This window comes from Zea mays, chromosome 5 (genome assembly GCF_902167145.1).
Source record: "Zea mays cultivar B73 chromosome 5, Zm-B73-REFERENCE-NAM-5.0, whole genome shotgun sequence".
In the NCBI taxonomy this organism is placed as follows: domain Eukaryota; kingdom Viridiplantae; phylum Streptophyta; class Magnoliopsida; order Poales; family Poaceae; genus Zea; species Zea mays.
In genome coordinates, this window is record NC_050100.1 from 35,224,563 (window position 1) to 35,295,922 (window position 71,360).

At 46.8% G+C, this 71,360-nt stretch overlaps 4 protein-coding genes, 1 long non-coding RNA gene and 2 pseudogenes across 5 annotated transcripts; 5 read left to right on the forward strand and 2 right to left on the reverse strand.

The window, feature by feature from the left end:
- Positions 1 to 4,829: 4,829 nt before the first annotated feature.
- On the reverse strand, positions 4,830 to 5,552 carry LOC109939458 (probable mitochondrial adenine nucleotide transporter BTL3). Its single transcript, XM_020537646.2, has 2 exons — positions 5,529 to 5,552; positions 4,830 to 5,427 (listed from the first exon to the last, which is right to left on the reverse strand). The coding sequence occupies exons 1-2, from the start codon at positions 5,547 to 5,549 to the stop codon at positions 4,909 to 4,911; spliced, it is 540 nt and encodes a 179-aa protein (XP_020393235.1). The 5' UTR covers positions 5,550 to 5,552; the 3' UTR covers positions 4,830 to 4,908.
- A 104-nt stretch (positions 5,553 to 5,656) lies between these two features.
- On the forward strand, positions 5,657 to 6,503 carry LOC103628129 (60S ribosomal protein L23A-like; annotated as a pseudogene).
- A 3,579-nt stretch (positions 6,504 to 10,082) lies between these two features.
- LOC103626220 (uncharacterized) lies at positions 10,083 to 10,801 on the forward strand. The gene is made up of 3 exons (XM_008646623.2): positions 10,083 to 10,196; positions 10,277 to 10,363; positions 10,450 to 10,801. The coding sequence occupies exons 1-3, from the start codon at positions 10,098 to 10,100 to the stop codon at positions 10,684 to 10,686; spliced, it is 423 nt and encodes a 140-aa protein (XP_008644845.1). The 5' UTR covers positions 10,083 to 10,097; the 3' UTR covers positions 10,687 to 10,801.
- A 2,035-nt stretch (positions 10,802 to 12,836) lies between these two features.
- LOC103628130 (uncharacterized) lies at positions 12,837 to 13,268 on the forward strand (annotated as a pseudogene).
- Positions 13,269 to 15,816: 2,548 nt separating this feature from the next.
- LOC542030 (histone acetyl transferase GNAT/MYST 101) lies at positions 15,817 to 21,582 on the forward strand. The gene is given in 13 exon segments (NM_001111675.1): positions 15,817 to 16,347; positions 16,459 to 16,523; positions 16,597 to 16,677; positions 16,798 to 16,869; positions 17,208 to 17,376; positions 17,784 to 17,827; positions 17,930 to 18,029; positions 18,133 to 18,201; positions 19,617 to 19,671; positions 20,052 to 20,167; positions 20,622 to 20,715; positions 20,811 to 20,952; positions 21,258 to 21,582. Coding segments are annotated over 13 exon segments (1,548 nt in total). The 5' UTR covers positions 15,817 to 15,870; the 3' UTR covers positions 21,322 to 21,582.
- A 1,239-nt stretch (positions 21,583 to 22,821) lies between these two features.
- Positions 22,822 to 23,310, forward strand: LOC109939503 (wiskott-Aldrich syndrome protein homolog 1-like). The gene has a single exon (XM_020537685.3). The coding sequence runs from the start codon at positions 22,822 to 22,824 to the stop codon at positions 23,308 to 23,310; it is 489 nt and encodes a 162-aa protein (XP_020393274.1).
- Positions 23,311 to 26,039: 2,729 nt separating this feature from the next.
- LOC109939460 (uncharacterized) lies at positions 26,040 to 26,261 on the reverse strand. Its single transcript, XR_002261914.2, has 2 exons — positions 26,174 to 26,261; positions 26,040 to 26,083 (listed from the first exon to the last, which is right to left on the reverse strand). It is a non-coding gene; the product is annotated as an uncharacterized lncRNA (long non-coding RNA).
- Positions 26,262 to 71,360: the final 45,099 nt, after the last annotated feature.

The following is a 71,360-nucleotide window of genomic DNA, read 5'->3' on the forward strand; positions in this document are numbered from 1 at the left end:
TGAAGCACCAGAGTGTCGGCGGAGACAGGCTGACCGACATCAGCAAGGGAGTCAGTCAACGCTTTCAGCCGTTGAGAGTACTGAAGCACCATCTAACCGCCTTGTTCAGTGGTGTGGAACTCATCTTCGAGAGCAAGGGCGTAGAAGATTCCTTCAATTGCGGTCCATATGGTGCGTGTAGTGACACCTCGCATGAGAACGCTGCCGAGGATTTCATCCAAAACTGATGAGTAGATGAGGGAGTGCACAACATAGTCAGTCGCTATCCAGATAGAGGTGCCAGGATCAGGCACTGCTGTGCCATCAACATGATGAATGGCACTGAATTTTCCCACTAGAGTGTGGAATAGCTCACGCTATCTATTGTAGTTGAGAGGATGGAGTTCTAGAGTGAAAGGGATATGAGAACGGACATTGACAGAGGCTAAAGCAGCAGCAGGATTGGCTGGTTGTGGTTGGGGAAGAGCAGCAGCAGGATCAGCAAGTTGCTGGTCAACCAAGGAGGGATAAGCAGCAGGTAGAGAGGAAGGATCGGTAATTAGGCTGATACCAAGAAAGCAAATAGGCGGAATGATTTCTCTATTGCTGTATGCTTATAGGAGTCTCTGATCCTTGCATCTGTTCACAGAGAAAGTATATAGCCTTAGTTTCCTACACAATAATAAACATGGGCAGGTAGAGAGACAATACCCTCACCTGTTCTTTAGAAATGACAGTATTTCAATAGCTGTATCAGCTTCAAATTCATTACAGAGTGACTGTGTAGCAGCATTTCTTCCACAATGTTCACGGCCGTCAGCAATATCAAAAAACATGTATGGACCAAGACACTCATGAAAATGAAATAAAGCTGATTTATCAGCCACCTCCGCACCATCAAGCAGTTTATTTTCGTAGAAATGTAAAGATGGAAACCTGCTAATCTCTGGATGCATGTGATACTGCAGACATGTGAAAAGAAATAATCCACAAGGATTTAGCATAAAAGTTTAATGCTATTTCACATTTTGCATACATATCTAGCAAGATGGAAACCTGCTAATCTCTGGATGCAGGCGATACTGCAGACAGGTCAAAAGAAATAATCCGTGGTGCAGTCCTCGTACTCCCTCCTGGACACCTGCACCAGGAAAACTTGAACGTATGTGCTGATGCCTTAAATATGTCAGCGGATATCCTTGAAGGTTCAATGGATCAACATTTCCATTCGATAATGCAAAATCTCCATACACAACACAGAATGGATATGGTCGATGATAATTTAACATTAGAAATAATTGAAGAAACTGTTAATTATGAAGAATTGCGTCACATGTTTACTTTTATTTTTTATTGCTAATAAATCATCATAAATTGTTTATAGATAATCTATTGCATTTTACTCGATAGGGTATATTTTGCCTGGAGAACAGTTTCAGTTGGGTGGAAACTTATTTACCGGGACATATGTTTGCAAATGCAACAAGTTGCCTGATCACTTTTTAGAGTTTGTTTCACTTTTTGTCCATGTCATTACGCGGCCCTCAGCTGTATACATTTATCAGTTGATTCAACGACAAGTTCGAATTCATTTTTTGGGCCCGCTGTTAGATCGAGTCCATGTACATTTATCATTTTTTGGAAACCAAAGGGAGTTTAGATATCATGAATATCTAATGAGTTCACTGCATTTATTTTGTTATGTATACTCTTTTTGTAGTTTTAGAATATAGTTATCTATATTCATCTGTTCCCTTTGGTTTACGAGGATAATTTCTCTTTATTGTGGATGGATGATAGAGAACTATGTTCCTGCTTTTTGGGATGCAACTGCTCCACAACTCATGACACATGTAATATTTTCGTTAATGTTGGCACATCTTGATACATATAACACACAGTTGTGATAATAATTCGCAGTGTGTTTTATGATTTCTAATCCTCACCTTCTCTTTTCCAGTTGGGCTGCTATTTTACCCCGTGGAGTGTGAACACCATCCCATTGCAATGCACCGACAGAAGCAACAAGATAAGGTCAATAAGCACATAGCATCTTTTTTGTTTCTATCTGATCTCACGTATAGGGTTTTTGCAATGGGATGGTGTTCATGTTTGTTGTAGATTCTAAGCTTCACACTGATTCGGCACCTGCTGGTGGTCAGTTGGCCAAGCACGCGGGTGTTTCTTGATGGTTGATGGATTGGTCTTGGCTTTGTAGGTTTAGATGTGCCAACCAATTGAAATTATAAGCTTTCAGCACGCAGATGCTCAATTGAAGCTAGAAGCTTCTTCTACTCATTACTATTATATCCAATCTGATGACATGCCCATCTTAGCACTTGGTTAGTGTTGAACTTTAGTGTCAGGCTCTGCACTGAAAACAGAGATAACCTGTGGCAGTAAACAATTTGACAGAAAATGGCAGTTTTACATATTTTTCATGTAGCGTTTAGAATGATTCAGCATGTATTCATACCAAGAACACATGTAACACTAACACATAGTTTGCATGTGTTTTATTCCCTAATATTCCTGAAGCCTACTTGGATCGCTGGTAAGTAATTTCTGTCCCTGGCATGCTGCTCTACACTACTCATTGTGAAGTGCATGTTCGTAAGGGATGTCATATTATTGAACATATCTTGATGCTGCCACTACCTGAATTTTGTGCAGGTGCGACGTTTACAGCTTTGGTGCCATATTATGGGAGCTGGCAACGCTTAGAATGCCATGGAGTGGGATGAATCCAATGCAGGTTGTGGGGGCAGTTGGTTTCTAGGATAGACGACTTGATATTCCCAAGGAAGTTGATCCTCTGGTAGCAAGGATCATATTTGAATGCTGGCAGAAGTGAGTTATAAGAACTGAACCTGTTGTCTGATCAAAGTCTCTTGTCTCAGCCATGGCACTTCAAATTTATGCTAACATGTGCTCTGCCAATCGCCAGTGACCAAGTAAGCTACAGTTTCTTTTGGTACACATGTACATGTACTTATTTTCTATTTCATGTGAGGTCAACATTGATATGAAGGATTATGTATTAATGTATGCTTTACATGTCTAAATAAGGCTTAATCATTAGTTCTGATTTTATTACCTGCAGGGTGGTGAAGATGATAACTTTGCTATTGTGTTTGCTGCTATGGGAGTGAACATGGAAAAAACTCAATTCTTGTAACGTGGTTTTGAAGAGAACAATTCCATGGAACGGGACACCCTTTTTCTAAATCTGGTACCTACAATGTTGGGTTGTGGTGGGAACGGTTACGGATCAAAATAAACCCAACCAAGCAGCTCTTTAGTGCTTTTGCATATAAATATATTTTATCATATTGGTTCCGTAGCAACGCACGGGCATATAACTAGTATATATGTATATATCTATACTACCTATTAAGGCTGTAAGGGGTAGGCTGCCTCCTTGCGTTCTGCCTTTTTTTCATTTCCTGTTTTGCCCTCCTGCCCGCACACCTCACCTGCCCGCGTCGCCTCCTCCCCTGTCCTCCGCGTGCGTTGGGCGGGCAGCCAACTCTCCCACCAAACCCTAATCACTCCGCGCGCACGCCATGGTGGAGACTCGCCGAAGCTCCGTCGCCGCCGCCGGGAAGCGCACGTCTCCATCGCCATCCTCTTCGTCCGTACCTTCCCGAAGCACCCCAAGGTGAGAGCGCACCCCGCGGATCGAAGAATCTCGCGTCGCCGTTTCCTGATTTGACCTGTCGTTTAACCGATCTGAACTGTGGCCCTGACCAGGCGGAGTCCGGGGTCACCGACGGCGTCCGTCTTGCCGTGATGCGCGCGGCCAACCTCACAATGCTCCCTCGCCCCCGTCCATCTCGTCGTGATGCGCGCGACGCGCCTCGCGACACGCCCCCACGCGTGCTCCGCCTCGCCGCATCCCACTGCTCCACGCTGCCATCGCCACCCACAAGGCGTGCGACCTCGGCCCCGACAACCGCATCGGCAGTGCAAGACCGAGACACCTCTCGTTGGAAGGTTCCATGGTGAGTGCTGATCTGATCTGATGAAGGAGGTGGAGGACACAGAGATGGCGGCGTGGAAGGCGCCTGCAGCGTCATGTTTCCCGACGACGACGCGGTGTTAGATCCCTTGACCTAAAGCAACCCGCCATCGCGCCTCCCCAACACAGCCTGCTCCTCTGGCCTGACCTGACAACTTCGGAAGCAATCTTCCCCCTGCGCCAAACGCATCTGGATCCAGGTATCCTTCGACCACAGCTCTTCTCCTGTCATCGTCCTCATGCAGGTGTGCCCCCCCGACGAGCATAGGGTAGAGATCTATCTTGGCTCAGGTTGATTCCCTTTTCTCTTGGTTAGATGGATTCTCTTTTTAATAGAAATCCCAATGTGTTTGATTAGATGGATTCTTTTGTTGGTGCAGATTGTGTGGAATGTTTCCTATACTTTGCTCTGCTTCCTGTTTCTTCTGGGATTCAAATAAACCACGGTGCCCCCTTGAGTTTGGATTAAATTTACAGTTAGTGATGGAGAATAAAGAGTGCCAACTGCATTATTCCCCGTATAGTGCTGGGAAGTACAATTCTCACTGTTGTACCCACCTAAATTTACATGGTTCACTACCAGGTCACGTATGTCATGCAAGTTTTTGCTCTCTATTAGTCCAAATTCACTTACCAATCTGTTAGCATGGAATAATTCATGGGATCAATGATCCATATAATTTATGGTATTCCCTTCATTGCTTTGAACTGAAGTATGGGAGGGAGCTGTGCTAGATTGGACAGTTCCCTTATGTTTCTGATCTTTGTCTCCCACTTTGGTCAATTTCTGTTTTAAAGGTCTAAATTCATGCTTCTTTATATTATGCAGATTCCTTCCAAGGCTCTGTGCAGCTGTTCATCCATTTCTCCCTTCGATGTCGGTGTTTGTCCCTGCTATGTGTGTTGGATCACCATTGACATATATGTGGAAGTAGGTTCTCTGCTGAAAGAATACATACCTGTAACAAACTGGGGATTAGACCGACATACAGTGCTGGTACCCCACCTTGGTCGACAATCTTAAGGCATGTTGCAAGCGCATTCATTCTGGTTGCTTTTACTTGCATCTGTAGCTGCCTACGGACCACTTCAAATGGGTATGTAGCAGCTTCAGCACAGCAACCTGCAATGGCCCCATAGAGTAAAGTCCTCACAGTACCCAGTTCAAGTTGATCCAATGCATTTGTCTCTTGTTTTTGTTGCTTCATCATCGATACCCTTTTCTTTCCTTCAGGAGAATGCAGATAAGCCATCTTCAGTATGTCATACACTCCATAGAATACAGCGCCAGAGGGTGCCATGCTGATAAGAGAAGGCACCAATCCCTTATACAGCGAGAAGAATCCTTCAGTTTGGATCATGTGGCGGGCAACACCAATGACCCCACCTAAAGCTTCACCACCAGGAGCAACCATCTTTGTCCTGATCTGAAACCAACAACTCAAATCAGGTAATAGTCAGTGAAAAGATGACAACAAAGTAAAAGATTAAAGAAATATGTGGTACAAATTCTTTAAAAAAAACCTACTGTATCCATAGGTATGCACATGATCGTTGCACAAAGCTATAATTATCTGCTCTGCCAAGAATTATCTGAAGGGTGGGTATATAATTAGCAAACTATAATTACTGCATTGTCTCCTAAATACAGATAGGATGTGTAATGCAATGTTACCAATACATATTGTAGTATATTGTTTACTATGCACAAAACTTGTCTATTTTAGTGCACAATCACCATGCCCAAATCCACAAATTATTTCCATTCGATAGGCTTACTGTGTTGTATTCATGACCTGACTGTTTTATCTAACTGTGGTTTGATTAGCTGCTCCTGCCAAGAAGGGTGATGCCAAGACCAGGCCTTGAAGGTTGTCAAGGCTGTGAAGTCTGGGCCAGGAAAGAAGAAGACCAAGAAGATTCACACGTCCGTGACATTTCACCGCCCCAAGACCCTGAAGAAGGCTAGGGACCCCAAGTACCCAAGAATCAACACTACCGGAAGGAACAACCTTGATCAGTACCAAATTCTCAAGTATCCCCTCACCACAGAATCAGCGATGAAGAAGATTGAAGATAACAACACTCTGGTCTTCATTGTCGACCTCAAGGCAGACAAGAAGATCAAGGCTGCTGTCAAGAAGATGTATGACATTCAGGCCAAGAAGGTCAACACCCTGATCAGGTTAGCATTTGGTCCAGTGTTATTTTCTTGTGCATAATCTATTATGTTGTGCAACTATGAGTTAATTCTTAACTGTGTCTGTCCAGGCCTGATGGAAAGAAGAAGGCTTACGTGAAGCTTCTCATGTAAGCACCCTTCGGATCTCCCCTCCCTCCCTTCTATGTCTCTTTCACCAGCTGGATCCAACCGTCCATTCCACACTCCCCTGGCCCCTCACCCTCGCTGGTGTCTAGGCATGGGCGTCGCCTATGAGACGACCAAGAGTGGCGTCGGCGTCGCCTCCATGGGCGTCATGCGCCTCAAGCTTGTCATGAAGTCCATCGTCCTCATCGTCATGGGCAGAGTCCTCGGCATCTATGACCTCATCATCGCCGCCATCATCTCTGCCGGGATCAACCCCAAGGCCAAGCCCAAGCCCTACTTCTTAGACGGCTACACACACCTCTCCTTCGAACTCGCATGCAGCCTTGCTGGCCTCGCTGCCGGCATGGCCATCAGCATCGTCAGAGACACCAGAGTCAGGTATTGTACTACTCTGATTGCAGTGTGTATGCTTGAACATATATGAATAAGCAAAGCTGCAACATTTTTTCATCAGAAAATAAGCAAGCCAAACTGATCTAGAATACACTGTTTTTGAGAAATTAAGCAGCAACAAAGAAGTCTATGTGCCCCTTCTTCAATAGCAAGGTATTGTTGTGCATTGGGTTAGATGATATGTTTATGTGATCGTTACAGTGTTAGGTCTTGAGGTTATGGCTAAATAGTCAATCATCAAAATGGCAGTTACCTCACAACTTTGTAAGAAAAACAAGTTATGTGATCTTAGGTAACTTCTAAAATTTTGTTGCTTAGTGTAGCAGATTGCCAGGGTTACCTTACCTTTTTCTGTCTATCTCGGTAACAAAAGACTGTCAGTCTGCAGACACTGAAAAAAGCACACTCCTTTTAAACCAAAGGACCATGATCACAAGAGGGCATCTTCTGCTTTCTTGCCATATCTGCTGCCCGTCTCAGAGATCAATTTAAGCTGAACCTTAGTGTCCGGTTCTGTTTCATGGCAAAGACCAGTTTCCAGCCTTGAAGTCTTTATAGAATGTGGACTTCCTTGAAACAACGAAGAACACTGCACGCAAAGTGATGGTATTATTCTCCATCGGATACTAAAAATGCTGCATGAACTATATACATAGAGTATGTAAGGGTGAAGGGACAGACCAGGAATTGCAGGAACAATACAGTCTTTATCCTGCAGCACCTCCTGCCTATAAATTTCTTTGTGCTAGATATTTTGCAATTTGGCAACACTAAAGATTTTGTATTTACTCAGTCTAGATTTATCTTTGTAGCTTTATAGGCAGCACTGTTCGTCGATTCAAGCTGTTAATTAAATCAATCAGGGTCCATCTCAAAAGTTTCATGGTGAAAATCATACACTTTGTGACATGTGTTATGTCCCTATCTTGTTTCAGTGACTGCATCTATGTCCTGTGCTGCTCACCTATGTTCTGGCGTCCCTAGGTGGCGAGAAGGTGACGAGGCGTGTCCAGCACGGTGAAGCATGTCGTCGATGCATAGCAGTCTGGCACAGGCGAGAAGGACGCTCCGTTCGTTGTGGATGGCATCGAGATGGCCAATGTACGCGGGCCTAAATCCGATACTGCTCTTCTTCACCTATGTCCTGTGCTTTGCATTTCATTTCATCTCACAGCTTTTCCTCTTCTTTGTGCTTTGATCTGTTGACATGCACATGTTCTCATCGTTTATTCATCTTGCTTGCAGATCACATCACTTATTTATCTGATGACATTGTATTTTTTTGTTTGTTTCCATCTTGTATTAGATTGAATGGAATGGAGGCTCGGATACTATGGATGAAATTCTTGTTAGGATACAACAACTGGAAGAAGCAGCAGTAAAGCGTGAGCGAGCTATGGCGTACGCGTTCAACCATCAGGTTTATACTTACTAATTCGGATGTTGTAACTCATTTCGTTGTAGAAATCCACTAAGATTCAAATTATAAATAAAATTCAAATTTTCATTTAAAATCTGCACGCATGACTTAACTTTAAAACCAATCATAATTTGTTCAAGAGAATAGCAGGATTGTGAGTGCACCTAACAGAACGATGTATTTTACCCTTTGGCAGTGGAGAGCAAGGTCTGCCACAAGTCTAGGAAACTTCAGCTATTAAGTCGGTAAGGTCTGCCACAAGCCTTGGAGATGCATATTTGTCACAGATGGATTACAGACGCCTTCGTTCATAAGGCGGATCTCGCCGCAAACCCACCCCGCCTCCTAGACTTCCCATGTTTTAGTAAGATTTAAGAGTTTTGACTGGATAATTGTTGCCAGCCTAATCATTTTGAGTTACTTATGTGGGGAAAATGCATACAAGTCTCCAGTATTCAGTCAATTCTTTGTTGCTCATGGTTCTCAATTCAATTCCGATGTACTGTGAGTTTCACCAGCCTGCGTCTTGGACACATGAAACTTTATGCATGTTATTCGAGTACCCTTCTGCAGCTCCAATTTGCTTTAGCCAAACATAATTGATTTGCATAAAATTTGGAATAATTGGATCTATTAAAAAATTATCAAGCAGTTGTTTTGGTTATCCTCATTTGGGTGCTACACCAGTGATCTTGTTTATACCGCTTTCACATGTAATAAACCATAGATCCTGCCTTCCGTAGAGGCTGAGGTTGATGAAATCCTTGTTTTCCAAAAAAAGAAGAGCTTTAGCAAGAGTTAACCTTTACTGACACTTGTTCTTTTATTATTGCAGCTTCAACCCATTGCATTCATTCATTTGGTTTGAGCTCTTTGGTTAACCAACAGATCGAGATGTTGACCTGCTGGGCGGTGTAAAGTGGCATTGTACAATTTCACTAGATTCAATTTATTTAGAAAACAACTTACTGTCTTGACATAAACTGTTCTTCACAGGTAATTCAAGCTTGGTACGTCATGGGAAGGCTAGGAGCTTATAATTCTTCAAATTTGGAGGTTGGGCTCATGCAAATTTATCTTTTTTACTCCCTTCATTGGCTACTTAACTCGTAATCTCTTTCTAAAAATGTAATGTTGTCAAGTCCAATGTCAGCTGGCCAACTCCATGATGGACTATGACCCTTCATATGATTCTGAAATTGGGGCAGGGTTTGGTGAGCGTTGGAATCATTGAACAGTCTGGCCACTTTACAAAAGGATGTGTGCAAATTCTTAATTTACCCTCACTTTTTTTTCTCTTTCGGGTGGATCTTGGAACCTCAAATTACCTTGGCTTGGATGTATTACTAAACGGCTTAACACCAAGAGACATCTTTTAGGGATAGTGGTTTATAGGGTCAGTGGCTAAAAATATCTCGAGAACTAAAATAGATGAAGTGACCATCATCGGGTTTATTTTATTGAAATACGATGCTCAAAACTATTATGTTGTCACTAATTGTATGTATGAAATATTGAAATTATTTTGTCATTGCTTTTCTGACAATGTTAGTTGAATGGGCAGAGCATCCATGGCTACAATACTCTAAAAATACGCCAAACATTTTCTCTTGGTGATACTGTCGTGTCATGTGTATAAATTTTATGCTTTGTTTGATTTGCGGTACCACATAGATATCGATTCCATGTGTTTCCTTGTAGCATCGCACGGGCATAAACCTATTTGTACATAATTATAGTGGTATTATAGGTCTCTGACTTGTTCATGCAATTATTTTCAACTTTTTACGCTCTTGACGTGACATTAGAATTGTTGTTCCTTTTCATTCTGGATGGAAGAGAAGTATGTTCCTTGTTTGACTTCAGTTTTGGTTTTTTTTGTTCTTCAATTTATCTTTGCCTTTTCCCTGTATTGTTGCATCTTACATAAACACCTATGTCTCAAGTTTTTGGAGATGTACAATGACTCACTTGATGCTTTGTTTTTAGGTGCCCCTACATTTAAGGGGCGAAAGCAAATCGAGAACCGCAGAGTAGTTGAGTTGGGTGGAAAGGTAATCTCTCATTTTCTTAACCTCCACCTGTTCTGGCTTGAAACTCTGTCATCTCAGTGTTTATGTCATCTGAAAAACAGTCCGTTAAGAAGCATCGCACACCATTAAGTGTTGCGAAGCCAGCTCTGAAGAATCAGAAGAAACGAGAACAGAAGAAAATGGAAGAGGTACGCTACTCTGCCTATCCGGTACACTTTTTGTAACCTGTTTTCAAGGACATAAACGAGGAGTGACACATGAGAACTTTATGCAGGAAAAACTACTTGGGATCTTTAGGAAGAGGGACAAGGACACCAAACCTCACAAGACAAGGCCAGAGGATCGAGTGCTTAGGTCCACAGAAGGGCGCTTTAGGAACAGTATACTGAACGTCAAGCATCTTCTGGCGCCACCGAAACCATCAGGCAAGGACATGTCAGAACCGAAGATGAGGAAGGACAAGCACAAGGGGAAGGGTAAGCAGAAGGGGGGCAGAAGGAAGAGACGTTGAAGAAAGCACACTTCTGTAACCTGGCTTGCTATTAAGAATTTAAGATAGATGATTGATGAAACGTTTAAATGACACCTTTTTGTGTCCGTCCTGAAATTAAGACGTTTTCTTGCTCTGCTGGAATCTTTGAAGTGATCCTTGAAACGATGTAATTCTCCAGGATGCGGTTCAGGAAGAGAGGCTTATTTGGTTCAGTTTTATATGCCCTTCGATCCCTGGGCATATTTGTATTTGTATTGTCATCTATTTGTATTTGTATTGTCATCTTGGATATGATCAAAGCTATGAGTATTTGTCGACGGCTGAAATGCTACCATCCCTAAAATGTTAGATTGATTTCATTCTGCAAAAGGAATACATTTCCATTGTCCAGCTACAAGAATTTTACATCGCAATCGATTGTTGCATGTCCAGTGATTGTCAGTACAAGATTACAATGGACTTTCAATTTTACACATAAAATTTAAGAATTGAATTGAATTAGTATCGGACCTTAAATATTTTTAGACCTTTTAGAAATTATCATTGTCTATTACCACCCCTAACACAGGGGACTATTCGTGTAATAAACAAATAAATAAATCGGATTCCCAAATAAAATGGCCTCCATGTATCTAGCATGGACTCGTGGCTCAGTAAAGCTGACATTTTCAATCCGAGGTAATAGTAATAATCGGCGTATTAAACGGTAAATAGGTAAGTGCCTATGCGTTGCAACGGAAATATATAATACTATGATAACTTATGTACAAATGTGTGTTATACTGTTAAGAGGAGCCGTCTGTTAGCCCTATATTTGCAAAAGAACATGGAAAATCATGATATCAATGTGCAACACACACATTTTCTTTGTACTTGCAATGTTTGGAGCAACCTTTCTGATGTATTCTTCTCGCTTTTTCAAGGGTAAGAGTTTAATGTGTTTGACAAGCTTGCAACAATCGAGCTTGCATTGGGAGCACTTGGCACGTTCTATTTCAAACAGTGCCTGCAGATAATTACTAAGAAGCTTTATTACATATATGTGAATTAACTTGCAATTTTCTTTGATTTTATATAGCTAAAAATAGTCCTAACTATTCAATGGCACCTAAAAAATTGTTCATTTATGTGGATAACATAAAGAAGACTCAACTGTCACAGGGTCCTACAACTGGTTCTTAATCTGTATTCCTGGAAACAAGCTAGACCACAGAATAAATCTTCAAAATATTCTGGTGACTTTCCAAGCCTTCCATTGAACCAAGTAAAACAATATTATTGTGACCAAATATTATTTGTTTATAATAAAAACAGGATTTACTTCGAAACACAAGGAGTTGTTACTTGCAAAGTCCTTGACAAAGTTTGCACAGTGGTTCGTCGTCAGTGGTCCAGCCCTGAGTGTACTGTCTCTCATGCCATTACACAACACACATCTCCATTCAGAAGTATCAGAATCCACGGATTGTTATTCTATATTTTTATTAGCACTTTGATAAAATATAATGATAAGACATATTGAGATGCAGAAGCAATATGATAAAATATATTGATATAAAAACACTAATTGTTATTCTATATTTTTATTAGCACTTTACATAAATAACAAAAACATAAAGCATGTGCATGTAACGAATCAAATACAACTTTAACTTCTTATCTACATGTTTAGAAATGATGACGTGCTTAAGCTTTGAGTCCTTCCTCTTCAAGGCTTCCTCTCTATTTCTTTTAGCAACTTCATGGTCTTTTAGCATCCATGAGGGAAGTCCTTTTTTCTGTTGGATGTCAGTCCACTGGACCCAGCAACGAACAAAAGCAAGCTTTTCAGATTCAGGGTTGTTCACACTTAAAACATCCATTTTGGATTTCTCAAATTCAGCTTCAACATCATCACCAGCAAAAGCCTGACGTATGAAAAAAAAACAGCTTACGATCCTGTTGCTACTCAAACAACGTGCAAAACAAAATAAGAAAAAAAAATGAATAGACCTACAAATAGGGACTGTAGACCATAGTTAAGGAAAACATCTGGTAATTTAGATTTATTGGTAATGCCATTGGCATTGCTCTGACCATTATTAATTTCATGCCACGACCACGTACAAGGAAAGCTCTGCAGCTCTCAACATCAAGCAGACCAGGCCAGGCCAGCATCAGCCACAGCAATGGCGTCCATGATGACAGCTACAGACGTGAAGCCGGCGCCGGCCGCTAGCGGCCCGTAGCTGAAGCTGGTGGTGGACAGGCGTTCGCGGCGCGTGCTGTACGCGGAGGCCCGCAAAGACGCGGTGGACTTCCTGATCGGCCTGTTGCGCATGCCCGCGGGCCTCGCGGCGCGCGCACTGGCCAAGCGCGTGCGCGATGAGCCCGCGCCGGGCTCCCTGGGCTCGCTCCACGCGGGCGCGCTGGCCCTAGACGACGCCTTCTTCGTCTCCAGCTCGCCCAACCGCGACGCGCTGCTCAGCCCCTCAACGCTGCCCTCCGCCGCGCTCACGCTGCTGCTCGGCGAGGGCGCAGTACCGCCGGCGCCGGTGCCTCCCCCGCCTCAGCGGTTCTTCCGGTGCAACGCGTACGCGCCGTCGCCATGCACCGGCTGAGCAGCTCGTCGGCGCGGTCGAGCAGGGCGCGGTTGGTCCCCGCAGCGTCCAGCTCCTGCACGATGCCGATGAGATCGTCGACCGCCTCCAGGAACGCGTCCGCATCGGCGGAGTCCGCCCAAATCAGCCGGTCCATGGCCACGAACTGCGAGATCTGGCGGTCCAGCGTGCGCAAGGTCCGCTCCATCGACGTGAGGAGGAGGTCGGCGGGAGGAGGTCGGAGCAGGACGAGTCGTCGGCGAGCGCGGAGGCGAGGCCGAGGAGGCGACGCGGCGCGGCGCCACCCCTGGCGATGGGGAAGACGGAGGGGTACATGGACGCGAGCAGCGCCGCCGCCTCGTTGTACGTCTGGCTGGAGAACGCGAGCGGCGGGAGGGGGAGCAGTCCGGCAGCCTGCGGGTGCGGGGGAGGTGACGCTGGAGGTCGCGGCGGACCTCCGGGCCAGGGACGCCGAGGCCGAGCGCGCCAGGAGCTCCCTGACCGCCGAGCTCCGCGCCGAGCGTGCCCTGGAGGCACGGCTCCACCCGGGGCGGACCCTGGCGTCGCTCGACGAGCTCCACCTCTCCGGCCTGAACCCGACGAGCTCCACCTCTCCACCGTCGCAACTTCAACTTCAGCTTCCTGGACGAGCTTCACCTCTCCACCGTCGCGACTTCAACTTCACGGATCTGAAGGCGGAGCCGACGAGCTCGTTCCTGGACGCGAGGAGCCCGCGGTGGGGCGGGCTCGGCAAGTACCTGTCGATGCGGGGAGAGGGGAACACGAGGCAGGGGCAGGCGGAGGCACAGGCTGTGAACGCTGACACTATTGTCTTAATAGAGTAGTATAGATATGTTCCCGTTGCAACGCACGGGCACTTACCTAGTATATATATATATATATATATATATATATATATATATATATATATATATATATATATATATATATATATATATATATATATATATATATATATATATATATATATATATATATAACGCTGAAGGTTCATAGTTTTGGCCCAAAACAGTTACGAAGGTCAAGCACGTTGTCGAGCCAAAGATCAAAAAGATCTTTGAGCCACTGATGTTTGTATCAGAATAATGTGTACATATCAGGGTCATAAATATACTTTTGGTTGGACTGCATCTCTTGTCTATAAATAGATGAACAATACCCCATTGTTTACGTGGGGATTGGGTATTGTACCATCACTTTCACATTCGAGAAAGACGAAGGTACAAATGTAATATATATCATATATTACTTTGTCAACATATGATACAGACTTTAATATTATTTAATGTTTTTACATGATATAAATAATTATCATGATCTTATATTTGTAAATACATTTTTATATTTGTGTATTATGAAGACTTGTTCTTCATAACCTTCGTTTCAGAGCTATCAAGCCCGGAAGGGTCGAATGCTTTAAAGGATAAATGTCATTTACATTTAACATTTGTGTTGCCTTGTTTTGTGATCCAGCAATAAAAAACAAGAGACCAACACGCGCTTCTCCTGGTTATCCTATAAATACCCTGTCATGTAGCTAGATGGAGCACGCTTGACAAGACATTTGTGCTTCCTTTCTATTGTTTTGTCCTGCCATCCGCGTACCACCTGTCACACCGTTCCTAAGTGCTTGGGCCCACATTTTTCGTCCCAACCAGACGGAGAAAAATCTAGGTATGGCTCTACGCCATATAATTTAGCACACAATCAATAAAATTGTAGAATAAAAATATAAATCATTTATATATATAAGCAAAACATTGTCTAAGATTAGAATAAATTGTTAAGAAACATGTGTACGGTAAAATAATGCATAATACAAAGTCATACCGGTAATTTTACTAGATACGTATTGGAGACGTATTGGAGACATAAACAACTGTATCTGCCTATCATTCTTCTAAAATGCTTTGTTAATACTTAAAAGAAAAGATAAGCTGTGAATTATATAATTTATGACCATTATCATCTTAAAAAAATTACCATGGATATGTTATTATAAACATACACATATCCTATGGATAACAAAATCCACTATACTAATACTCGATACATAATTACTCGCGGTTATTTGTCATCCCTACATGATGTCATCTCTATGCATGTTTCCATAGAGAGAAAAGATAGGGCATGCAACGTTGCATGTAGGTAAGAGTATCTCTAACAGATTTCCTATTTTATTTTCTATCACATTCTTTATTTCAATCTTTATTATACAAATAGTGTAATCTAGAATGCAAAATAATATCTTATACGACCTACTAGACATATTAGAGATGGCCTATATGACCTTGACAAACAGTGGAAGGACATAACTGTCATTTATAAAATTTTCAGGAAAAAAGGTATTTATAATTTTTTCACGCAAAAAACAAGCGAAAATGTATGCAGTGGGATATTTTATCTAGATAAGTTGGTTAACCGGGATAATTAGATGAGCGCAACCAGCCTATTTTAGCGAAAACAAAAAGGCCCAAACTCGAAAGCATCCCCTTCTGGCCTTCTCACCACGAACACGCGGGACACCTCGGAAGCAACCGGCTCCCAGATCTGCCGAAGAACCCTACCACCCAACGTTCTAGAACTTCCCCTCTTTCCCCGCATGGACGGCCTCGTGGCGCCGTCGCCATCCCACTCCGGCGCCACCTCCGGCGGCGGGGCCTCCCACCGCAAGCGGAAGCTCCCGCCGTCGTCGCTCTCCGACGCCACCGGCGACGAGGACGACGACACCACCGCTCCGTCATCCCCCTCCACGGCCCCATCCTCGCCCTCTCGCCCGTCATCTCCATCTTCTTCGCACTCCGACGATGACGACGACGACTCGCTCCACACGTTCAATGCCGCGCGCCTCGACGGCGCGCCGAGTGGGGGCTCTGCGTCCGGCCGTCCTCCTAAGCCGGATTCCTCATCAGTGTCTGCTGCTGCGGCGGCAGCCGCGGCTGCGGTGGGTGGAGGACCTAAGCCGGAGCCCGGCTCGGCGAACGCCGGCGACGGGAAGGAGGACACAAAGGGGCTGTTCACGGACAACCTCCAGACCAGCGGCGCGTACAGCGCCCGTGAGGAGGGCCTCAAGCGCGAGGTCCAGGCTTGTTTGTTTTTTCTCTTTATTTTGTTTCACTTTTCCCTGCCCGCTGATAGTATCTGTCGATTAGAATGTGGCTGAGAGCCTGAGACTGTTGAATTTGTTCAGGAAGATTCAGGAAGGCTGAAGTTTCTCTGTTATTCTAATGACGGCGTTGATGAACACATGATATGGTTCGTAGCACTTCTGACAATTGTTTAGCAGTATTGGGCTAGTCCCTTCTTATGAATTGTGTATCTTCCGCAGGTTGGTAGGGTTGAAGAATATCTTCGCCCGACAGCTTCCTAATATGCCCAAAGAATATATTGTACGCCTTGTCATGGATAGGTAATGCCCAATATAATCTGCCTATGATTTAGCATTTACTCATAATCTTTGTGTCTTTTGAAAACATAATAAGATTAAATTTACTTCTGTGGTAGTAACTCCTTGTGTCATATGCTGCAGAACTCACAAGTCAATGATGGTTATCAGGAACAATATTGTCGTGGGGGGCATTACTTATCGCCCTTATGCAAGGTAATGCTGCCACTTTAGTTACAATTTGTTATGTTGACATTGTATATTTGTTGTGCTTAATGGCCAATTCAATATATTCTATATGTGCTCTTTCTGTGTGAGGATCCAATATTTTTTTGCAACTGAAAGCAAATGTCTCCCAACTGACACCACTCACTTATGAGAAAATGTTGGCCAATCAAGATATTGCGTCGTAACTTTGTACTTATTCAGGAAATCTATTATTTTGATGATAATTAAAAGCTGGCAAGTTAGAATGTAGGTTGCAAACATTTGCATGCTTTTGTTTATCCTGCAATATCTCTCTATTATGCTATTTTTTCTTTTGGAAATCATAGCCAGAGATTTGGAGAAATAGCGTTTTGTGCTATCACAGCTGATGAGCAAGTTAAAGGCTATGGAACAAGATTAATGAATCATTTGAAACAACATGCACGGGATGCTGATGGGCTCACACATTTCTTAACCTATGCTGATAACAATGCTGTTGGCTATTTTGTAAAGCAGGTATGGCTGCCTGACCTTTTACCTTATATAATCTATTTCTTTCAATTTCTTGTTTGCTTGTATCAGTAACTGAAAGACTTCGGAAACTACATGTGTGATATACTTAGTACACCTTAACCTCACACAAGAGATATAAGTAATAACTCAAAATACTTGACCTCTTTATACTTTAGAAAGTTCTGGAGTATTGATGGGTTGGATTGAATGTCATGTATAATCAATATTGGGCACAATGTTTCTGTCTTTCTGATAATCATTTATATCAATTTGAACTTTAACGCCCCAATATATTAACTCTCTTAGGTATGACTTCCAAAATGATTGTTTTCATACTTGTTGATAAAAAATGCATTGGAAAAAGAAGTGATTTTCCCCTTTGTTCTTACTTTCTCATTGGCAATGTATAGGGTTTCACAAAGGAGATCACATTGGACAAAGAAAGATGGCAAGGGTAAGCCTGTCATTTACACGCCTTTGTTTCCAATTATATTGTTCCATATTCTTTTTAGGAGTTTATCTGCCAATGTTGAACTTAACAGTTTGCCGGTTCTAGGTACATTAAAGATTATGACGGAGGAATATTGATGGAGTGTAAAATTGACCCAAAGCTGCCATATGTTGATGTGGCAACAATGATTCGACGTCAAAGGCAGGTAAAGTAGTAGGCTAATGGTTGCACAAAATGGTATGCAAACAGCTCATGATTAAACATGGCCACTATTTCTTTTTGTCGTTCACTGTATTACATTTCTACAGGCCATTGATGAGAAGATCAGAGAGCTTTCTAACTGCCATATTGTTTATTCAGGAATTGATTTTCAAAAGGTTAGATTTTTCCCTCATGGGCTCTACTATATTGGGGTGTGCTTCAGCTAAACATCCTCCCCTTATTTTTGTACTCTGGAGCAGTGTTTTCAAGTCGTCCGACTAATCGCGATTAATCGCAATTGGTCGGCCTAATCGGTAGCTTGCATCGGATCAGTCCCACCAATGCGACTAGACCGACCAGAATATTAGTCGTCCGATTAGTCGATGACTAATCACGATTAGTCGTCTAATTAGACATGGGACGACCAGTTTAGGCATGACTCTGTAGATGGGCTTTAGCTAGGGTTGTAACTTGTGGGCTGCAATTTGCTTTGTGGGCTTCAGGGTTGAGATACTTGAGAACGCTCAGGCACAGTACCAGGCTCCCTGTCGCGCTGCACTCTCGTACAGCCGCGCTGCACTCATGCACAGCCGTCGCCCTCCAGTGTCCTGTCCCGCACAGCCACCGGCGAACAGGAACATGGAGTCGCCGGCGCGCAAGGACCAGGGGCCGTCGGGGACACTACTGCAGCCCCTGCTGTCACCCCAAGACAGAGCCGCCGCCCCCGCCCAACGGCCCAAAACAGCCCCTGCCATCACCCAAGGAGGTAACCACTGTCCCCCGCCAGGCCCCCTCCCCCGACCGCAACCTGGCAGGTGCCCTACCTTGACCCTGTGCAGCGCTCCCCGCCCTCAAGATGAGCACATCCTCAAATGGTGAGTGGAGTTTTTTTTTCTCCTCTGTTTTCCTTGTTTGCAGAGGGCCCTCTGTTGATCTGATGAGCACATCCTCAGACTAGGCTCAATGAGTCGATCTGGTCGACGACTAATCACGACTAGTCGACTGGTCGGTAGCTATACGACTAGGTTTGACTAGACGACTTGAAAACATTGCTCTGGAGGAACATGTTTGGGGGAAACTGCTAGGTTGCTAGTTACAAAGATTTTCTCTCTCTCGAACACACAAGAGGATCTTGTATCATTTCATTAAGAAAGGAGAGTACACGGGAAGATATAAATCCTCCCTGAAACAACACAAACAAGACCTTTGGGTTTGTGCTAGGAATAATTTGTTTTGAGAGCTTCACAGAAATTACCTTTAGGAAAAGAAGCCGTACGCCTTGTTATGAATGAGACTCGCCTGCACCAATACAACAGCAACAAAGCCTTTTAGTCTCAAGCAAGTTTGGGGGGGGGGGGTAGGCTAGAGTTAAAATCCAACAGAACCCAGTAACCCACAAGTCAATGTGGGCACATGGATAGCTGTTTTCCAAGCACTCCACCGTGCATATTTATCTTTTCCTTGCGTTTGTGCTAGATAGTACAGATACAAATGAAGAATAGTAAGATCTATCATTTATAAGTATGCTCATATTTGTTCAACAATTCCTGTAAAAAATATTTGTTCAACAATCATATTTGTTTCTTTATAGAAAGAAGCTGGCATTCCAAGAAGACTGATAAAGCCAGAAGATATCCCTGGTCTCAGTAAGTTGTTATATTCACGACTTATTTTGTTGTTCACCCTTGATAGGTTTTGACAGTTAGGAAGGACATTTTATTGTGATCAGGTTTTGACATTTAGGAGGTCTATCTTGGATGTTGTATTTTTAATTTGGTAAATCCTGATTTTATAAACATGCTGCATGCGGAATTATCTGCAGCTGATATATTCAAAAGGTGTTTCAAATTTCTGAGTGCATTAGTGTTGTTTTGAAAATCTCAAATAAGTAGAAGCATCAGCAGTTCATACTGGGGACTGTTAAGCATAATACCTATCTTTGTAAGAGAAAGCTGTTTATCTCCATGTTTAATTATGTTTTTACTGTTGATTTAGTAGTCTGAGCTTGGCCATTAATGCGATGCAGGGGAAGCTGGGTGGACGCCTGATCAATTGGGGCATTCTAAATCACGATCATCATTCTCCCCGGACTATAATACTTACAGGCAACAGCTTACTACCCTTATGCAGACAGCGCTGAAGGCAAGTTATCTTATTATCTGCACAAATCTTGGCAGATGGTACATGTTACACAGTACTATTTTAGCCTTGCCCTAATTTAGACTTCTCTACTCTGACCATGTTTATTAAAAATGCAGAAACATCTACAATATTAAACCATTAGATACACCATGAAATATTTTGATAGTATGTTTATTTGATATTTTAGATGCTAACATATTTTTCTATAAACATTTCAAAGCTAGAGAAGTTTGACTTGGGACAAAGTTAAAATGCCTTACAATTTGGAATGGAGAGAGTAGTTCATACTAGTTGATTGCATTGAATATATTATAGAGAAGTACGTTGGTTACCAGCCATATATTTATGTAGTTTCATGCCAAAGATATTGCAAATCAGCTAAAAGGGCATACTTGTGCTCGTATAAAATTGAGAAAGACATCAAATGATCTGTACATCTTGATCAACTTTGCAGAATCTGAATGAACATCCTGATGCTTGGCCATTCAAAGAGCCTGTGGATTCACGGGATGTTCCAGACTATTATGATATCATCAAAGATCCTATTGGTGAGTTTGAACTGCAGGGACCATAGTTCCTTTACACAAGCTAAGTGACATGTTGTTTAGGTGAAGTTGTGTTTAAAATGCATCCCTGTCTGCAGATTTAAGAACAATGTTAAGAAGAGTCGACTCGGAACAATATTATGTGACCCTAGAGATGTTTGTAGCCGACATGAAGAGAATGTTCAGCAATGCAAGAACTTACAATTCTCCAGATACTATCTATTACAAATGTGCGACACGGTGAGTATTCTTTTGACGTACATTATTCTCGCAGCCAGGGATGGGTATGTTCCTGGCCAGTAAGCTAGGACCTGGGTTGCCAACATCTAGTTTCTCGAGATTTTCTAACTGGCTGCTTGCCTGCTTTATCATGTTTAGTTGTTCACATTATCTGACCTAATATTATCAACCATGCCATTCTATCTTCTAAATGGCACAATGCCCAGCTTAAATCTGGCCGGTACAGTTTATACCAGCTGGCAGACTAGGGTTGCATCTCTGGCGCTGCCACGTGACTATCGATTTTGTTGGTTTTGGTCACGCAGGCTTGAAAACTTCTTCTCGGGCAGAATTACTGTACTGCTTGCACAACTCTCAACCAAGAGCTAGGCTGGCGTGGGCTCACTGGACTGGGCACTACTGTCGCATGTTGTAAAATTATTATTGGCTCACTGGACTGGACACTACTGTCGCATGTTGTAAAATTATTAAGTTGTATTGATATAGTTGTCACCTTGCTGAATGTTCGGCACGGTGATGAACTTTTAGTTTAGCATTATTTTAACCAGGAGGGACACTGATTGATCTTTACATTTCGGTCTCAACCTGGCCGGCCTAATAATATAGATTGAGGAGATTCTTCAGTTTCTAGCACCTATGGGTAAAGATGTTTTGCATCCTTAAATCTCTATCTCACTCAATCTAGACTCAAGTGTTGAGAAAAAAAACGCAAAAAAAAAAAAAAAAAACTAAACTAAATGCATCGTTGGTTTATTAATTCTTGTCCATGTTTGATTTAGATCCATCAACGCTGAAAGTGTTTTTTTTGGGTTCGTAACTTTTTTAATTGATGCATTTGGTCTTACTCTTCGTTTTTTTTAACTTGACGTGGCTGTCTACGGTTGCGCTACCCTGGCTCTGAAGGTTGTCCACGAGCGCCGCCGCCGTGTCCGGATGCTCTTCCCAGCACCTTCGGCGCGTACCAAATCAAGGGTTTGTGGCGACAAAACTATTATTTGATTTGTTTCTTATGATACGTGTTTGATTTGATTTTTTGATTGAGTATAACGAGTTGTCAAGTAATGTCTGCAATTGCATCTATATATAATTAGATATACAAATATAATTAGAAAGATAAAATATTCCCCATAATAAAATAGATCCATCTTTTATATCCAGCTTATCTTAACAGATTCTATCTTTATCCTAATAGATTCATCTTGTCCTGATAAGCATACTTATCCCACCCTAGAGTAACAATCATAATCTAATCCATATTAATTAGATTTTATCTAGTCTAATCTAGTCATACCAATCTGATTTAGATCCCATCTGAACTAATGTGATCTAAGCTAATATGGTTAATCTGATCTAATCTAGTCTTACATAATACTAGTCTGATCTAATCAAAACTAATCATGTCTAATCTAATAAGACCTAGTATAATCGACTCATATTTTTTGCACCTATGTGAAGGATAGAGCAAATTAACCTAGATTATTTAATAGATTAAACTCTACACCTAGAAACTCTTTTCCCCACTTAGTTCACTTAATCCTAGATTGGTGACTTAGACCAACTCGACCATGAACAACAACATAACCTACATAGTGGGTTGTATAACCTATCTAGCCCCACCTAGAAACAAAACAACTAAACCTGATCCTACCTATTCCCATTTAGCTTTATCTTTACTACTCTATATGTTGATACTGAGGGCGTCCACCAGCATCAGCACGGTTCCGCCCTCGCCCTCCCCTCAGCCAATCTCGCAGCGGCGCCCGCCCCCGACATCCTCGCCTCCACCTCGCTCTCCATGAATGGAAGGCGCCATTCAGGGATCCTTCTTGTCCGCATCCGCCATCCTCGGGCTCGCCCCGCTCAAACACGATGGGCCTCGCCCCTCGCCGCTGCGAGTTTGGCACTCGCCCCGACACCCTCGTCCCTCGCCGACAATCCAGGGCTGCTACACCGGCCTTCCCCACGCGTCATGGAACTCCCATCAGCATCGCTCGAAATCCCGCAATCCAAGCCACCCGAGCCATCTGCGATAATAAATCATCCAACATCCTCGCCCCAAATCGACGCCAACCTCCCCCATCGACGCAGATGATGGAGTTCCTTAAAGACCATGCCACCCCAATCCCCATCACCCCCAAGCCACACGGACGCCGCGCCCACCCCCACGCGCTCCCAGTCCCGCAGCCCCCGAAGCGAGTTCCCCGCGACCCCTGCATCTGCCCGCCGCGACAGGCGACGCGCAGACGCCGCGCTCGCCCAGCTCGCTCACACAGCGCCAGCCGCTGTCGCCCATCAAAGCCGCCCCCAACCGTGACGTGCGATCGGCGGCCAGAGCAGCCAAATCTACCGGCCCGATGACTGAATCGACCGGTTGCAGCGACCAAATCTAAGGTCGGCGAGAAGGAGGCAGTCCCCTGGAGGCCGGATCGGCGTACTTGGAGGCGGCGGGCTGCTGCTGGGGTTTCGCTGGAGGCTGCCGGCGTGAAGCACCAGCCACCAGGGCTAGGCAGGTGGATAGTAGTGATGAACTAAAGGGTGCTGCACGCCAGCGGCCAACATGGGACACCGGGCAGGTGGGCAGAAGCAGCCAACGACAATAGCAGAGCACAGGTAAAACGATCCCCCCACTTTGGAAATTACAATTCCTATTTCGATCCTAAATTTATCATTTTCTTGGACTGTACAACATAAGGGGACAAGACATTAAAGCCAAATTTCTATCCTACTCTGATTTAATCACATGTTTTACAACCAATGTAAAGCCAACCTAAAGCAGTAGGCATAGAAGAACAACCAGCAGCCTGAAAGTCGGGACAAGGGCTAGCAATGCAAAATGAGTGATTGACTGATTGAAAAAATGCATATTACCTTACCCGTTCGTTTTCATCCCTATTTGCACATGCTGATATTTATAGCCAGAGAATTACTTTTTAAATGCCCATTGCATCATATAAGTACATGCCATTGTTTTCGTCATAGCATATGGTCGAAGCCGACAAGTCAACCTCAAGAACATTCACCAACCAATCAGTCATTTGATCCAAGGTACCAACCTCTAAACGAATCAGTTCATTATCGGCTAACTGGCTCCAAGAACTGGCCAAGCCAGCTCAAAGTCTAGGCAAGCCGATTTGCTCGCTCTCAGCATAGGAAAATCAATCAAATTGGTTTGCCTACCTTCTAAACTGGCCAAGTCAATTTTGCTGCCATTATATGTTAGCTTCACTGGATTTCTTTTTTGCATTTTGGTTACTCAGCTTGTACAGTGTGTTCATATGTCCTATTTATACATCTTCAAAAATAGGCAATATTTTATGCACTTCTTTTTGCTACAATCAGCAAGTGCTAAATTTTACACTCTCATTAGACATTAGCTAGGAACTGAACTGCGACACCTAATAGTTAGTTGTCTCGGATAAATCATGTTTTTATCCTAACATATAATCAGGGCTAGGCTTGTTTTCAGTTTGACACTGATGTATGCACTTCTGGTGTGTTTCTACTTGCTCATGATACTTATAAAAAGAAATGGTTAAGTCGGGCCCGATTTAACACTATCTAATCTACAATTGTGAGCTTGTATGTTGATCCCTATATCATCCCTAGCTCATGCGTGTCTATTCCTCATTTACAAGTTTAGGGGTTTGTATTCACTTATGTCGAAGTCCTTTATTTCTGAGAACATTTGGTCCAGTGTTTGTTGCCTAATTATAAAACAACATGTTTGTTTTGCAAACCAAACATTGAGCCATTACTCACACATTGCTCTGACAGGCAGTCTTATTCATATTTTCAGTTAAATTTAGTTTCATACAAAATAGGTCATTGTACTTATTTATTTGGGGTTGACATTTGGAAACATTTTAATGCGTACTCAAATTAACTAAACCATTATTCATGCATCACTTCAGAGCAAAAGGCGTAGCAGATAGCATTATTCAGATTTTCAGTTAAATTTGGTTTCATACAAAACATGCCATCCTACTAAATCATTTGGGGTTGGCATTTGAAGACATTTTGGTGCGTACTCAAATTAATCTACAAGAACAACACTTCATACACGATTATTTATGTTGTTCACCTTAATTTTATGTGTATAACTTCTTATTAGGAACCAGTCTGTACTCACCTTACCAAGAGTAATTACAATTCTATTGATTACTCCTACTGTTCAGTTTGGCAGCATCCTACAATTGCTGCTTTATTTAGGTATCTTAATATGATATTTTTCTATTATTTTTACTTGATCCCTGAATGGCGCCTTCTATTTAAATGTTCCAGTTTCTAATTGATATATGTGGAATATATTCTATTGCTATTAGCATGGGTTAAGACCAGTGTTGTGGTTGACACCGGATTTCCCTCTGAACACAGATGAACTCATCCCTCTGCTTGATGTCCTAGCAAACAAAGTGAAGGCTATCAGGAGGCTTACGAAACTCTTGACAACCAAACTTCCTACAGGCACAATTCCAGTCAAGGTAAACTATCTGGCACCTTGATTACATTACCCGTGCTTCCAGCAGATTACATCTTGCCATTTATTACATGCATGTTCTTGTAAGTACCTGCATCCAACCCTTCCATTCTTCAGTTTGATGCCTATTGAAGTACAATACAGATTTTCCTGTGAATGATGACTTGTCTTGATGGACCTTAAAGGAAGTCATAGTTGCTACAATGAAAAGAAGAAAGTAGAGGAAAAGGAACAGATCTCGACTGTAATTCTGCAGATGAAGCATACCAATAAAAAGGTTAGTGGATTAAAGTGTTACACTATATATAATGGCACATGAAGAATGCACTGGGATATTTTTCATTAATTTGAATACTTCAGAAAATTTGAAAGGTTCTAACAAATGACAATTTTACACTCACGCATATGACCAGACTCTGTAACAATATCTGCACAACAGTACCTTGGCAGACTCTCCAAGCAGGTTTGCACGATCACATATGTAAAAATAAAGTAGATACCCTCCAAATTTGGATCTGAAAATATAATTGCAACCCAGTTAGCAGAATAGTGCAACTAGGAAGCTTGAATGATTGGAGGAGAGCAACTGTAGCTTACATTGCCCTCAGTGTTAAACGATTCTCCAGAAGAAGCAACTGGTCCATGAATATAAGTCTGTTGAACCCAACATTTTCTTTTTGTCAGAGACACAATGCCTTCGGTTACTGATATTGAGAAATTGTAAATTTATAATTTATAGAGAACCTGAGTATTTGTGATGTGAGGGAAGTATAAGCTGGCTTTGCAGCCATTGCTTGGCCACCCTCCTCCAATAACATTGTCTGCTCTTCTGCTTTGACTGAACTGTCATCCATCACTGCTAGATTGACATTTGAATGTCTACTGACAAAGATGACTGTTGGTTGATTCCTCACTGTGTCTTGTTGTTGTAGTGTCGTTCAATCATTAAAGGCACCCATTAGTCGCCAAAGATGTTGTCCTGTTACAAATATTCTGATGTTCCTGAGAATTAGTAATCGAATTACCCATTAGTCGCCATTGTTTGAAATATATTCTCACAACTTCTCTTACTGCTTCATTGTATGAAATATTAAGAAACAAACTAAATGACAAATATTTAAATGGTCCAGTTTCTAATTGATATATGTGGAATATATTCTATTGCTGTTAGCATGGGTTAAGACCAGTGTTGTGGTTGACACCGGATTTCCCTCTGAACACAGATGAACTCATCCCTCTGCTTGATGTCCTAGCAAACAAAGTGAAGGCTATCAGGAGGCTTAGGGAACTCTTGACAACCAAACTTCCTACAGGCACATTTCCAGTCAAGGTAAATTATCTGGCACCTTGATTACATTACTCGTGCTTCCAGCAGATTACATCTTGCCATTTATTCCAATCACAATGCATGGTTTAATCCAATCATGAGAAGTGTCAATCTGTGAGGTTTTGCAAGGTATGTGCCTTACTATTTCCTTTTGTTTTCGGTTGTACTACAATAGAGAGCAACCGAAGCTTTGAGCATAAGGGTTTTCTATAAGTTTTATTTGTAAAATTTGAATTTGACCGATTTCTATCCTTTCAGGGAGATGAGCTCACCTTGGCAATGGTAGTTAATCTTATTAATGCAAACAAGGATGATTAATTTGATGTACTTTTCTATGCCTCGTGGTGCCCATTCTCACAAGAATGCATTTGAGGAATCTGCAATTAGGCCAAGGCGTCCCACATAGGTATGGATGTTGGTTGATTCCTCACTGTGTCTTGTTGTTGTCGTAGTGCCGTTCAATCATTAAAGGCACCCATTAGTCGCCAAAGATGTTGTCCCGTTACAAATATTCTGATGTTCCTGAGAATTAATAATCGAATTACAAATTATTGTTCTCAACCATACGCAAGAGTACATCAGCTAAGCATAGGACATCGAAGCACTAGATCATCGTCCCATTGAACTTCTCATGCATTGTGATTGGATTGAACCCTGGTTATTATAAATACCAAGATTAAGAGCACAGGTAAAAGAAATGTGTTGTTCTTTGAGGGAAGACTCAGCTACATAGAAGAATGTTCCTCTTGTTCAGTATTGTTTCTTCTGTCTCCTATAGGGTTGCCTATGATTTTGGCATTACCTGTTCAAAGATTTGTCCATTATTAGTTCGTTGTTTGGTCAGCTCATACTTTTGTGTGGACAATGGCGGTGCTTGCTTATTCAGTTTGGTACATGTATAATTCAATTTTTATCAGTGTGTATTTTATTGTTTGTGTTACGTAATTTGGTTTGTTTGTTGCAGTTACTTGATTTGATACACTCTGTTCGACATGGCCAGTCGATATGAGGTTCATGTGTGTGCATGTATGTATCCTCCTGGGTTACGATTTTGGCCTTGGCCTGTTGGGCAAGTAACTAAGATATTTATGGAGGGAGCTAATTATCTATATTTCTTTTCGGTATTTGAACTATATTTGCATCCTTAATTTGTAGTTCATGTTTTATATCGCCGTTTGCCCAGTTGTGTGCATTGATCACAGACTAAAATTACGGTGCATAGCAGTAACTTGTTATAGCATAGTAATTCGACAACCAGGAAACCATCTCTCTTGGAAAACATAGTTTACTATTTGCCATTTCTAGCCATCTCCCTTATAATGTGCATAACTACATGTCTATCCAGCTTTTTGTTAGCATGTACTCCCTCCATTCTTTTTTATTTGTCGCGGTTTAGTTCAAAAATAAACTAGCGGACAACAAATATTTAAGAACGGAGGTGGTAAGATTTTACATTTGTTGTATAATGACCTGTTGCCGTCAGAAGATGCTATTTTTTTCAAAAGTGTGTTCCAAGTAATCTAATTGCATGTTCTTGTAAGTTTAAGCTATGTTTTGGTTGCCCCTTTTAGTTGCAACTTCCGTGGCAACGCACGGGCACATACCTAGTCCACATATTAAGACATCTGCTCTACCTACTAAGATATTTGTTTACCTACAATTCTATCTTAATGGTATTTCTCTAACTCGGATGACAACACAAATACCCGAGGGGATAGATCAACCTCATCAAGGAAGGATAGGCGTCAGACTAAATCCCCAAAGGTGTCAAGATCAACAATCCAAAATGGAGTCTTTCCTTGCCATAATCTTTCCTACCACAACCTACCCTTACTATAACCATCTCTCATCTTACCTAATAGATGGCTAGACATATATAAAAAGATATCCCTGATTTCCTAATCACCAGCTAATTAGTATTAGAGACTTATTTTTTTGATTTTTGAACTAATTAGAAACAAAAAAGCTAAAACCGCAAACAAAACTTTGTACATCCCTTTTCTTAGTAATCTCGAGGACGAGATTATTTTAAGGGGTAGAATTTATAACACCCAAAATTCTGTTTTGCGATTTATAAAAGATTCTCCAAAATAGTTAAGAATTAAAATATCTTTCAATAAGGATTCCTTACTTTCAAAGTTATCTTCTCCTAACATAAATAAAAGGAAATATTAAAATTTGATGTCTCAAATTTAGATTTGAAATTTGAAATTTAAAATTTGGGACTAAAAATTATTGTGAAACTCAGGAAATAAATAATTGAAAGACTTTTAATTGGTTTATTTGAGTATATTATCCTTTCATAAGTTATATATCGAGAAGTATTTACCTAAATGACTAAAATAACTAATATATATAAATATATGAATTCACATTGCATGCTGGAGCTTTATTATTGGTTGTGCATTTTGAATTTGAACTCGGAATCCAAATTAAAATTTAATTAAGTTTTAATTAAAAAATAAAATAGAAAATGAAAGAAAAAGAAAGGAAAAAGAGAAAGCTTTTCTCTAGGCCAATTCCCACGCTGCTCGTCCTAGCCCTGCCCCTCTGCCTTGACTGGATGGGCCAAATAACACCCCGTCGGCCCACCTCTACTCCTCCCTCTTATTTACATTAGAACCTATGTCCCCACCTCTACTCCTCCCTCTTCTTTACATTAGAACCTATGTCCCTGTCAGGCGGGCCCGCGCGGGCAGGTTCCTGCAAACGCGCTTGACATCACTGACAGGCCCTGCCCCGCAACCACTCACCGCACATGCACGCGCTCGCCTCCGTGTAACTGGCATGTGGGACCGGCTTCATCGGATTCATCTTCCCCCTAACAAACCGCATGGGTGGTTGTAATAGCCTGGATCTCGCCATCTAGCCAAATTTCCTCCTGTTACAACCATGCTCTAGGGTATAAAGCCCAACCTTCATCAACTTGAAACGCCATCGTCGCCAAGCGGATCCGAGAACAAGTGGTCTCGACAGAAAGAGAAAATAGGGCCCGTCATCGGGGGAACACACTTGCACCAATGCCTGATCCTCGATGGATGGCCATAGATGGTTGCCAGGGTGTGTTGAGGCCGCGATGACCACCAGTTCGACGAAGGAGGGCATAGATTCATGGCAATTTCTCACCGGACTCTGGGATCCGCACGTGGTTGTCTCCGGGAGTTTGTGTCGCGTCAACTCCGGTGAGTCCTCGCCAGCCATGTTTGCTTTGTTCTTCTCTCCATGGAACTCTATCCAAATTGGAGTAGGGAGCGCTAGATTGCCGTGGAAGTCGGTCGTCGGCGTGGCTCCGCCGTGGGGAGCACGAGCGCCTCCATGCCTATCTTCGGGTGGAGGGGAAAAGATGCGGGCCGCTGAATAGTAGATGTGCGTCAAGAATTAGATATGGGGGAAGAAGTCCCCTAGCCATCCGATCTGGTTTGGACGACATAGATTAGAGATCCGATAACCCTTCGTGATATAAAAAATCTGGCAGTCGATTCACAGAGGAATGGTGCAGATTTGATGTAGACGTGACAGAGTTGGCAGTCGTCGATCTTTGATAGCGCGGTCAGTATTGGATGCCGGTTCATGTGTAGCCAAGATCTAATCTTAGCCATAGGCGTGCAATAGGGCGACAAAGATGTGAGGATACCCCTTCACTGAGCTAGATTTACATATGAGACACTGAGAAACTAAGGAATCAACCCGCAATCCAAGCAGGTTCAAAGAACCTACAATCATGTCCTTGCTTTTATAAAATAAACCTTGAGCTTCTTGAAATTAGTATGCGCCGTCCAATATGGCTGACTTATATATAAATAATTTTGAAAATGGTTTTTAAAGTAGACTCAATTCAATAAAACTTAGAAAAAACATATCTCCTTCGTTTTAACTCTGATTTTTGTGGTTCTCAAATGTACGATCTCGTAGCGACGCGTAGAATATTATCACACTGTTTGTTATGTTTTAGATATCCATTGTTTTCTTATTTGTGTGTATTGCTACGAGTAGAAGCGAATCACAAGGAACCTGAAGCCCAACTTCAAAGAAGTACATGATGTTGCACTAAAAAGGCAAATTGTGTCCTTGATCATATTCTTTGACCTAATAATTTCTGTTTTTGATAATCACTATGACATGCTTATGCTAACTTGATGGGACCTAATAGGTTACCTAGTTTTGTTTACCTTACACATTGCATACAAAATGAATTGTTGGATAGTCTTGCTAGTGCTCTACCTGGTTATTGGGTTAATGATATTTATGATTCATGACCATGTTCCATTATGATTTATTATTGTTGGCTTTATTATTATGCATGATAAGATCATATTGTTTAATTGGAACATGGAGCGACCACCCAAGACAATTGTGCAAACATAAGGACTATATGGCTCTGGACTGGGCCAATTAATTAGGAAAGCTAGTGTGGGACAATACTTTCCCAAAAGGGGTAAGCGGGGAGGCGTCGCTGCAGAGTATAGTGCTCGATGTAATTACTGCGATGGGGTTACAGACCGTGGAAAAAAGCATATGCTTCCTTCGTCCTAAAACTGTAGCGGGTTTTCTCATGGTAGTGGAACTTTGTAAAGGCCTCGTAGCGTCCCTATGCAACCGCACCTCGGTAGTATGGTATTATGCTTGGTCGGCATATGCGTGGTTGAGTGCAAAGTTCTCTGAACTTTTACGTGACTTATGGATAAAGATGTGCCGCGTCTGTAGAATGTAAAACTGATATATCAGTCGTGCTCATGGTCATGAGCGGCTTAGACCCTCACATGAGTAATTTATGGAATTAAAACTTAACCTGTCGTGCACTGCATTATGCGATTTCTAAATGGTACTCTTATATTGATCAAGTATTTAATTGGATTGGTATTCACTTCTACTTAGTAATTGATAATAAAATTTTGACCAACTTAATTAAAAGAAATGCTCAGCCTTAACCATTTTTCTTGGTAAGCCTTACACTACACATGAGCCCCCACCGTAACAGATGAATATTATTGAAAGAGAAATAACAGATGAATATTATTGAAAGAGAATATATTATATATGGTATAAATAATTTACAAATGGTTTTAGCCAAAGTTTGTACAGAACAAGGGAGGTTCGAGGCTACAAATAAGTTGCTCACCAACTGAAACATGCATTCCCTATGTTCTGCCTATGGAAACAACTCACCTACCCCATTCGTCATTGCCTGTCCAATATCAATGCATATGGCTAACCCCCTTGGTGCACCTGTGGTATCCCTAAGATGACTCATGAACCGAATCCAGTTCTCATTGGTTTCTGAATCAAATACCTGAGAGCACCTAGAGGGGGAGGGTGAATAGGTGATCCTGTAAAAACTTGAAACTTAAAGCCACAAACTTGATTAAGTGTTAGCACAATGAAATCAAGTGGCTAAGGAGAGCTCTTGTGAACCACAATTAACACAGTGAGAACAAGCACAAGAGACACAGAGATTTATCCCGTGGTTCGGCCAAGTATAACACTTGCCTAGTCCACGTTGTGGCGTCCCAATGGACGAGAGTTGCACTCAACTCCTTTCAAGTGATCCAATGATCAGCTTGAATACCACTGTGTTCTTTTTCCTTTACTCTTTCCCGTTTGCGAGGAATCTCCACAACTTGGAGCCTCTCGCCCTTACAATGAGATGATCACAAAGAAGCACAGATGTAAGAGTGGGAAGAGCAACACACACAAGCCTCAAAGCACGAGCACAAACACGCACACAAGTCACAACTTGAGCTCTAAGATCACACACAGAGTTCTCAACTCAAGAGGAGCTCAAATTGCTATCACAACGAATCAAATGCGCTAGAGAGATGTCTTGGTGCTAAGAGATGATCAAAGAATGCTTGGTGTACTCCTTCATGCGCCTAGGGGTCCCTTTTATAGCCCCAAGGTAGCTAGGAGCCGTTGAGAGCAATCCAGGAAGGTTATCCTTGCCTTCAGTCGACTGGTGCACCGGACAGTCCGGTGCAGATCTCTTTCCTATTCTGGCGCAGCCGACCGTTGACGATTTGGAGCCGTTGGCGCACCGGACAGTCCGGTGCCCCCATCAGACCGTTGGCCCGGCGACGCATCACGCGCGGATTGCGCGACCGACCGTTGGCTCGGCCGACCGTTGGCTCACCGGACAACCCAGGGCACCACCGGACAGTCCGATGAATTATAGCCGTACGCCGCCGACGAATTCCCGAGAGCAGCCTTTTCACCAGAGCCAGCCTGGCGCACCGGACAGTCCGGTGCACCCAGACTGAGCAGAGTCTTGGCTGCTCGAGCCAAGTCTTTTTCCATTTGTCTTTTCTCTGATTCTAGCACTTAGACAAATATGTTAGTACACAAAAACCAATGTACTAAGTCTAGAATCATACCTTTGTATTGATTTGCACTTTGTCCACCATTTGGCATAGTTTAACACATAACCATTTGTGTTGGTCACTTAATCACCAAAATACTTAGAAATGGCCCAATGGCACATTTCCCTTTCAATCTCCCCCTTTTTGGTGATTTATGCCAACACAACAAAAAGCAACATATAGAAGTGCAACATCAATGCAAGTGAGAACAAGAATTTGTTTTGATTCAAATTTGGCATATTTGGATCATTCTTTGCCACCACTTGGTTTGTTTTTGCAAATCAAACTCAATTTCCTATCTCTAAGTCAAATTCACTTGTTGAGACATAGAGAAAGGTATTCCAAGAGAAATTGATCAAAGATTCAAAAACTCCCCCTTTTTCCCATAATCAAACATTCTCCCCATAAGAGACCAACTTTTGACAAAAGAGACACTTAGAGTATTTTGACAAAACAAAAGTTCTAACTCTACTATTTTCAATAATTCTCAAGTGGTAGCTGATCCATTTGCTTTAGCCTTAATTTCTCCCCCTTTGGCATCAAGCACCAAAACAGGATCATTTTTGGCCTTTAGACCCCATTGCCTCACCAAAATCTTCAAATAAGAGTAAAAGGCAATAAGAGTATGGAGATGAACTTGGAGTAAGTTACCCTCTCATCAGAGTGCAGTGGAAGTCTTTCATGGTCCAAGTCCACCTTTCCCTTTCAATATATCTTTGAGACTCCTTTGTTGAGGTCGACGTGTCCATCAGTTCCCATTGGAGTCTTTGCGGGCTTGGCGTCCTTCATCCCAAACCGCTTGATCAAGTCTTGCGTGTACTTCGTTTGTGAGATAAAAGTGCCATCCTTGAGTTGCTTCACTTGGAACCCAAGGAAATAGTTCAACTCGCCCATCATCGACATTTCAAACTTTTGAGTCATCACCCTGCTAAACTCTTCACAAGACTTTTGGTTAGTAGAACCAAATATTATGTCATCAACATAAATTTGGCACACAAATAAATCGCCATCACACGTCTTAGTGAATAAAGTTGGATCGGCTTTCCCAACCTTGAAAGCATTAGCAATTAAAAAGTCTCTAAGGCATTCATACCATGCTCTTGGGGCTTGCTTAAGTCCATAGAGCGCCTTAGAGAGCTTACACACATGGTCGGGGTACCGTTCATCCTCAAAGCTAGGGGGTTGCTCTACGTACACCTCCTCCTTGATTGGCCCGTTGAGGAAAGCGCTTTTCACATCCATTTGGAACAACCTGAAAGAATGGTGAGCGGCATAGGCTAACAATATGCGAATTGACTCTAGCCTAGCCACAGGAGCAAAAGTCTCCTCAAAGTCCAAACCTGTGACTTGGGCATAACCTTTTGCCACAAGTTGTGCCTTGTTCCTTGTTACCACCCAGTGTTCGTCCTATTTGTTGCGGAACACCCACTTGGTTCCCACAACGTTTTGCTTGGGATGTGGCACCAGTGTCCAAACTTCATTTCTCTTGAAATTATTGAGCTCCTCCTGCATGGCCAACACCCAGTCCGGATCTAGCAAGGCCTCTTCTACCCTGAAAGGCTCAATAGAAGAGACAAAAGAGTAATGCTCACAAAAATTAACTAATCTAGAGCGAGTAGTTACTCCCTTGCTAATATCACCCAATATCTGGTCGACGGGATGATTCCTTTGAATCGTCGTTCGAACTTGAGTTGGAGGGGCATGTTGTGATTCTTCCTCCTTAACATGATCGTCTTGTGCTCCCCCTTGATCACACGCCTCTTCTTGATGAACCTGTTCATCGTCTTGAGTTGGGGGTTGCACCATTGTTGAGGAAGAAGGTTGATCTTGCTCCTTTTGTTCCTGTGGCCGCACATCTCCAATTGTCATGGTGCGTATTGCGGTCGTTGGAACGTCTTCTTCATCTACATCATCAAGATCAACAACATGCTCTCTTGGAGAGCCATTAGTCTCATCAAATACAACATCGCTAGAGACTTCAACCAAACCTAATGAATTGTTGAAGACCCTATACGCCTTTGTATTTGAGTCATAACCTAACAAAAACCCTTCTACAGCTTTGGGAGCAAACTTAGAATTTCTACCTTTCTTTACTAGAATATAACATTTGCTCCCAAAAACACGAAAGTATGACACATTGGGTTTGTTACCGGTTAGGAGTTCGTACGACCTCTTCTTGAGGAGGCGATGAAGGTAGACCCGGTTTATGGCGTGGCAAGCCGTGTTCACGGCTTCCGACCAAAACCGCTCGGGGGTCTTGAACTCTCCAAGCATCGTCCTCGCTATGTCAATGAGCGTCCTGTTCTTCCTCTCTACCACACCATTTTGCTGTGGTGTGTAGGGAGCGGAGAACTCGTGCTTGATTCCTTCCTCCTCAAGGTACTCCTCCACTTGAAGATTCTTGAACTCGGACCCGTTGTCGCTCCTTATCTTCTTCACCTTGAGCTCAAACTCATTTTGAGCTCTCCTTAGGAAGCGCTTGAGGGTCCCTTGGGTTTCTATTTTATCCTGCAAAAAGAATACCCAAGTGAAGCGGGAAAAATCATCAACTATAACAAGACCATACTTACTTCCTCCTATGCTTAGGTAGGCGACGGGTCCGAAGAGGTCCATATGAAGTAACTCCAAAGGTCTTGATGTGGTCATTACATTCTTGCTGTGATGAGCACTTCCCACCTGTTTACCTGCTTGACAAGCTGCACAAGGTCTATCTTTTTCGAAAGTCACATTTGTTAGTCCTAACACATGTTCTCCCTTTAGAAGTTTGTGAAGGTTCTTCATCCCCACGTGTGCTAGACAGTGATGCCACAGCCAGCCCATGCTAGTCTTAGCAATTAAACATGCATCTAGACCGGCCTCCTCCTTTGCAAAATCAACTAAATAGAGTTTGTCGTCTAGTACACCCTTAAAAGCTAATGAACCATCACTCCTTCTAAAGACAGACACATCTACATTTGTAAATAAGCAATTATACCCCATATTACATAATTGACTAACGAACAACAAGTTATATCCGAGCGATTCTACTAAAAACACATTTGAAATGGAATGCTCTGATGAAATTGCTATTTTTCCTAGTCCTTTAACCTTGCCTTGGTTCCTATCACCGAATATGATTGAATCTTGGGAGTCCTTGTTCTTGACGTAGGAGGTGAACATCTTCTTCTCCCCCGTCATGTGGTTTGTGCATCCGCTGTGGATAATCCAGCTTGATCCCCCGGATGCATAAACCTGCAAGGCAAATTTAGGCTTGGGTCTTAGGTACCCAACTCTTGTTGGGTCCTACAAGGTTAGTGACAATAGCCTTAGGGACCCAAATGCAAGTTTTATCTCCCTTGCATTTTGCCCCTAATTTCCTAGCAATTACTTTCTTATCCTTTCTACAAATTGCAAAGAAAGCATTGCAAGCATGATAAATTGTAGAAGGTTCATTACTTGCTTTCCTATGAACAACATTTCTCCTAGGCATATGATGAATAACATTTTTCCTAGGCATATCATGCATAATAGAAGAACTAGAAGCAGGCATAGCATATGAATCATAAGAATAATTCCTATAAGCATTTCTAGAGAATTTTCTATCACTATAAATGAAAGCATGATTCTTTTGAATACTATTAGCCATAGGGGCCTTCCCTTTCTCCTTGGCGGAGATGGGAGCCTTATGACTTGTTAAGTTCTTGGCTTCCCTCTTAAAGCCAAGTACATCCTTAATTGAGGGGTGTCTACCAACAGTGTAGGCATCCCTTGCAAATTTTAGTTTATCAAATTCATTTTTGCTAGTCTTAAGTTGGACATTAAGACTAGCCACTTCACCATTTAGTTTTGCAATAGAAGTAAGGTGCTCAACGCATGCATCAACATTAAAGTCCTTACACCTATTGCAAATCACTACATGTTCTACACAAGAACTAGATCTATTTGCTACTTCTAGCTTAGCATTTAAATCATCATTAACACTTTTTAAACTAGAAATAGTCTCATGGCATGAAGATAATTCACAAGAAAGCATTTCATTCCTTTTAACTTCTAAAGCAAGAGATTTTTGGGCATCTACAAATTTATCATGCTCTTCGTACAAAAGATCCTCTTGCTTTTCTAACGATCTATTCTTGTCATTCAAGACATCAATTAATTCATTGATTTTATCAATTTTAGTTCTATCTAAACCTTTGAATAAACTTGCATAGTCTATTTCATCATCGCTAGATTCATCATCACTTGAAGAAGCATATGTAATAGTATCCCTAGTGCATACCTTCTTTTCCTTTGCCATGAGGCAGGTGTGATGCTCGTTGGGGAAGAGGGATGATTTGTTGAAGGCCGAGGCGGCAAGTCCTTCGTCGTCGAATGAAGAGCAATCCGAGTCCCACTCTTTGCCAAGGTGTGCCTCGCCCTTCGTTTTCTTGTAAGTCTTCTTCTTTTCCCTCTTCTTTTCTTGATCCTGGTCACTATCATTATCAGGACAGTTAGTGAGAGCACCTAGAGGGGGGGTGAATAGGTGATCCTGTAAAACTTGAACTTAATGCCACAAAAACTTGGTTAAGCGTTAGCACAATATTGCCAAGTGGCTAGAGAAGAGTCTTAGCGAAACACAATAACCACAAGAGAATCAACACAGGTAGACACAGTGGTTTATCCCGTGGTTCGGCCAAGTACAACACTTGCCTACTTCCACGTTGTGGCGTCCCAATGGACGAGGGTTGCAATCAACCCCTCTCAAGCGGTCCAAAGACCCACTTGAATACCACAGTGTTTGCTTTTCTTTTCTATATCCCGTTCGCGAGGAATCTCCACAACTTGGAGTCTCTCGCCCTTACAAAGATGTTCACAAAGAAGCACGGAGTAAGGAAGGGATTAGCAACTCACACAAGACACAAAGATCACAGCAAATACGCACACACAAGACCCAGACTTAAGCTCAAAAGACTAGCACACTAGAACGGAGCTCAAATCACTAGAATGTCGAACAAGTGCGCAAGAATGGAGTGTGAGTGATCAAGAGTGCTCAAGGAATGCTTGGTATTCTCCTCCATGCGCCTAGGGGTCCCTTTTATAGCCCCAAGGCAGCTAGGAGCCGTTGAGAGCGATACGAGAAGGCAATTCTTGCCTTCTGTCGCCTGGCGCACCGGACAGTCCGGTGCACCACCGGACACTGTCCGGTGCGGATTTCCTTCCTTATTTGGCGAAGCCGACCGTTGGCAGCCTTGGAGCCGTTGGCGCACCGGACACTGTCCGGTGCACACCGGACAGTCCGGTGCCCCCTCCCGACCGTTGGCTCGGCCACGTGTCTCGCGCGGATCGCGCAGCCGACCGTTGGCCCAGCCGACCGTTGGCTCACCGGACAGTCCGGTGCACATCGGACAGTCCGGTGAATTATAGCCGTACGCCGTTAACTTATTCCCGAGAGTGGCAAGTTCGCATGAGCCAGCCTGGCACACCGGACACTGTCCGGTGCACCACCGGACAGTCCGGTGCACCCAGATAGAGCTGGCTTTGGCTGAATAAGGCCATCTCTTCTCCAATTCGATTTCTCCTGTTTCTAGCACTTAGACACAATACATTAGTCACTAAAACAATGTACTAAGTCTGAGAAACATACCTTTATACTTGATTTGTACTTTTGTCCACCATTTGACACTTAGGCACTTGTGTTGGACACTAAATCACCAAAACACTTAGAAATGGCCCAAGGGCACATTTCCCTTTCAATCTCCCCCTTTTTGGTGATTAATGCCAACACAATATAAAGCAAGTAGAACAAGTACAAAATCAATTCAAATAAGAACTCAAATTTGTTTTGAATCAAATTTGGCATATATGGATCATTCTTTGCCACCACTTGGTTTGTTTTTGCAAATCAAACTCAATTTCCTATCTCTAAGTCAAACACACATGTTGAAACATAAAGAGAGATATTTCACGAGAAATTGATCAAGGATTCAAAAACTCCCCTTTTTTTCCCATAATTAAACCTTCTCCCCACAGGAGACCAACTTTTGACAATAAGAGCAATTAAGAGTATTTTGACAAACAAAAACTCTGACTCTATTATTTTCAAAATTCACAAGTGGTAGCTGATCCATTTATTGCTTTGGCCTTATTTTCTCCCCCTTTGGCATCAAGCACCAAAACGGGATCAATTTTGGCCCTTTAACCCCATTGCCTCACCAAAAACTTCAACTGAGAGTAAAAAGGCAATAAGAGTACTAAGATGAACTTGGAAGAAGTTACTCTTTCATCGGAGTGTAGTGGAAGTCTTGCATGGTCCAAGTCCACCTTTTCCCTTTCAATCCACCTTCGAGACTAAATCAGGCAAACTCAAGCACACAATTAGTCTCAAAGGGTCAAGTTGTAGCACATCTCCCCCTAAATTTGTGCATCACTTGCAAAGGACTTGTGAGGTCCGGGGAGTGCATTACAACTTGAGCACCATAAATAAACAACACAATGCAAAGGAACATGATCAAAGGCATAAACACATGTATGCTATAAATCAATCCAAGTTCCGTGAATCTAAGACATTGAGCTCACTATGCAACTTGCAAAAGGTCTGCTCATCTAAAGGCTTGGTAAAGATATCGGCTAGCTGGTTCTCGGAGCTAACATGAAACACCTCGATATCTCCCTTTTGCTGGTGGTCTCTCAAAAAGTGATGCCGGATGTCAATGTGCTTTGTGCGGCTGTGTTCAACAGGATTATCCGCCATGCGGATAGCACTCTCATTATCACATAGGAGTGGGACTTTGCTCAAATTGTAGCCAAAGTCCCTGAGGGTTTGCCTCATCCAAAGTAGTTGCGCGCAACACTGTCCTGCGGCAACGTACTCGGCCTCAACGGTGGATAGGGCAACGGAAGTTTGTTTCTTAGAACTCCATGACACCAGGGACCTTCCTAAGAATTGGCACGTCCCCGATGTACTCTTCCTATTGACCTTACATCCAGCATAGTCGGAGTCTGAATATCCAATCAAGTCAAAGGTAGACCCCTTTGGATACCAGATCCCGAAACAAGGCGTAGCGACTAAATATCTAAGAATTCGCTTCACAACCACTAAGTGACACTCCTTAGGATCGGATTGAAATCTAGCACACATGCATACGCTAAGCATAATATCCGGTCTACTAGCACATAAATAAAGTAAAGACCCTATCATAGACCGGTATGCTTTTTGATCAACGGACTTACCTCCTTTGTTGAGGTCGGTGTGTCCGTCGGTTCCCATCTGAGTCTTTGCGGGCTTGGCGTCCTTCATCCCAAACCTCTTGATCAAATCTTGTGTGTACTTCGTTTGGGAGATGAAGGTTCCATCCTTGAGTTGCCTCACTTGGAACCCAAGGAAGTAGCTTAACTCGCCCATCATCGACATATCGAATTTCTGAGTCATCACCCTGCTAAACTCTTCACAAGACTTTTGGTTAGTAGAACCAAATATTATGTCATCGACATAAATTTGGCACAAAAAAAGATCACCATCACAAGTCTTAGTAAAAAGAGTTGGATCAGCTTTCCCAACCTTGAAAGCATTAGCAATTAAAAAGTCTCTAAGGCATTCATACTATGCTCTTGGGGCTTGCTTAAGTCCATAGAGCGCCTTAGAGAGCTTACACACGTGGTCGGGGTACCGTTCATCCTCGAAGCCAGGGGGTTGCTCCACGTACACCTCTTCCTTAATTGGCCCGTTGAGGAAAGCGCTCTTCACATCCATTTGGAACAACCTGAAAGAATGGTGAGCGGCATATGCTAGCAAGATACGAATGGACTCTAGCCTAGCCACAGGAGCAAAAGTCTCCTCAAAGTACAAACCTGCGACTTGGGCATAACCTTTTGCCACAAGTCGTGCCTTGTTCCTTGTCACCACCCCGTGCTCATCTTGTTTGTTGCGGAACACCCACTTGGTTCCCACAACATTTTGCTTGGGACGAGGCACCAGTGTCCAAACTTCATTTCTTTTGAAGTTGTTGAGCTCCTCCTGCATGGCCAACACCCAGTCCAGATCTAGCAAGGCCTCTTCTACCCTGAAAGGCTCAATAGAAGAGACAAAGGAGTAATGCTCACAAAAATTAACTAACCGAGATCGAGTAGTTACTCCCTTGCTAATATCACCCAAAATTTGGTCGACGGGATGATCCCTTTGAATCATTGCTCGAACTTGGGTTGGAGGTGCCGGTTGCGCTTCTTCCTCCATTGCAAGATCATCTTGTGCTCCCCCTTGATCACACGCCTCCTGTTCATCATTTTGAGTTGGGGGATGCACCATTGTTGAGGAAGAAGGTTGATCTCGTTCATCTTGTTCCTGGGGTCGCACATCTCCAATTGCCATGGTGCGTATTGCGGCCGTTGGAACTTCTTCTTCATCTACATCATCAAAATCAACAACTTGCTCTCTTGGAGAGCCATTAGTCTCATCAAATACAACGTCGCTAGAGACTTCAACCAAACCCGATGATTTGTTGAAGACTCTATACACCTTTGTATTTGAGTCATAATCTAACAAAAACCCTTCTACGACTTTGGGAGCAAATTTGGAATTCCTACCCTTCTTCACTAGAATGTAGCATTTACTCCGAAAAACCCGGAAATACGAAACATTGGGTTTGTTACCGGTTAATAGCTCGTATGACGTCTTCTTGAGGAGGCGATGAAGGTAGACCCTATTGATGGCGTGGCAAGCCGTGTTCACGGCTTCCGACCAAAAGCACTCGGGGGTCTTGAACTCTCCAAGCATCGTCCTCGCCATGTCAATAAGTGTCCTGTTCTTCCTCTCTACCACACCATTTTGCTGTGGTGTGTAGGGAGCGGAGAACTCGTGCTTGATCCCTTCCTCCTCAAGGTACTCCTCCACTTGAAGGTTCTTGAACTCGGACCCATTGTCTCTCCTAATCTTTTTCACCTTGAGCTCAAACTCGTTTTGAGCTCTCCTTAGGAAGCGCTTGAGGGCCCCTTAGGTTTCAGATTTATCCTGCAAAAAGAATACCCAAGTGAAGCGGGAAAAGTCATCAACTATAACAAGACCATACTTACTTCCTCCTATACTTAGATAGGCGACGGGTCCGAAGAGGTCCATGTGAAGCATCTCCAAAGGTCTTGATGTGGTCATCACATTTTTGGTGTGATGAGAGCTTCCCACCTGTTTGCCTGCTTGACAAGCTGCCCAAGGTCTATCTTTTTCGAATTGCACATTAGTTAAACCTATCACATGTTCTCCCTTTAGAAGCTTGTGAAGGTTCTTCATCCCCACATGTGCTAAGCGGCGATGCCACAGCCAGCCCATGCTAGTCTTAGCAATTAAGCATGCATCTAGACCGGCCTCCTCTTTTGCAAAATCAACTAAGTAAAGTTTGCCGTCTAATACACCCTTAAAAGCTAGTAAACCATCACTTCTTCTAAAGACAGACACATCTACATTTGTGAATAGACAATTATATCCCATATTGCATAATTGACTAACAGATAACAAATTATATCCAAGAGACTCAACTAAAAACACATTAGATATAGAGTGCTCGGATGAAATAGCAATTTTACCTAACCCTTTTACCTTGCCTTGATTCCCATCACCCAATATTATTGAATCTTGGGAATCCTTGTTTTTGACATAGGAGGTGAACATCTTCTTCTCCCCCGTCATATGGTTTGTGCATCCGCTGTCGATAATCCAGCTTGAACCCCCGGATGCATAAACCTGCAAGGCAAATTTAGGCTTGGGTCTTAGGTACCTAACTCTTGTTGGGTCCTACAAGGTTAGTCACAATTGTCTTAGGGACCCAAATGCAAGTTTTGTCTCCCTTGCATTTTGCCCCTAATTTTCTAGCAACTATCTTTCTATTCTTTCTACAAATGGCAAAGGAAGCATTTAAAGCATGATATATGGTAGAAGGTTCATTAATTTTCCTAGGAACATTAACACCATTTCTCCTAGGCACATTTCTGCCATGCATACAGGAAGAACTAGAAGCAAACATAGCATATGAATCATAAACATGTGAATCAAAAGCATCATAACTTCTATTTGCATTTCTGTCATGTCTCCTATCATGATACATAAAAGCATGGTTCTTTTTAGCACTACTAGCCATAGGGGCCTTCCCTTTCTCCTTGGCGGGGATGGGAGCCTTATGGCTTGTTAAGTTCTTGGCTTCTCTCTTGAAACCAAGTCCATCCTTAATTGAGGGGTGTCTACCAATCGTATAGGCATCCCTTGCAAATTTTGACTTATCAAATTCGCTTTTGCTAGTCTTAAGTTGGGCATTATGACTAGCCACTTCATCATTCAATTTAGAAATTGAAACTAGGTGTTCACTACAAGCATCAACATTAAAATCTTTACACCTAGTGCAAACCACAACATGTTCTACACAAGATGTTGATTTATTAGCTATTTCTAACTTAGCATTCAAGTCATCGTTTATACTTTTTAAACTAGAAATAGAGTCATGGCATGTAGACAATTCACAAGAAAGCATTTAATTCCTCTTTATTTCTAAAGCAAGGGATTTTTGAGCTTCTACAGACTTATCATGTTCATCATATAAGAGATCCTCTTGCTTTTCTAGCAATCTATTCTTATCATTCAAAGCATCAATCAATTCATTTATTTTATCCACCTTGGTTCTATTGTTGGGGACTTGTTCTCAAATGCTTCAAGAACAAGGCAACACAGAAAATGTTAATCGGTTAAGTCCTTCGTCCTACGAAGCATTATTTCCCTTGGGATATAATGGTTTTCGGACGAAGGTCACAAAGGGCGAACCTTTATAAATGCATTACATATTGACGAAGAATGAATTACAAGAAACATAAAGAATTACGTAGATCATCATATATCATTATTATATATAAATAAAAATAACATTGAATTGCAGATGTACCTCCAATTTGAAGGAAATGAAAGTACAAGCGTGACGCAAAAGTGAACACCAAATCAGCGTGAACAGTACGGGGGTACTGTTCACCTATTTATAGGCACGGGGTACAACCCATACAAAATTACATACATGCCCTTTACATTTGGTGGTAATTCTATAGTAATCTATCGAGGTCTAAATGGCCTTTTCATCTTCAAGTCGGTTCCCTTTTCTGCGAACATGCCGAAGCTTTCCTGCTTCACAGCTTCGGCGCTGTGTCAACCTTCGTATCTTTTGAGCTTCTCCCTCTCTGATACGAGTCCGAAGATACCTGTTCACACATTATACTCTAGAAACACTGTTAAATCATGTTTTTGAGGACCTTCGGAAGCCGAAGGCCCCCAACAGTAGCCCCTCGCAATATTAATTTGTTAAAATAATAAATTTAGATTGCGACATGGACGAAGGCTTTAAGCCGAAGGTCCGAAAAAACACCTTCCCTTTGCTAGAATAGCAACATTCACTGACAGGCGGGGTCTTTCCATTTTTACCGCACCGAGCGTATAAATAAGAGCATACCGCGAGCTCATTTGGTACGCTCTCTTGTCACTTGCTCTCGCTCGCTCGATTTTTAGCTTTTGCGCGCTAAGATTCCCTGAGTCTTTAGTTTTAAAGCTTCGGCTTTGAAAACAGTTTTTTAGTATTTCCGAAGATGTCTGGAGACAAGAAAGCTGTTGCTGAGACGAAGCTGTCTCTTGATGAGGAGAAAAACTTGGGGTTTCTTATAGCGATGTCGAAGACAAACACGGAAAAAATTACCAAGGAAATTCTGGAAGGCTTGTCTGAGGATACTGGTGACAGTGACAGTTATGATGTGGACAGCGGTAGCGAAGACTCCGAAGATCGTCCCTGGCGACCAAGCCATTCAGTTTATGGTAAATCAACTATCAAAGAGAATCATCTTGTCAACATGAGAGGAAGGTATTTTCGGGATTTGTCCATTGTGATGGCCGATGAAGGAGAGAAGACTTGTCCACACCCTGAAGAAAATGAAGTCGTAGTATACCGAAGCTTTCTGAAAGCTGGGCTACGATTTCCCTTGAGTAGCTTCGTCGTGGAGGTGTTGAAAATCTTCGAAGTCTATCTTCATCAACTTACTCCCGAGGCAATTATAAGGCTAAATATCTTCGTGTGGGCCGCGAGAAGCCAAGGTCTGAAGCCTGATGCAAGAAGCTTCTGTAATATACACGAATTATTATATGAAACAAAGCCTTGGGGCAAAGAACAGTACCATAATAACTTTGGCTGCTACAGTTTCGTCTCTCGGTCCGGGGCAAGCTGTCCCGTACCAACCTTTCGGAAGAGATGGCCCGGGGATTGGATGACAGAATGGTTTTATGTGAAGAATGACCTATCAGCACGAGAAGATATCAAAGGTATAATTATGCGTCCTATTTGGCAAAGCTTCGGCCTTCGGAGGCCGAAGGTGGAAATGAATGAAGCTACCGAAGAATGCCAGAGGGCCTTCGGCGTCATCTGCTCTTTTATTGGAACAAGAGATTTAGTACAAGAGCATATTGCCTTCCGGGTGTGGCCTCTTGCGGAGAAATGGGAAATGCCTCAAGAAACCATAAAAGAGGCCGACGAAGGTGGGCTTGTGAGACTGAAGTACACCTTCAAGTTTGGAGATAAATTTACTGAGCCAGATGATGACTGGCTAAAGAGTATTGAAAATTTAAGTGACGAATTGCTTGGTGCTTATTCGAAGACCGAAGATACTGCGATGTCAGCAGCCTTCGGAGGCCGAAAAAAGAAAAGGCTGAATCGGGTATTTGATGCAATTGGGTTTGTTTACCCTGACTATTGCTACCCCGTCCGAAGGCAGAAAAGAAAGAACACAACCTCTGCAAAAGAAGAAGCTGCAACTGCTCCTAGCGAGCCAGAGCCTGAAAGAAAGAAAATAAAAGTCCTCACTCACCGGCCGCGCTATATCGAACCAGCTTCGGTGCCGGAGTTTACCGAAAAATCTTCTTCGGCTACCGAGGCTAAAAAGCCAACCAGACCAGTCACGCCGCCTACAGCTGCAGGGATGACCGAAACGGCGAAAAAGATAGAACTAGAAGAACCGAAGGTTTCGCTGCCAGAAACCAAAGAAATGGCCGAAGCGCCATCCACAGAAAAAATTGGAGAAGTGAAAAAACCAACTGAAGAAAAAGTACCAGAAATTGTGAGTCCTGCAGCAAATGTTGAGACAATAAAAAATCAAAAAGTGCCAGCAGTGACTCCAAAAAGAAGAAGAATGGCCAATGTGCTAGATGTACTAGAAACAATTAAAACTTCAAGCACACCTCCGAAGAAGGCTGCTGCCATTCCTGAAACGACAACTGAAATTTCTGATAACAAAACTCCAGTGCAAGGGACTGAAGCCGAAGCTGGGTCCTCAGAGCCCGCGAAGATAGAATCCTTGGAAACTGAGGAAAAAATAACAAAGCCAACTTTTGTTGAAGAGATCGGAGTCATTGCCCCCGAAGCATCCATCAGAGTTCGTGATTATATTGTTCGTCATGCTTCGGGGAAAAAACTTTCAGAAAAAGAGGAGCAAGAGGCCCAGCATTACGCCCAAAAGCTGAAGTATCCAAAGGGGGCGTTAATATTCAATGGTAGTGGAGAAGAAGACTTTTTGTATTGTCTCCCTGACAACAAGGAAATTTCTGTTTGCCGGGAGATGAGCAAGAGCTTCGGATTCCCAACCTTAGAAGACGGGCTCTCGGTGCTGTCGAAGAACGATTTGGCCGACAGCCTGGCCTACAATAGCTTAAAGGTGCGACAAATGGGATCCTTGTATTCTTTGTTGATACCAAAAAAACCTTTTGCTTGTTTTATTGAAACACACATACTTTTCTTTGCAGGGCCTGATACTTAGTAATGCCCTCAGGGCACAAAAAGATGCTGAAGACGAAGGGTGTACTATAGCCCTGAGCAACCTTCGTTCCGAAGTAATTGAACTGAGGAACGAAGGCCTCGAAAAAGATAAAATATTACACTCATTGGTAAATAAAATAAAGGAAGACGAAGCTGCGTTCAAGAGTCAGGCTGAAGCTCAGAAACGCGAAATAGAAGATCTTCGGAAACAACTGGCCAGAGCCAGGGAAGAACGTATACTTGAAGAAACAAGGCGAGAGCTCAACGACCAATGGGCGGATCACTTGGAAGCAACTGTTGAAGAGCTTCGTTCATCCAAGAAGAGGTGCTATAACAAATCTATAGAATGTGTTAAGAAGTTGAAGGCTAGCTTCGCCAGGGTCGGCGCCTTCTCTAGTGAAGAAAACTTTATAAGAGGCAATCCCGAAGGTCCTATTGAATGGATCGACCACGAAGCTGAAGCCTTCGAAGAAATTTTAAATAGCCGTGGGGATATATGTGCTTTCTCTGGGGCCAGAGGAATTGCCACCATTCTAGAGAAGAAGGGCTGTGAACACGTAAAAATCTTAGCACAATCCGAAACTGCTTTGTCCTTTGAAGACGCAAAAGACCCTTCGGCCGAAGCAAGCATAATTAGTGGAAAGTTTTTTACTGATATCTGGGATAATGGTGGCCGAGAAATGGCAGGAGAAATTATTCAAAGAAGTGAAAAGGGCATTCACGATGCTAGAGAAGTGGCTAAGGCTGCTGAAAAGAGCACAGAGCCCGAAGGTCAATTAGGTATTAACTAATAGTTTGTATTGTGTTGTAATTTTTGGTTTTAAGCTTCGTTTTCCGTTTGTAATAGCAGCATAGCCGTGTCCTGTCCTTCAGATCCTGCTGAAGCGTCTCCAGGCCCTCAGCCGAAAGGAGACGATGAAATTAAAAAGATGGCCGAAGCAATCATGGACGAAGTCGTCAATCGACTCCTGAATGAGGCTGCAGAAGTTGTTCTAAAAGAAAATTGAACACTATTGTAAAGTAAACTTCTGAATTGTAACATTTTGTAATCCTGAATGTAATATACCCTTTTTATTGCTTAATTCTTTACGATGCATGAAACTTTACACGTACCGCTTTTTGAGTCTTTGACGAAAAAACACCTTCCCTTCTTTTCATGCTTCGTGAAGAAGGATTTTTGTTTGTCACAACAATATCCAGTGTTCTGATGAATAATATCCAGGCCTGTTGACAATGTGAAGCTACTTAGCATGGTTTGCCCTTTTCAAAACATTCTTCCGAAGATCGATGTCACATCCCCTTCTTGTGCTTTATGCAATATGATGTATGATGCTTATGTTATGCGAAATGATGCGATGATGTTATGCTGAGTAAAATGTTGTTTATTCCGAAGATACACGCGTTCCTGTGACAAAACATACAAAATTTTTCATTATAAGCCTCCCTTAGGAGCTTCTTCGCCTTTTACTTCAGCGGAATCAGCGTTGACTTTTCGCTGTAAGCTCTGCATTCCCTTAGGAACGTCTTTGGAGCTTCTTCGCCTTTACTTTTGGCGGAATCAGCGTTGACTTTTCGCTGTAAGCTCTGCATTCCCTTAGGAACGACTTTGGAGCAAAAAACTTACACTGCGTTCCCTTTGGAACGACTTTTTTGTGACTTCGGCAACTTACTCTGCGTTCCTTAGAACGACTTTTTGCTGTTTCGAATAATTTTCGGTAGTCCGAAGGTCCTCTTGATTATCACAAGTCTTTAAACTTTAACAATTTAAGCCTGAGAAAAATATATTTTCCTTGTGGGAATCAACGAAAGTATTTATATGAAACCTAAACAATATCCTTTATTACAGAAAACAAAACTGGATAGAAAAGATTGCTATTAGGGTAGGATATTTGTCAATAGATGTGCTTTGACTCTGGCACGGTGCTGTTGACTGTACGAGCTTCGGACTGCTCTCGTAGTCCCTTTGGTGTGGAGCATACTGGCTCCCTTCTGGCTGCTGTCCTTGCTGTAACGGAGGTGGAGGCGGAGGTTGTTGCCAAGAAGCTTGAGATTGACTCGCCGAAGCAACAGAAACTGCAGGGTGGTTGCCCACATACTCTGGGATGTAGGGCGAGTGATACGAAGCTGTATGCATGACCTGCTTCGGCTGAGCTTGTTGTGCTGCGGCTTCGGCTATTTCCTTTTGCTTCTGGATGGTAACATGACACATCCTGGTAGTATGGCCCTTGTTCTCACCACAGAATAAGCAAAAGATTCTTCTCTGTTGATCGCCAAATCTTCCTCCGAAGCCCCTGGCACCTCTGCCTCTTGGAGCTGGTGGTCGGAAGGGAGCTTGCTGTTGCCCCGAAGCCTGTGAGGAATATTGTGGCCTTTGCTGTTGGCTCCCCTTATCATCACTTTGTGTAGAGTTATGAATTGATCTAACATGCCTCGGGTAAAACCTCCCACCGAAGCCCCTGGTCATTTCAGAAAACCTGAAGGCCTCCTCCCTTCTTTGGCGAAAATCGTTATCGGCCCGAATGTACTCATCCATCTTCTGGAGAAGCTTCTCCAAAGTTTGAGGGGGCTTCCTGGCGAAGTACTGAGCTGACGGTCCTGGCCGAAGCCCCTTGATCATGGCCTCAATGACAATTTCATTGGGCACCGTTGGTGCCTGTGCTCTCAAACGCAAGAACCTTCGGACATACGCCTGAAGGTATTCTTCGTGATCCTGGGTGCACTGGAACAGAGCCTGAGCAGTAACCGGCTTCGTCTGAAACCCTTGGAAGCTAGTTAACAAGAGGTCCTTCAGCTTCTGCCATGAAGTGATCGTTCCTGGTCGAAGGGAGGAATACCAGGTTTGAGCAACACTTCTGACAGCCATAACAAAAGATTTGGCCATGACCGCAGCATTGCCACCATAGGAAGATACTGTTGCCTCGTAGCTCATCAAAAACTGCTTCGGGTCTGAGTGGCCATCGAATACGGGAAGCTGAGGAGGCTTGTAGGATGGAGGCCAAGGTGTAGCCTGCAGCTCAGCGGACAGAGGAGAAGCATCGTCAAAAACAAAATTCCCATAATGGAAATTGTCATACCAGTCATCTCCGTTGGGAAAACCCTCCTGATGAAGGTCTTGGTGCTGAGGCCTTCGGTGTTGCTCATCCTGAGCAAGGTGACGAACTTCTTCAGAGGCTTCGTCTATCTGCCTCTGTAGTTCAGCTAGCCTGGCCATCTTTTCTTTCTTCCTCTGCACTTGTTGATGAAGCATCTCCATATCTCTGATTTCTTGATCTAACTCGTCCTCTGGTGGTGACGGGCTAACAGCCTTCCTTTTCTGGCTTCGGGCCTCCCGAAGAGAGACTGTCTCCTGATTGTGGTCCAGCGGTTGTAGAGCTGCAGTCCTAGGTGCTGAAGCTTTCTTCGGCGCCATAACGAAGGTTTATGATCGCCGAAGATAAAAAACTTCAAAGAGTGGAAGTGAGTTCACCGGAGACTTGTTCTCAAATGCTTCAAGAACAAGGCAACACAGAAAATGTTAATCGGTTAAGTCCTTCGTCCTACGAAGCATTATTTCCCTTGGGATATAATGGTTTTCGGACGAAGGTCACAAAGGGCGAACCTTTATAAATGCATTACATATTGACGAAGAATGAATTACAAGAAACATAAAGAATTACGTAGATCATCATATATCATTATTATATATAAATAAAAATAACATTGAATTGCAGATGTACCTCCAATTTGAAGGAAATGAAAGTACAAGCGTGACGCAAAAGTGAACACCAAATCAGCGTGAACAGTACGGGGGTACTGTTCACCTATTTATAGGCACGGGGTACAACCCATACAAAATTACATACATGCCCTTTACATTTGGTGGTAATTCTATAGTAATCTATCGAGGTCTAAATGGCCTTTTCATCTTCAAGTCGGTTCCCTTTTCTGCGAACATGCCGAAGCTTTCCTGCTTCACAGCTTCGGCGCTGTGTCAACCTTCGTATCTTTTGAGCTTCTCCCTCTCTGATACGAGTCCGAAGATACCTGTTCACACATTATACTCTAGAAACACTGTTAAATCATGTTTTTGAGGACCTTCGGAAGCCGAAGGCCCCCAACATCTATCTAGACCCTTGAAGAAACATGAATAATCTATTTCATCATCATCACTAGACTCATCCTCACTTGAAGAAGCATAAGTACTAGTGTTACGAGCGCTTACCTTCTTTTCCCTTGCCATGAGGCAAGTGTGATGCTCGTTGGGGAAGAGGGATGACTTGTTGAAGGCAGTGGCGGCGAGTCCTTCGTTGTCGGAGTCGGACGACGAACAATCCGAGTCCCACTCCTTGCCAAGATGTGGCTCGCCTTTTGCCTTCTTATAGTTCTTCTTCTTCTCCCTCTTGTTCCCTTGTTCCTGGTCACTATCATTGTCGGGACAGTTAGCAATAAAATGACCAACCTTACCACATTTGAAGCATGAGCGCTTCCCCTTTGTCTTGGTCTTGCTTGGCTGCCCCTTGCGATCCTTTAGCGCCGTCTTGAAGCGCTTGATGATGAGGGCCATCTCTTCATCATTGAGCCCGGCCGCCTCAACTTGCGCCACCTTGCTAGGTAGTGCCTCCTTGCTCCTCGTTGCCTAGAGAGCAATGGGTTGAGGCTCATGGATTGGACCGTTCAACGCGTCGTCGACATATCTCGCCTCCTTGATCATCATTCGCCCGCTTACAAATTTCCCAAGAACTTCTTCGGGCGACATCTTGGTGTACCTAGGATTTTCACGGATATTTTTCACCAAATGTGAATCAAGTACAGTAAAGGACCTTAGCATTAGACGAACGACGTCGTGGTCCGTCCATCGTGTGCTTCCGTAGCCCCTTATCTTGTTGATGAGGGTCTTGAGCTGGTTGTATGTTTGGGTTGGCTCCTCTCCCCTGATCATTGCGAATCTTCCAAGCTCGCCCTCCACCAACTCCATTTTAGTGAGTAAGGTGACGTCGTTCCCCTCATGTGAGATCCTGAGGGTGTCCCAGATCTGCTTGGCATTGTCCAAGCCGCTCACCTTATGATACTCGTCCCTGCACAAAGAGGCTAACAACACAGTAGTAGCTTGTGCATTTCTATGAATCTGTTCATTGATAAACATAGGACTATCCGAGCTATCAAATTTCATTCCACTTTCCACAATCTCCCATATGCTCGGATGGAGAGAGAACAGGCGATTACGCATTTTGTGGCTCCAAAATCTGTAGTCCTCTCCATCAAAGTGAGGAGGTTTGCCAAGTGGAATGGAGAGCAAATGAGCATTTGTACTTTGCGGAATACGAGAGTAGTCAAAAGAAAAGTTCGAATTAACTGGTTCCCTTCTCTCGTAGTCGTTGTCGTCGTTGTCCTTTTGGGAAGAAGTGGACTCGTCGCTGTCGTCGTAGTAGACGATCTCCTTGATGCGCCTTGTCTTCTTCTTCTTCCCATCCTTTCGTTTGTGGCCCGAGCCCGAGTCGGTAGGCTTGTCATCCTTCGGCTCGTTGACGAAGGACTCCTTCTCCTTATCATTGATCACGATTCCCTTCCCCTTAGGATCCATCTCTTCGGGCAGTTAGTCCCTTTCTTGAAGAGAATGGCTCTGATACCAATTGAGAGCACCTAGAGGGGGGGGGGTGAATAGGTGATCCTGTAAAACTTGAACTTAATGCCACAAAACTTGGTTAAGCGTTAGCACAATATTGCCAAGTGGCTAGAGAAGAGTCTTAGCGAAACACAATAACCACAAGAGAATCAACACAGGTAGACACAATGGTTTATCCCGTGGTTCGGCCAAGTACAACACTTGCCTACTTCCACGTTGTGGCGTCCTAATGGACGAGGGTTGCAATCAACCCCTCTCAAGCGATCCAAAGACCCACTTGAATACCACGGTGTTTGCTTTTCTTTTCTATATCCCGTTCGTGAGGAATCTCCACAACTTGGAGTCTCTCGCCCTTACAAAGATGTTCACAAAGAAGCACAGAGTAAGGAAGGGATTAGCAACTCACACAAGACACAAAGATCACAGCAAATACGCACACACAAGACCCAGACTTAAGCTCAAAAGACTAGCACACTAGAACGGAGCTCAAATCACTAGAATGTCGAACAAGTGCGCAAGAATGGAGTGTGAGTGATCAAGAGTGCTCAAGGAATGCTTGGTATTCTCCTCCATGCGCCTAGGGGTCCCTTTTATAGCCCCAAGGCAGCTAGGAGCCGTTGAGAGCAATCCGGGAAGGCAATTCTTGCCTTCTGTCGCCTGGCACACCGGACAGTCCGGTGCACCACCGGACACTGTCCGTGCGGATTTCCTTCCTTATTTGGCAAAGCCGACCGTTGGCAGCCTTGGAGCCGTTGGCGCACCATACACTGTCCGGTGCACACCGGACAGTCCGGTGCCCTCTCCCGACCGTTGGCTCGACCACGTGTCTCGCGCGGATCGCGCAGCCGACCGTTGGCCCGACCGACCGTTGGCACACCGGACAGTCCGGTGCACACCGGACAGTCCGGTGAATTATAGCCGTACGCCGTTAACTTATTCCCAAGAGCGGCAAGTTCGCCTGAGCCAGCCTGGCACACCGGACACTGTCCGGTGCACCCAAACAGAGCTGGCTTTGGCTGAACAAGGCCATCTCTTCTCCAATTTGATTTCTCCTGTTTCTAGCACTTAGACACAATACATTAGTCACTAAAACAATGTACTAAGTCTGAGAAACATACCTTTATACTTGATTTGTACTTTTGTCCACCATTTGACACTTAGGCACTTGTGTTGGACACTAAATCACCAAAACACTTAGAAATGGCCCAAGGGCACATTTCCCTTTCAGTTAGCAATAAAGTGACCAACCTTACCACACTTGAAGCAGGAGCGCTTCCCCTTCGTCTTGCTCTTGTTGGGATGCTCCTTGCGACCTTTGAGTGCCGTCTTGAAGCGCTTGATGATGAGGGCCATTTCATCTTCATTTAGCCCGGCCGCCTCAACTTACGCCACCTTGCTAGGTAGTGCCTCCCTGTTACTTGTTGATTTTAGAGCAATGGTTTGAGGCTCGTGGATTGGGCCATTTAACGCCTCATCAACATATCTCGCCTCCTTGATCATCATTCGCTCGCTTACAAACTTTCCAAGTATCTCTTCGGGCGTCATCTTGTTGTACCTAGGATTTTCACGAATAGAGTTTACAAGATGCGGATCAAGGATGGTGAAGGACCTTAGCATAAGCCTGACGACGTCGTGGTCCGTCCATCTCGTGCTTCCATAGCTCCTTATTTTGTTGACCAGGGTCTTGAGCCTATTGTAAGTTTGAGTTGGCTCCCCCCTGATCATCGCGAACCTTCCTAGTTCGCCTTCCACCAACTCCATCTTGGTGAGCATGGTGACGTCGTTCCCCTCATGCGAGATCTTGAGGGTGTCCCAAATCTGCTTGGCGTTATCCAAGCCGCTCACCTTATGATATTCCTCCCTGCACAATGATGCTAACAACACAGTAGTAGCTTGTGCATTTTTGTGAATTTATTCATTGATAAATATGGGACTATCCGTACTATCAAATTGCATTCCATTTTCTACTATCTCCCATATACTTGGATGGAGAGAGAACAAGTGACTACTCATTTTGTGACTCCAAAATCCGTAGTCCTTTCCATCAAAGTGAGGAGGTTTACCAAGTGGAATGGAAAGCAAATGAGTATTGGAACTTTGCCGAATACGAGAATAATCGAAAGAAAAGTTCGAGTTAACCGTTTTCTTTTTCTCCTCGTATTCGTCGTCCTTTTGGGAAGAGGAAGACTCGTCGCTATCGTAGTAGACTATCTTCTTGATCCGCCTCTTCTTCTTCCCGTCCTTCTTCTTTTGACTCGAGCCGGAGTCAGTGGCTTTGTTGTCCCTCGGCTCGTTGAAGATGGACTCCTTCTCCTTATCGTTGACCACCATCCCCTTTCCCTTAGGATCCATATCTTCGGGCGATTAGTCCCTTTCGTGAAGAGAACGACTCCGATACCAATTGAGAGCACCTAGAGGGGGAGGGGGTGAATAGGTGATCCTGTAAAAACTTGAAACTTAAAGCCACAAACTTGATTAAGTGTTAGCACAATGAAATCAAGTGGCTAAGGAGAGCTCTTGTGAACCAGAATTGACACAGTGAGAACAAGCACAAGAGACGCAGAGATTTATCCCGTGGTTCGGCCAAGTATAACACTTGCCTAGTCCACGTTGTGGCGTCCCAATGGACGAGAGTTGCACTCAACTCCTTTCAAGTGATCCAATGATCAGCTTGAATACCACTGTGTTCTTTTTCCTTTACTCTTTCCCGTTTGCGAGGAATCTCCACAACTTGGAGCCTCTCGCCCTTACAATGAGATGATCACAAAGAAGCACAGATGTAAGAGTGGGAAGAGCAACACACACAAGCCTCAAAGCACGAGCACAAACACGCACACAAGTCACAACTTGAGCTCTAAGATCACACACGGAGTTTTCAACTCAAGAGGAGCTCAAATTGCTATCACAACGAATCAAATGCGCTAGAGAGATGTCTTGGTGCTAAGAGATGATCAAAGAATGCTTGGTGTACTCCTTCATACGCATATGGGTCCCTTTTATAGCCCCAAGGCAGCTAGGAGCCGTTGAGAGCAATCCAGGAAGGCTATCCTTGCCTTCAGTCGACTGGTGCACAGGACAGTCCGGTGCACTGGACAGTTCGGTGCACCACCGGACACTGTCCGGTGCAGATGAAAGGGAAATGTGCCCTTGGGCCATTTCTAAGTGTTTTGGTGATTTAGTGTCCAACACAAGTGCCTAAGTGTCAAATGGTGGACAAAGTACAAATCGAGTATAAAGGTATGTTTCTCAGACTTAGTACATTGTTTTATAGACTAATGTATTGTGTCTAAGTGCTGGAAACAGGAGAAAACAAATTGGAGAGAGATAGCTTTGTTTCAGCCAAAGCCAGCTCTGTCTGGGTGCACCGGACTGTCCGATGGTGCACCGGACAGTGTCCGGTGCGTCAGGCTGGCTCAGGCGAACTTGCTGCTCTCGGGAAGAAATAAACGGCGTACGGCTATAATTCACCGGACTGTCCGGTGGTGCACCGGACAGTGTCCGGTGCGTCAGGCTGGCTCAGGCGAACTTGCTGCTCTCGGGAAGAAATAAACGGCGTATGGCTATAATTCACCGGACTGTCCGGTGTGCACCGGACAGTGTCCGGTGAGCCAACGGTCGACCAGGCCAACGGTCGGCCGCGCGATCCGCGTAAGACACGTGGCCGAGCCAACGGTCGGGAGGGGCACCGGACTGTCCGGTGTGCACCGGACAGTGTCCGGTGTGCCAACAGCTCCCAGGCGCCAACGGTCGGCTTCACCAAATAAGGAAAGAGATATGCACCGGACAGTGTCCGGTGGTGCACCGGACTGTCCGGTGCGCCAGGCGACAGAAGGCAAGATTTGCCTTCCCGGATTGCTCTCAACGGCTCCTAGCTGCCTTGGGGCTATAAAAGGGACCCCTAGGCGCATGGAGAAGACCACCAAGCATCCTTTGAGCATTGTTGATCACTCACACTTCATTCTTGCGCACTTGTTCGACATTCCTAGTGATTTGAGCTCCGTTCTAGTGTGAAACTCGTGATAGTCTCTTGAGCTTAAGTCTGGGTCTTGTGTATGCGTGTTTGCTGTGATCTTTGTGTCTTGTGTGAGTTGCTAATCCCTCCCTTACTTCGTGCTTCTTTGTGAACTTCAAGTGTAAGGGCGAGAGACTCCAAGTTGTGGAGATTCCTTGCGAACGGGATTAAGAAAAGCAAAGCAAAACACCGTGGTATTCAAGTGGGTCTTTGGACCGCTTGAGAGGGGTTGATTGCAACCCTCGTTCGTTGGGACGCCACAACGTGGAGTAGGCAAGCGTTGGTCTTGGCCGAACCACGAGATAACCACTGTGCCATCTCTGTGATTGATATCTTCGTGGTTATTGTGTTGTTGAGACTCCTCTCTAGCCACTTGGCGGTTATTGTGCTAACACCCAACCAAGTTTTTGTGGCTTAAGTTTAAAGTTTTACAGGATCACCTATTCACCCCCCCTCTAGGTGCTCTCAATTGGTATCTGTCGGGGACCATAATTAGGGGTACCCTCAAAGCTCCTAATTCTCAGCTGGTAAACCCATCAGCATAAAGCTGCAAAGGCCTGATGGGTGCGATTAAGTCAGGGATCGGTCCATACGAGGGACTCGATCACGCCTCGCCCGAGCCTAGCCTCGGACAAGGGCAGCCGACCCCGGAGGATCTCCATCTCGCCCGAGGCCCCCCTCCAAGCGGCGAATGTGTTCCCGGCTCACCCGAGGCCCTGTCTTCGCTAAGAAGCAACCCTGACCAAATCGTCGCACCGACCGACCAAGTCGCAGGAGCATTTAATGCAAAGGTGGCCTGACACCTTTATCCTGACGCGTGCCCCCCAGAGCCGAAGTGACCGCCGTCACTTTGCCGCTCCACTGACCGGCCTGACAGAAAGACAGCGCCGCTTGCACCGCTCCGACTGCGGTGCCACTCGACAGAGTGAGGCTGATAGGCAGTCAGGCCCGGTCGAAGGCACCATAGGAAGCTCCGCTTCGCCCGACCCAGGGCTCGGACTCGGGCTAAGCCCCGGAAGACGACGAACTCCGCTCCGCTCGAACCAGGGCTCGGACTCGGGCTAAGTCCCGGAAAACGGCGAACTCCGCTCCGCCCGACCCAGGGCTCGGACTCGGGCTAAGTCCCAGAAGACGACGAACTCCGCACCACCCGACCCAGGGCTCGGACTTGGGCTCAGCCCCAGAAGACGACGAACTCCGCACCGCCAGACCCAGGGCTCAGACTCGGGCTAGGCCCCGGAAGATGGCGAACTCCGCTCCGCCCGACCTAGGGCTCGGACTCGGGCTAAGCCCCAGAAGACGACGAACTCCGCTTCGCCCGACCCCAGGGCTCGGACTCCACCCCGGCATCAGCCGGCGATCTCCGCCTCGCCCGAACCTGGGGCTCGGACTCGACCTCGGCTTCGGAGGAGCTTCCACATCGCCCAACCTAGGGCGTAGACCAGCCACGTCAATAGGAGGCGCCATCATCACCCTACCCCGAGTTGACTCGGGACGCAGGGATCAAGACCGGCGTCCCATCTGGCTCGCTCTGCCAGATAGGCAATGATGGCGCCCTGCATACTCTGTGACGACGGCGGCTCTCAGCCCCCTTACGGAAGCAAGAGGACGTCAGCAAGGACTCAACCGCTCCGACAGCTGTCCCTCCGCCAGGCTCCATCGCTCCTCCGACGGCCACGACATCACACCAGCTGGGTGCCAAAATCTCTCCGGCTGCCACAATGGCATGTACTTAGGGCGCTAGCTCTCCTCCGCTAGACACGTAGCACTCTACTACACCCCCCATTGTACACCTGGATCCTCTCCTTACGCCTATAAAAGGAAGGACCAGGGCCCTCTTAGAGAGGGTTGGCCGCGCGGGGACGAGGACGAGATACGCGCTCGCTTGAAGCCGCTCGCTCCCTCTCCCGCATGGACGCTTGTAACCCCCTACTGCAAGCGCACCCGACCTGGGCGCGGGACGAACACGAAGGCCGCGGGATTCCCACCTCTCTCACGCCGGTCTCCGGCCGCCTCGCTCTCCCCCCTTCGCGCTCGGCCTCGCGCTCGACCCATCTGGGCTGGGGCACGCGACGACATTCACTCGTCGGCCTAGGGACCCCCCGGTCTCGAAACACCGACAGTTGGCGCGCCAGGTAGGGGCCTGCTGCGTGTTGACGAACAGCTTCCCGTCAAGCTCCAGATGGGCAGTCTCCAGCAACCTCTCCAACCCGGGACGGTGCTCCGTTTCGGGAGCCTTGAGTTCATGTCCCTCGACGGCAGCTACGACATGATGCTCCTTCCACCGCCGTGCGACAACGACAATGGCGGCCGACAGCCCGCCCGCCGGCGGCGGAATCGACGACGTCTTCCCCGCGTGGTGGAAGAACGACGTTCGAGCTCACCCCGTCCTCTCCCCCGCCGACGGAGGAGGAGGCGGGGCAACCAAGGCCAAGTAGGAGGCAGCGCCTCGTCGGCTGTCGAGCGGGTCGACGGCCCCAGCGCCCCAACGGGGGGCGCGTCGGGCATCGACCTCGCGTTTGAGGCGAAGGCGAGCGCTGTCTCCCCGTGACACGCCAATCCCGAGCAAGCGGACGACACCAGCACGCTCGCGAAAAGCTTGCTGGACGTCACCCTCGTACCTGAGACGACAGTACAGTCAGTCCCCGACGTGACCTCATCGCCGCCTGTCGACCAGAAGGTACCGACCGATTCCCATCCCACGTCTTTCGGATTCAGCCTTGACCCGCCTAGCGGCTTCGCTTTGGCGGGCGCTCTCGTAGAGGCGAGTCCAAACCCTCTGGGGTTTCGTATGCGGTCACCTTGGGACCGGCTGACGAACGTCTCGACCTACGGGCCCTCTGGGTCTGAGGAAGACGACGAGCCCAACATCTGTTGGGATTTCTTTGGACTTGGCAACCCCAGTGCCATGCGGGACTTCATGACCGCATGTGACTACTGCCTTTCCGACTGTTCCGACGGTAGCCGTAGCCTCGGCGACGAGGACTGCGGCCCAAGTCGCGAATGCTTCCACGTCGATCTGGGGGGTCCCTCCGAAGGCAACCATCTCAGCATGCCGGAGGACGGTGATCTCCCTAGGCCGGTGCCTCGCGTTGACATCCCACGGGAGCTAGCTGTGGTCCCCGTTCAGGCGGGGGGCCATGACCCACAGCTCGAGCAAATCCGCGGGGTACAGGCCAGGCCCGACGAGGGAGCAGGAGCGCTTGAGCCGATCCGCCGGGACATCGAGCAGGCATGGGCGGGCCAACCTCCGGCCGGAGAAATACGTCATCTGCCCTAGGGCTTCCAGCACCGCATCGTCGACGACGTCAGGGTCAGGCCACCACCCGCATCTAGTGGGGTCGGCCAGAACCTGGCAGCAGCAGCGATGCTTCTCCGCGCGATGCCGGAGCCGTCAACCACCGAGGGGCGGCGAATCCAGGGGGAGCTCAAGAATCTCCTGGAAGGCGCCGCGGTCCGACGGGCCGAGAGCTCTGCCTCCCGAAGGCAGGGGTACCCCTCGGAACCTCATGCCGCGACTTCCCAATTCATGCGGGAAGCCTCGGTCCACACCGGACGCACGCGCAACACCGCGCCTGCGGCCCCGGGTCGCCTCGGCAACAAGCATCATCACCGCGACCGTTTGGCCCACCTCGACAAGAGGGTGCGCCGAGGCTACCACCCCAGGCGTGGGGGACGCTACGACAGCGGGGAGGATCGGAGTCCCTCGCCCGAGCCACCCGGTCCGCAGGCCTTCAGCCGAGCCATACGACGGGCACCGTTCCCGACCCGGTTCCGACCCCCGACTACTATCACGAAGTACTCGGGGGAGACGAGACCGGAACTGTGGCTCGCGGACTACCGTCTGGCCTGTCAACTGGGTGGAACGGACGATGACAACCTCATCATCCGCAACCTCCCCCTGTTCCTCTCCGACACCGCTCGCGCCTGGTTAGAGCACCTGCCTCCGGGGCAGATCTCCAACTGGGACGACCTGGTCCAAGCTTTCGCTGGCAATTTCCAGGGCACGTACGTGCGCCCCGGGAATTCCTGGGACCTTCGAAGCTGCCGACAGCAGTCGGGAGAGTCTCTCCGGGACTACATCCGGCGATTCTCGAAGCAGCGCACCGAGCTGCCCAACATCACCGACTCGGATGTCATCGGCGCGTTCCTTGCTGGTACCACCTGCCGCGACCTGGTGAGCAAGCTGGGTCGCAAAACCCCCACCAGGGCGAGCGAGCTGATGGACATCGCCACCAAGTTCGCCTCCGGCCAAGAGGCGGTCGAGGCTATCTTCCGGAAGGACAAGCAGCCCCAGGGCCGCCCTTCGGAAGATGCCCCCGAGGCGTCAACTCAGCACGGCGCCAAGAAGAAGGGCAAGAAGAAGTCACAAGCGAAACGCGACGCCGCCGACGCGGACCTTGTCGCCGCCGCCGAGTACAAGAACCCTCGGAAGCCCCCCGGAGGTGCCAACCTCTTCGACAAGATGCTCAAGGAGCCGTGCCCCTATCACCAGCATGGGGCCCATCAAGGACTTGAAAGGCGTACAGAGGGTCATGGGATGCCTCGCGGCTCTGAGCCGCTTCATCTCACGCCTCGGCGAAAGAGGTCTACCTCTGTACCGCCTCTTAAGGAAGGCCGAGTGCTTCACTTGGACCCTTGAGGCTGAGGAAGCCCTCGGGAACTTGAAGGCGCTCCTCACGAAGGCGCCTATCTTGGTACCACCAGCTGCTGGAGAAGCCCTCTTGGTCTACGTCGCCGCGACCACTCAGGTGGTTAGCGTCGCGATTGTGGTCGAGAGGCAAGAAGAGGGGCATGCATTGCCCGTTCAGAGGCCAGTTTACTTCGTCAGCGAGGTACTGTCCGAAACCAAGATCCGCTACCCACAAGTTCAGAAGCTGCTGTACGCGGTGATCCTAACGCGGCGGAAGCTGCGACACTACTTCGAGTCTCATCCGGTAACTGTGGTGTCATCCTTCCCCCTGGGGGAGATCATCCAGTGCCGAGAGGCCTCGGGTAGGATTGGAAAGTGGGCAGTGGAAATCATGGGCGAGACAATCTCGTTCGCTCCTCAGAAGGCCATCAAGTCCCAGGTCTTGGCGGACTTCGTAGCTGAATGGGTCGACACTCAGCTCCCAATAGCTCCGATCCTGCCGGAGCTCTGGACCATGTTCTTCGACGGGTCGCTGATGAAGACAGGAGCCGGCGCAGGCCTACTCTTCATCTCGCCCCTCGGGAAGCACCTACGCTACGTGCTACGCCTCCATTTCCCGGCGTCCAACAATGTGGCTGAGTATGAGGCTCTGGTCAACGGGTTGCGGATCGCCATCGAGCTAGGGGTCCGACGCCTCGACGCTCGCGGTGACTCACAGCTCGTCATCGACCAAGTCATGAAGAACTCCCACTGCCGCGACCCGAAGATGGAGGCCTACTGCGATGAGGTTCGGCGCCTGGAAGACAAGTTCTACGGGCTCGAGCTCAACCACATCGCTCGGTGCTACAACGAGACTGCGGACGAGCTGGCTAAAATAGCCTCGGGGCGAACGACGGTTCCCCCGGACGTCTTCTCCCAGGATCTGCATCAACCCTCCGTCAAGATCGACGACACGCCCGAGCCCGGGGCACCCTCGGCCCAGCCCGAGGCAACCTCGGCCCAGCCCGAGGTACCCACGGCTCAGTCCGAGGCACCCTCGGCTCGGTCCGAGGCATCCTCGGTTCAGCCCGAGGTACCCTCGGCCCCCGAGGGCGAAACACTGCACGTTGGGGGGGAGCAAAGTGGGGTTACGCCTGATCAAAGCTGGCAGACCCCGTACCTGCAAATATCTCCACCGAGGAGAGCTACCCTCCGACCGAGCCGAAGCTCGGCGGCTGGCGCGGCGCGCCAAGTCGTTCGTCTTGCTGGGAGATGAGAAGGAGCTCTACCACCGCAGCCCCTCAGGCATCCTCCAGCGATGCATCTCCACCGCCGAAGGTCAGGAACTCCTGCAAGAGATACACTCGGGGGCTTGCGGCCATCACGCAGCACCTCGAGCCCTTGTCGGGAATGCTTTCCAACAAGGCTTCTACTGGCCGACGGCGGTGGCCGACGCCACTAGAATTGTCCGCACCTGCGAAGGGTGTCAGTTCTACGCAAGGCAAACCCACCTGCCTGCCCAGGCTCTGCAGACGATACCCATCACCTGGCCTTTTGCCGTGTGGGGTCTGGACCTCGTCGGCCCCTTGCAGAAGGCACCCGGGGGCTACACGCACCTGCTGATCGCCATCGACAAATTCTCCAAGTGGATCGAGGTCCGACCCCTGAACAGCATCAGGTCCGAGCAGGCGGTGGCGTTCTTCACCAACATCATCCATCGCTTCGGGGTCCCGAACTCCATCATCACCGACAACGGCACCCAGTTCACCGGCAGAAAGTTCCTGGACTTCTACGAGGATCATCACATCCGGGTGGACTGGGCCGCCGTGGCTCATCCCATGTCAAATGGGCAAGTAGAGCGTACCAACGACATGATTCTACAAGGGCTCAAGCCTCGGATCTACAACGACCTCAACAAGTTCGGCAAGCGATGGATGAAGGAACTCCCCTCGGTGGTCTGGAGTCTGAGGGCAACGCCAAGCCGAGCCACGGGCTTCACGCCGTTCTTCCTAGTCTACGGGGCCGAGGCCGTCTTGCCCACAGACCTGGAATACGGCTCCCCGAGGGCGAGGGCCTACACCGACCAAAGCAACCAAGCTAGCCGAGAAGACTCGCTGGACCAGCCGGAGGAGGCTCGGGATAAGGCCTTACTCCACTCGGCGCGATACCAGCAGTCCCTGCGACGCTACCACGCCCGAGGGGTCCGGTCCCGAGACCTCCAGGTGGGCGACCTGGTGCTTCGGCTGCGACAAGACGCCCGAGGGCGACACAAGCTCATGCCTCCCTAGGAGGGGCCGTTCGTCATCGCCAAAGTTCTGAAGCCCGGAACATACAAGCTGGCCAACAGTCAAGGCGAGGTCTACAGCAACGCTTGGAACATCCAACAGCTACGTCGCTTCTACCCTTAAGACGTTTTCAAGTTGTTCACAAACCTCGTTCCCACGCAAAGTTTAGTCATCAAGGAAGGGTCAGCCTTGCCTCGGCAAAGCCCAACCCTCCCTCGGGGGCTAAAAGGGGGGGGGGACCCCCTCTGCATCGAAATTTTCCTCGAAAAAAGATCTTTTCCGCCAGAATATCTTTCGTGCTTTCTGACTACTTCGAAAGTGGATCCTGAAAACGACGGAGTACACGTAAGCAGCCAAGGCTGACCGAGCCGAAGGACTCCTACGCCTCTGGGATACGGATACCTCACTCATCACCTTCTGCGATAAGTAACTCACGTTCGGATAAGTGATTCCGCGGATCGAACAAGTCTTCATGTTCGGAAGCTCTTCTGCCGAAGCGATCTTTCGAGCCTTCTCGACTGCGTCGGTGACGGAGCCCCATGGACGGGTAAGAGTGCGCGTAAGCGGCAAGGCCGACCGAGCCGAGGGACTCCTACGCCTCCGGGATACGGATACCTCACTCGTCACCTTTACACGGGGCAACTCACGCTTGGTAAAGCGGTTCAGACAACCAACAGGCGAGTCTTAGTGCTCGAAAATGAGGAAAAAACACGGCTCCGCACCGAAAATACATACATGTTCAGGCCTCGACAGCCACAATGAACAAAAACACTGGCATTCAAAGTGCCATTACAAAACGGAACTCCGGTTCCACCTCCGCAGGTACGAACAACCCCACTTAATGGGGGGGGGGGCCTGCGGAGCAGCAGAAGACCGACGGACGGCTCACCGTCGTCCGCTCCAGCAGCAGCGACAACGACCCCCTCTACGGGTGGCCAAACTGCAGCGGCGATGGCCTCAGGGCGAACGCTGCTACAACCTTGCCCTCGCCCACGCCGACGCTCGAGGGGCGAGGACAAGTACAAAGATCTGGAGGCCCGAAGCGCGGATGGTGGCGGTGATCCCGTCGGCGACGAGGACTTCTCGAGCCGCCTCCGCCTCGGCACCGACGACAGGGGCCGTCAGCCCGCCGGCAGATCCCCACTCGGATCCTCCCGGACGAGCAGGGCACCAACCTCCCCGCGGAGGCACCGTACCGGTGCAAAGGCAGGACCGCCCCAGAACACGAACGCCGCCCTAGCAGCGCGCGACATCTTGGGCGGTCCTCCCGTGCACACGGCGCGGCAGCCGCCTTCCGGCAGGAGGGGGCACCGGGGGCCAACCCGAAGAGCCCGACGCGCTGGGGCTGACGACGCCTGCCGTCGACCGGCCCCGCGTTGTCGAAGTCCGACCCGCCCGCAGGGCCAGCGAGCGCCCTCTCACTCGAACGCCGCAGGAGAGGGTGACCCACGAACCCGCGCGGGAGGTAGAGCTCCGGCTCAGCTCGGCCTCCACCCCAGCAAGGATGATGAACATCCTTGAAGCTGAGGGTGGGACCAAGATCATAGCCCGGCTTGCTTCTCCCCACCCAGGGGCTGGTGGTCACCGTCTTGGGTGACCGCCGGCGGGGGGGTACAGCCGGGCTGGCTGATGAAAATCCTTGAAGCCGAACGATGGCTGAAAGGTACCAACTCCCACGGAGTTGCGTTCCTCCAACGACGAGGCGGAAAGACGGCGGATATCCCCCATCCGAGGGCTTGGAAGGTGAAAAGACACGATGCATAAGGGAGCGCGAAGACATGGTCGCTTTCCAAGGGAGTCACCCCCCTTTTAAAGGCGGCTCTCCCTACTTGCGTCCCCAGCCGTCGTGGGCTGAGTCTCCTCCAACACACTCCAAGGTCCTCCCCTACGGCGCGGGGGCTGGGTCCCACACGTCATGCAAGCCGGCTCGGAGCGGAAGAAGCCAAACCGCAGTGCGCGGTGCGTACAACCGCCCAGCGGTTACAAGCGACTCTCCACTTTTGCCCAGACCAACGGGCGAAAGGGGCGGGCAACCGTGCAGGCGGCATGCAACCGCGCCAAGTGGGCGCGCTTCTCCGACTCCCAACACGCCCAACATGGAGGCCCGGGCCCACGCGTCATGCAACCGGCGCGCCGAATGCTTCGTGCATGCAACAACACCGCCACTCGCGCCCCTACCGTGCCTCCTTGACTGCGGCGCCAATACCACGACTCGAGGCGACCCAGCGCACGACCCAGCAGCGCCAGCCCGGCGCGGCGGTCAATGCGGCCAAAAATGGGCCGGCAGTAATGGCGGTGGCAGGCGGGCAGGAGCAGCGGCCACGTCGTCAGCCAAGCTCACGTCCCGTCCGGGGGCAGCGAGAGAACCCTCTCTCACGGCGTGAAGACAACACGCCCGTGCTCCGTTCCTCGAACGGCTCGCGCACGCGCAACGGTCGCCCCGCCAACCACTCGCCCCGTCGCATTAACTCCGCGGCAGGACAGGCGGCGCCTCTGGCAGGAGAAGCGGGCGACGCTTCGCCTTCGCCATAATGACCGCATCAGAAAAGGTACGCCGCGTCGTTCGATTTCGTATCCTTTCCCTTTTTCCTCTTTCTCTCTCTTGCAACAGGGACCGGGAAAGGGGGATACCACGAAAAGGATCCTTCCCCTTGAAGGAACCAGGCTCCGAGCCTCCCTACTGATCAGAGGATCGAAGGCTGGCCCCCCGGAGGGGTTCGACAGCCGCCTCAGATCGCGTGGGCCCTACACCCACTACTGGTCAGAGGTTCGAAGGCCGGCCCCTCGGAATGGTTCTACGGCCGCCTCAGGCTACTCGGGCTCCGCGCCCATTACTGATCAGGGGTTTGAAGGCTGGCCCCCGAAGGGTTCACAGCCGCCTCAGACGCAGAGCGAGGGATGACCATGGGTACATTCGATACATAACCAAGGCTCGGGCTGCGCTCCCGAGGTACCCTAGGACATTTCTGAGACCAGCGGGAACGATCTTGTAACGGAATCCCATCGGAGGGAGGCATCGAGCCCTCGGACCCCGTCGGCAGGGGACCGGGTCCGGCAGATCACCCGCAGGTACTTTTGGGCGTGCCTCTGGGCCCCTAGCCGACCCCTAACGAACGGGGCACGGGCGTCCACTTGCAGCTCACCGGAGACACCATGTTCGGCGCCCATCGAGGGCAACATGGCGCTTTCCCCCCCTCCTCCTTGCGGAAAGGCGACACAGGGGCGTATGTAAAAAAGTCGAGTCTGTCCCTGATCGTCCTCTCGCCCTGTGCAGAGGCTCGGGGGCTGCTCTCGCAAACCCGGCTCCAGCCGAACTGTTGACAGCATCAACATACCAGCCCGAGAACTTGGGACCCGACCGTACACCCGGGCTACGGCCAGCTCGCATGAGGGACGACCACACCAGCCGAAGCATTACGCGAGGCATTAAGACCTCGGAGGAGTGAAACCACTCCTCCGAGGCCTCGGGGGCTACACCTGGCGGGTGCGCTCGCGCGCACCCACCGGAACAAACGCAACCGAGAAAGGCTGGTCCCCTTGCAAAAAAGTGTGACGAAAGCCTCCAAGCGAGTGCTAACACTCCCTTTGAGGCTCGGGGGCTACTGTCGGGGACCATAATTAGGGGTACCCTCAAAGCTCCTAATTCTCAGCTGGTAACCTCCATCAGCATAAAGCTGCAAAGGCCTAATGGGTGCGATTAAGTCAGGGATCGGTCCATACGAGGGACTCGATCACGCCTCGCCCGAGCCTAGCCTCGGACAAGGGCAGCCGACCCCGGAGGATCTCCGTCTCGTCCGAGGCCCCCCTCCAAGCGGCGAATGTGTTCCCGGCTCGCCCGAGGCCCTGTCTTCGCTAAGAAGCAACCCTGACCAAATCGCCGCACCGATCGACCAAGTCGCAGGAGCATTTAATGCAAAGGTGGCCTGACACCTTTATCCTGACGCACGCCCCCCAGAGCCGAAGTGACCGCCGTCACTTTGCCGCTCCACTGACCGGCCTGACAGAAAGACAGCGCCGCCTGCGCCGCTCCGACTGCGGTGCCACTCGATAGAGTGAGGCTGACAGACAGTCTGGCCCGGTCGAAGGCACCATAGGAAGCTCCGCTTCGCCAGACCCAGGGCTCGGACTCGGGCTAAGCCCCGGAAGACGGTGAACTCCGCTCCGCCCGACCCAGGGCTTGGACTCGGGCTAAGTCCCGGAAGACGGCGAACTCCGCTCCGCCCGACCCAGGGCTCGGACTCGGGCTAAGTCCCAGAAGACGACGAAATCCGCACCGGCCGACCCAGGGCTCGGACTTGGGCTCAGCCCCAGAAGACGACGAACTCTGCACCGCCCGACCCAGGGCTCGGACTCGGGCTAGGCCCCGGAAGACGGCGAACTCCGCTCCGCCCGACCTAGGGCTCGGACTCGGGCTAAGCCCCAGAAGACGACGAACTCCGCTTCGCCCGACCCCAGGGCTCGGACTCCGCCCCGGCATCAGCCGGCGATCTCCGCCTCGCCCGAACCTGGGGCTCGGACTCGACCTCGGCTTCGGAGGAGCTTCCACATCGCCCAACCTAGGGCGTAGACCAGCCACGTCAACAGGAGGCGCCATCATCACCCTACCCCGAGCTGACTCGGGCCGCAGGGATCAAGACCGGCGTCCCATCTGGCTCACTCCGCCAGATAGGCAATGATGGCGCCCTGCATACTCTGTGACGACGGCGGCTCTCAGCCCCCTTACGGAAGCAAGAGGACGTCAGCAAGGACTCAACCGCTCCGACAGCTGTCCCTCCGCCAGGCTCCATCGCTCCTCCGACGGCCACGACATCACACCAGCTGGGTGCCAAAATCTCTCCGGCTGCCACAATGGCATGTACTTAGGGCGCTAGCTCTCCTCCGCTAGACACGTAGCACTCTGCTACACCCCCCATTGTACACCTGGATCCTCTCCTTACGCCTATAAAAGGAAGGACCAGGGCCCTCTTAGAGAGGGTTGGCCGCGCGGGGACGAGGACGAGATACGCGCTCGCTTGAAGCCGCTCGCTCCCTCTCCCGCGTGGACGCTTGTAACCCCTACTGCAAGCGCACCCGACCTGGGCGCGGGACGAACACGAAGGCCGCGGGATTCCCACCTCTCTCACGCCGGTCTCCGGCCGCCTCGCTCTCCCCCCTTCGCACTCGGCCTCGCGCTCGACCCATTTGGGCTGGGGCACGCGGCGACATTCACTCGTCGGCCTAGGGACCCCCGGTCTCGAAACGCCGACAGTATCAGAGCCGTTCTCTTCAAGAAAGGGACTAACCGCCCAAAGATATGGATCCTAAGGGGAAGGGAATCGTGATCAATGATAAGGAGAAGGAGTCCTTCGTCAACGAGCCCAAGGATGACAAGCCTACTGACTCAGGCTCGGGCCACAAACGGAAAGATGGGAAGAAGAAGAAGACAAGGCGCATCAAGGAGATCGTCTACTACGACGACATCGATGAATCCACTTCTTCCCAAAAGGACAACGACGACAACGACTACGACAAAAGAAAGACGGTTAATTCGAACTTTTCTTTTGACTACTCTCGTATTCCGCAAAGTACAAATGCTCATTTGCTCTCCATTCCACTTGGCAAACCTCCTCACTTTGATGGAGAGGACTATGGATTTTGGAGCCACAAAATGCGTAGTCACATGTTCTCTCTCCATCCGAGCATATGGGAGATTGTGGAAAGTGGAATGAAATTTGATAGCTCGGATAGTCCTATGTTTATAAATGAACAGATTCATAGAAATGCACAAGCTACTACTGTGTTGTTAGCCTCCTTGTGCAGGGACGAGTATCATAAGGTGAGCGGCTTGGACAATGTCAAGCAGATCTGGGACATCCTCAAGATCTCTCATGAGGGAAACGACGTCACCTTACTCACCAAGATGGAGTTGGTGGAGGGAGAGCTTGGAAGATTCGCGATGATAAGGGGCGAGGAGCCAACCCAAACATACAACCGGCTCAAGACCCTTATCAACAAAATAAGGAGCTACGGGAGCACGCGATGGACGGACCACGACGTCGTCCGCCTAATGCTAAGGTCCTTTACTGTACTTGATCCACATTTGGTGAACAATATTCGTGAAAATCCTAGGTACACCAAGATGTCGCCCGAAGAAGTCATTGGAAAATTCGTAAGCGGGCGAATGATGATCAAGGAGGCGAGGTACGTGGACGACGCGTTGAACGGTCCAATCCATGAGCCTCAACCCATTGCTCTCAAGGCAACAAGGAGCAAGGAGGCGCTACCTAGCAAGGTGGCGCAAGTTGAGGCAGCCGGGCTCAATGATGAAGAGATGGCCCTCATCATCAAGCGCTTCAAGACAGCGCTAAAGGGTCGCAAGGGACAGCCAAGCAAGACCAAAACAAAGGGGAAGCGCTCATGCTTCAAATGTGGTAAGATTGGTCATTTTATTGCTAATTGTCCCGATAATGATAGTGACCAGGAACAGGGGAACAAGAGGGAGAAGAAGAAGGCATACAAGAAGGCTAAGGGCGAGGCACACCTTGGCAAGGAATGAGACTCGGATTGTTCGTCATCCGACTCCGATAATGAAGGACTCGCCGCCACCGCCTTCAACAAATCATCCCTCTTCCCCAACGAGCGTCACACATGTCTCATGGCGAAGGAGAAGAAGGTATGTAATCGAAATAATGTCACTTATGATTCCTCTAGTGATGATGAGTCTAGTGATGAAGAAATAGATTACTCTAGTTTGTTCAAGGGATTGGATAGAACTAAAGTAGATAAGATTGATGAATTGATTGATGCCTTGAATGAAAAGGATAGACTCTTAGAAAAACAAGAGGACCTTTTATATGAAGAGCATGACAAATTTGTAGAGGCACAAAAATCTTATGCTTTAGAAGTTAAAAGAAATGAAATGCTTTCTTGTGAACTATCTTCATGTCATGAGACAATTTCTAGCTTAAGGAGCATGAATGATGGTTTGAATTCTAAGTTAGAAATAGCTAGTAAATCTAACTCTTGTGTAGAACATGTTATGATTTGCAAGAGGTGTAAAGATTTTGACATTGATGCTTGTAGTGAACACCTAGCTTCAATTTCCAAATTGAATGATGAATTGGCTAGTCTTAATGCCCAACTTAAGACTAGCAAGAATGAATTTGACAAGCTAAAATTTGCAAGGGATGCCTACACGATTGGTAGACACCCCTCAATTAAGGATGGACTTGGCTTCAAGAGGGAAGCCAAGGACTTAACAAGCCATAAGGCTTCCATCTCCGCCAAGGAGAAAGGGAAGGCTCCTATGGCTAGTAGTGCTAAAAAGAACCATGCGTTTATGTACCATGATAGAAGACAGTCATATAGGAGTTGTAATGATTATGATGCTTGTGACTCTCATGCCATGTTTGCTACTAGTTCTTCCTATATGCATGGTAGAGATATGTCTAAGAGATATATTGTTCATAGGCCTAGGAGAAATGTTGTTAATATTCCTAGGAAAGTTAATGAACCTTCTACTATATATCATGCTTTAAATGCTTCCTTTGCTATTTGTAGAAAGGATAGGAAGATAGTTGCTAGAAAATTAGGGGCAAAATGCAAGGGAGACAAAACTTGCATTTGGGTCCCTAAGACAATTGTGACTAACCTTGTAGGACCCAACAAGAGTTGGGTACCTAAGACCCAAGCCTAAATTTGCCTTGCAGGTTTATGCATCCGGGGGTTCAAGCTGGATTATCGACAGCGGATGCACAAACCATATGACGGGGGAGAAGAAGATGTTCACCTCCTACGTCAAAAACAAGGATTCCCAAGATTCAATAATATTCGGTGATGGGAATCAAGGCAAGGTAAAAGGGTTAGGTAAAATTGCTATTTCATCCGAGCACTCTATATCTAATGTGTTTTTAGTTGAGTCTCTTGGATATAATTTGTTATCTGTTAGTCAATTATGCAATATGGGTTATAATTGTCTATTCACAAATGTAG

What these genes read in the sequence shown, in the direction of transcription:
- LOC109939458 (XM_020537646.2), bottom strand. Translation starts at nt 5,549, where the DNA reads ATGTGCATACCTATGGATACA. An exon ending in TGTGCATACCTATGGATACA is followed by an intron (nt 5,428 to 5,528) that starts GTAGGTTTTTTT and finishes TGTTGGTTTCAG; the next exon opens with ATCAGGACAAAGATGGTTGC.
- LOC103626220 (XM_008646623.2), top strand. Translation starts at nt 10,098, where the DNA reads ATGTACAATGACTCACTTGATGCTTTGTTTTTAGGTGCCCCTACATTT. An exon ending in TAGTTGAGTTGGGTGGAAAG is followed by an intron (nt 10,197 to 10,276) that starts GTAATCTCTCAT and finishes TCTGAAAAACAG; the next exon opens with TCCGTTAAGAAGCATCGCAC. An exon ending in AACAGAAGAAAATGGAAGAG is followed by an intron (nt 10,364 to 10,449) that starts GTACGCTACTCT and finishes AACTTTATGCAG; the next exon opens with GAAAAACTACTTGGGATCTT.
- LOC109939503 (XM_020537685.3), top strand. Translation starts at nt 22,822, where the DNA reads ATGGGCCTCGCCCCTCGCCGCTGCGAGTTTGGCACTCGCCCCGACACC.